Raw genomic sequence first — 72,089 nt, 5'->3', positions numbered from 1 at the left:
GGGCAGTGCCCTGCAGCACACGGGATGAGACACATGCAAAAGGCGAGTTATTTCAGTTACAAGACTTGTTAAAGGGACACTAAAGCAATTATTAAGTCAAGCAAAAGTGATAGATCAGTGCTTGAGAATCTCTAAGGCGTCAAAAACTGCACCTAGAGTCAACCAGGTATTAATTATATGAAAGAGTTAAATTCAAGGTAAATAAAAATATGTTCACACATTGTATTTTTTAGCAGTTGAAGAGAGTAAACCCATACTTCAACTAAATCACTTGTAATTTTTTCAAAAGACCCAAACCGTGAGCACAGTGGTTGAATGTAGTACTTCAAACAGGGAAATAGAAGCCAAGTAAATCATCAATTTTGGCACAGCATGGTACAAAATGATCACAAAAAAAGTAATAGAGCCATTAATCACATGAGTGAAATCGGGAAATCTAGCGTAGAAAACGTTTCTACACGAAGCTAGGGTACATAAAACTAAGACCACATTATGATAAAAATTGAAATTCGTTGAACGCGGCGCGTATACCACGCAACGTGGATTACAAAAACGCCTAAGTTCTGACTTGGTGTTGCAGAACTTGGCGGCTGGACACATATTTCGCGACGAAAAACGTGGCTCGCGACTTACAACACCAGTCAGAAGCGCGTTAGCAATGAAAAAGCATGTTTCGTGGGCTGATCTGTTTCAAATGCCACAATTTTTCCCAGTGTATTTGCGACTTCTTCAGTGAAGCTGAGACAACAGCATCAAAAGACAGAAGCGTACGCTTAATCTCCTGTGAGAAACGCGGGTTACTGCACCAGTATAGCGTTCAGTATATAACGTTTGCTTTCTCCCAGCCCACACAACAGCAAGACGCAGCCGCCACACAGCGATGCCAAACTATCACACCAAGTTCAGAAACAAAAACAAGGAAATGCTTACCTCTACACTCTGCGTAGACCCGCAGTGTATGCGCACAAAAACAACGGAGTTCTTGCCGAAGGCCCAAACGCGCAGAACGGCGGGGCGTCGCCGAAGGCCGTTGGCGAGCTGGCGAAGCAGACTGCGCGCCCAGGCGTACCGCATCTCCCTAGTGCCTAGGGACGTACCTAGTAGGATCTAGGGCGCGTGCCGTGCCGCTTCGGTGAAAAAGTACCTAAAACGGTGGTTCGTGCGAGCACCGTATAGTGGCGCAGCGGTCGAGCGCTGGGCTTGGGCGTAAATAGAAACACGCGGCCCGGCGACGCACCAAGAGGGAGCCGGCGAACGGACGAGGGGGCGCCCCGCTGGGCTGGCGTCCCGACCGGCGCCTCGACCCACAACCTGATCCGTGCCCCGTGTTTTCGGCGGACCGCTTGCTGGGCGCGAATGGCCGGCGCTTCCGAGAAGGACGAAGGCGTCGGTGCGGCCAACGGACAACTTGGATTTTGTATTTTCTTTTCTCTTCCTTTTCTAGTCACTGCGATGTCTTTTGTAAAATAAACGTTCAGTCTTGAAGCGAACCCCGACGAGTGAGAATCGTTCCTGCGAGGCTCCTGCGTGCGCGGCCGCTGTATACGCCGCCGCCCGAAAGAGTCTCACGCAGCAGTTTTTTTTTTGTAGTCGCACTCGCGAAGTGACCTCCACAGAGCGTTGGTCGTAGCCTTTAATTATTCTACACAGCCAATCTAACATTTCCAGCGTATCATTAAAGCTTGTTTCTCTCTCTCTCTCTCTCAGTATTTGAAGCAAACGCACTCACGTTGCGAAGGGTAGGTGCGCTCAAGCTCTTGTTTATTCTCGGCAATGCAGGTGTAGTCTGGTTCGAATGCTAACCACATCACCATAGACAATCATCGTGCGATAAGCTCTGCCATAATTTTATCTCCTTTGCATCAATAAGAATGCAGCCATGTTCACGACCTGGCTTTTACGATTGATAAGCATGACGCGACAGAGTGGCGATTTAGACCATGACGTGGTTTGGCTGCAACAACTGCCGCCTGTAGCGCCTCGTCTACTGTGTCGTGGTTCGGCAGCGCTCAGTTAGGTCATACGTTGGCTGGATCGGAAACCCATAATGTTGTGTGAATACCGCTTTAGTCACAAAACTTCGTTGCCGTTGACAACATGGCAATGCGCACATCGAAGCAGAGCAAGCGGGCGCGGCAGAGGGAGCAAATGTATCCGACCAGGCGCTGGGCGCCCCCCCCCCCCTCTGTCGCTTTGATTGCGCCATGCGCTGCAGCACTTCAGGGGTTTTCGGCGATGGCGCCACGCGCAGCGCTGCCACAGGCTCCCGTGTTCCCACTAATAGCGGCCGCACCTGTACATTAAGCACTCCCGATGGAGATTTATATCGCGAATTCTGTCAAGAAGTGTGACAATCAATCTCCTCGTTAATTACGAGACATAATGCAGAACATTTCTCATTATCATCTCTCTCACAAAAAATCGCTCTTTTAGTTATTAATTAGCCAATTTCCCAACGAAGCCTCATAAATGCTTGTTGGTTTTAATGTAATGACAGCTAGCTATAAAGCAACTGATCTTGTTCTAAAACAAGAGGCAAATGCATTGTAACAATTTAGAAAGTGTTGTCATAAGAAGAAATATTTGCCAGAATATGATGACAAGAATGTTTTACACAAAGTGGCTTGTGACATCCCTTCATCCCTGTATGCTTTTCCACTGCTTAAAAATGAACCACCTCCAATTTCCACACTTCCCATTTCTCTACAAGCAAATGCGCGTGATAAATAGCTGATAAAAACACGATATTACTATAGTGACATGACCATTTACATATATATAACTGCATAATATTTATCAATGGCTCCCCTTTGCAAGTAGTTGTATATGCAAATATTTTCAGTGCAGCCAGGTTCATTTCGACAATTAGCAATCGCCGACATAGGCGGAATTGCTTGTGATACTTTTCCTACAGAGAGACATCAAACATGTGGGTTCGGCTGCTAGAATAACGACAGATAGTCTCTGTGTGCCCTCGGCATTGCCTTGCTTCGGCCAACGTGGGTATTGTGAGATGTTCGCTGGAAAATTAAGGGCTTTTTGCGCTTTTTACGCTTTTGATGCGAATTTGCGCTTTTTGATGCGAATTACTTTGAAACTACATTGAAATATACTTTGACTATATTTTGGAATATTCTTCAACACGACGAGAAACCAAATATGGTGAACAAGCGCTCATCGCTCAGTGTTCGCGGTTGTCTTGTGAAGGCGAGAGCAGCCCTAGAGTTTCTTTAACATGCTGAAACAATGTTTCATTGTTTAGGTATTCTACAGCCTCCCACAGAAAAATGGTACGTCCTGAAGACAACGGCGGTTCCTTATTGTGTGGGTACTAACAGGTGAACGTGAACGCGAGAAAACACATGTGCACACGAAATGGCACAGAACAAAGGAGCGAAAACTACGGTAAAACTGTTCAATAACGAAGCTTTTAACGCGAAAGCGTTAAGGAGCCCGTGTCACAGAAAATCCGGAGTCGGCGTCCCATGTCGATGTACGGCGTCGGACGTAGTTTCGGCAAAAAGAATTTTCACCCACGCATATCCAGGTCTTCCATGTGACGCTAGGAATTGACTGAACTATTTGAATTTCTCAAGCTAAAATCCGAAGAAAAATCTTAAACTACGACTTGCACACAACATACAGACATTCTAGCTCCCGGAATGTAATTCGACTAAACGAGAAAACCCAATTTTATTTCGCGAGAACTCAAAGAAACCCCTTCACACGCACAAACCGGCCGCGGCGTTCACAGACCAGCCGCAGCGTCCGCCAATTCGCGCGCGCCGGCGCGATGGGTGTTTGGGGGCCACAGAGCGGCGCTTCCGGTTCCTTGCAACATAGAGTTTCCTACAAAATTACATTTTGTAGGAAACTCTATGCCTTGCAATTAAAACCCCTTGATAATTTGAAAGTAGCGACACTCTTTGAACTCTGTCGCTGCCACGCGACCTCCTCGCCTCCTCCTCGTACCTTGCGCGTTCCCCCGCGGCAACCAGTTTTGCCCCCGTGTTTCTGCACGACGATTGGTCTCCCTGCCGTTGCCCTTGGAAACGCGCGGATCTTGATTTTTGCTTGTGTTTTTATTTTTCGTTCGCGCCATTTTCCTCCTGAGCACGGCTGGCTCGGCGCTTTAGCTCGGCATCGCGATCGTTGCACGCTGTGTTTCCTGCTCTATGCACTAGCGCTATGCCGGGCTGTTGCGCATATAACTGCAGCAAGAAGCCTGGAGATGGTTATGCCGTTTTTATGATACCACAAGGAAAGCGTGACGGCTTGCGCAGGAAGCAGTGGCTGCATGACATTGGCCGAAAGAACTTTGTTCCGACAAAGAACAGCGTTGTTTGCGAGCTGAGACGTCTTTCTTACAGCTCGTAGCAAAGCATCCCGTAATTCCGCATTTTTTTTATTCTTCCGGCCTGCTCACCAGCGTTCTTGTTGCGGTTGTCCTCAGTATGCTTAATATCCTGGGGCGGCTCCATCATCTGGCACGTCGCTAACTGCTGTTATTCAGTCGGAAGAGCAGCATTACAGATTCTGCTTTGCGCCCTGAAAAAGTAGTGGCAAATATACCCGTGGTATTGCAGGTGATGAGCGTTAGTTAGTTTCTTTTTATTTTAAGGTGAAAGCCTCTAGATCTCTATGTTTCAAGGTCGCGTTGTAAACTGGAAGTATCACGTGACCCAAGAAGACCAGAGGTGACCCAAAGTATGTTCACCCCTGTATAAGCGAATGATTACCCAAGTTAATTAATGAATCATTAGTGATTGACATGAGGTGGATTAGGGAGCATTAAGGTTGATTAGAGTGTATTAAGGAAGATTAAGGTGGATTAGAGTGCATTAAGAAGGATGAAGATGCATGAATAAAGATTAAGTAGGTGGAGGAGGATTAAGGCGGATTATTGTGGATTAACGTGAAGGGTTGATGAAAGGGTATTAAGACCGATTAGCGTGGATTAGGGTGCATGCTCAAGGATTAGGGAGGATTAAGGCGAATAAAGTGAGATTAAGGTCGATTAATGTGGATTAAGGTGAAATAGGGTTTGATAAAGGAGGATTAAGACCGGTTAGGATGGATTAGGGTAGATTAGGGTGGATCAGGGACCATGGAGCTGGATTAGGTTTGATAGAGGTAGTTAGGGTGTAATAAGGTAGCTTGGGACTATTAAGATGGATTAAGTTGAATTAAGGTGCATGAATAAGGATTAAGGTGGATGAAGGAGTATTAAGGCGGATTATGATGGATTCAGGTTGATAAAGAAGGATGAAGACCGTGTAGGGTAGGCTAAGGTGCATTACGGGCGATGTAGGTGGATTAGGTTGTATTAAGGTGCATTGGAAGTATTAAGCTGGATTGAGGTGGATGAAGGAGCATTAAGGTGATTAAGATGGACTGAGGAGAGGATTATGGCTCATTGAGTATTAAGACCGATTAGTCTACCCCAATCCTCCTAATGAACATTAAACCACACATCGACCTTAATCCTCCTTCATCCACTTTAATCCACCATAATCCACGAAAGTCCTTAATGCACCCTAATCCACCTTCATCGACCTTAACCTACTCTAACCCTACCTAATGCACTTTAATCCTCCTTAAGCAACCCTAATGCTCCCTCATTCAGTTTATTCCACCGTAATCCACTATAATCTCCTTAACTCACCTTATTCCACCCAAATCCACATTCATCTACCTTAGTCCACCCTAATCCTCCTTCATTCACTTTAATTCACCCTAGCCCACCATAATCCTCAGTTTAGTTTTGATTTTTCTTTTCTCCTTGAAGTCGACCAAAGTCTCTTCAAGGTGTTTATCGGCGTTGATGAAGCAGGAGGCAGGTTGCAGGTAACGAAACTTGAAGATATATTGCAACGGAAATATTTACACAGTCAAATACAGAGTTAGCAAAAGAACACTGATGCAAAACACACACGTAAACAGCGCCTTACTCTTCTACTCTCTCTAAGTTAGAGCCTAGGACAACTGTCACTACATACGACCAACCGAGTCTCACTGTTCTACCACTAAGTGGTTACGGCCCAGACTAGCGTTGCATCGTACGGAGTCTTACTGTTCTATCAGGTTTAGTGATTACAGCCTAGACTGAGGAACAAGCACCTCGTCTCGGTTGTTATAGGGGAAAGAGACAAAGAAAAAGGGCGGTAGGGTCGTTAGCCCATCCCACGGAAGCAATTGCCAATGAGAGTTGACAGTTTCTTAAGCCACAACCCAAAGGGATGGGCTTACTCTCATAAGTGAATCTATTGGAAAACCACCCTGTTTTCCCTCTTCCCACATCTTCTTCTCCCCCTCCTATTTCCACGTGGTCAGTGACGGCCTCGTCAAACACGCCAGGCATGCACGATTTATTGAGGCCATCTCGCACCTCAGCGGCGTTTCTAGCCAGCAAGGGGGCTCGGGCGCTGGTGTCCCAACACCGCGTACCGTAGTCTCCCTCAAGGTTTTTCCTGGTAGAAAAATAATTACCGCTGGCGGCATCCGGACTCGGGTGCTCTTAAAACGACATTCTCCGAACGCGGCCTCCGCATGCGCACCGCGCCCCTCTCTACGGCGCGCACTGCATGTTGTAACAAGACACCAAGCGGGCTCTCCCCAGCGCTCAAAGCAAGATGCACGTGGCTGCCGTCCGAATGCGTAGGGGCGTGAACCCCCCGCTCCGTACGCGCCAGACGTGGTCAACATTGCTAGCAGCTGCGTCTCTAATTAGCAGGGGACTCAAGAGCCGGCGCCACAACGTCGCGTATACAACCGTCCCACTCGAGCTTTGTCCGCGTGGCCCTATTGTGACCATCGGCGGAATGTCAACACAGCGCGCGTAAAAGCATTTTCTCCGAATCCGTTTTCCGCCTCTGCACCGCGCCCCCCGCGGCGGCGCGCGCCTCGGCTCGTTACCCAACACCACGCGGGCCGTCCGACCCCTCAACAACAGAAACGGTTGCCGCCCGAGGCGCTGGGGGTGGACGCTTCCCCATTCACAAAACGCCTGGGCAACTCGCGGCACTGCAAAAGTATATACAAAACAATCATGCAGCCCTACGCCGTCCATTCTGCCTGTTCGACGATGAGCGGCCTAACAATCCTCCTTAATGAACCTTAATCCTTCTTAATTCACCCTTATCTTTCATGCACCTTAATCCTTCTTAATTCACCCTTATCTTCCTTAATGCACCTCAACGCACCTTCCTCCACCCTAATCTACCTTCATCGACCTTAATCCAACCTAGTCCTCCTTTATGCACCTTAATACACCAGAATTCATCTTAATCCAAGCACTAATAAATCATTACTTTGCTAATCATTGTTAATCTCTCATACGCGCCTGCACATGCTTTGGTTCGCTTCCCGCCTTCCTTCGATTACGTGATATTTTCTGTAGCTCAACACGGGACCTTGAAACAGAGGTCTAAGACTTTCGCTTAATAAGTTACACACAAACGGATGTGTCGCAAGCAATACTAGAACAGACGCACGAAGAGAAGCATGTGATCATGTGACAGGAAAATTGTCTGGAGTATAGAACTCGCCTCAAAGCTCCCTTTACATCGGTATACCGCGTTCATACGGCTTTAAGAAAAAACCAACCACCTCGTAAACGTTGCCTCCATCATTATGGATGCAGTTATTAGCATTTCTCAAAATTTTCTACCCCACTCAGGCGCGCAACTAGCCCAAAATGACACGCTTCCATAGAATCCTGCGGCCCGTCCGCGGGAGCCCAGGAGGAAAAGCGCGCCGTGCGCAGCCGGCGGGCGAGGAGAATCGAGGAGGAAAGCACCGTGAGGAGGAGAGTGTCGCTACTTTCAAATTATGAAGGGGTTCTACTTGCAATAACTCCAGCTGGCGCTCGCCTCTGCCGCATGAGTGGGCAGCCGTTCCACCAAAAAGCTTGCTTTCGTCCATAGCATTAGCGACATGCGTTTGCCAGTAAACGTTACGGTTACATACGCTTCAGTTGCCGGTGCGTGAGAAGCAGTCAGGGATCTGTGAATGCTACGGCGTTTAACTCTGAAAGGCAAAGCTTTAGCGTCCTCCCATTTTTAAGTGTTATACACGGTTTACAAATTACACACACACACACACACACACACACACACACACACACATATATATATATATATATATATATATATATATATATATATATATATATATATATATATATATATATGTTGCTACGGCATGAGCCGGGCGAGGAGAAGAAGAAGAAGACGTTAGCGTGTGCATGCGTGTGCAGCCTCGGGACGCCATCTTTACTTCGCCATCAATCTCTGTCCTTAAATAAAGCCTGTTTAACTTTAACCGTAACAGTTTTGTGGTGGAGGTGCGGGGTACTTCGACCAAGACGACGGAGCTGCTGCAGCAAGTACCACGCCGGAGCCGACGCCTCGCTCGACTGCCCCCAACACCACTTGAGATCCCGATGTCCCACAGCGGTGACCAACAACCTTCTCTGGCAGCTCCAGTGCGAACAACCGGCGCCTGGATGCATCAGATGGAGCCCCGCCCTTTCTCAGGAAAATTCGGCGAGGACGTGGAGGAATGGCTCACCCACTACAAGCGTGTGAGCAAGTACAACGGCTGGAATTCCACGGACTAGAAGACTCTTGAACGACGTTATTCCGCAGCATGTCTTTCTGCAGTTCGCAGTTCCGTCATTCAACGCCTTATCACCCTCAGACAAATGGGCTCGTGGAACGTACGAACAGAACTCTAACTAACATGCTGGCCATGTACGTATCTTCCGATCACAAGGACTGGGATGACGTACTCCCCTTCATCACCTATGCTTATAATACTGCAAAGCATGAGACGACCGATTACAGTCCTTTTTATCTCCTTTACGCACGTTCACCGCTAAGCTGCATTGACACTATACTACCGTTTGACTTTCACAGCGAGTACTCTGTTGCCAAGACGCTTTGTCTTGCCGAAGAAGCCAGGCGTATCGCTCGTCTTCGCACTGTGGCATCGCAAGACCGATCGAAAGAGCGCTATGACAGCCGACATCAGTTTGTCTCGTACGCCAAAGGAGACTTTGTGTGGTTGTGGACTCCGCAACGTAAACGTGGCTTATGCGAAAAGTTTTTACCCCAGTACACGGGCCCATTCGTCATTGTAGATCGCTTGAGTGACTTGACGTACGTGGTGGCACGCTTGACGTCGGCTGGTCGTCGGTCTAGCCGGACCCAGTTAGTACATGTTGCCCGTCTTAAGCGGTTTCACCCTACGCTTTCCGAGTGATTTGGACTTGCCCAGCGGGCTTCGTCTGGCAACCGGGGATTGCTACGGCATGAGCCGGGCGAGGAGAAGAAGAAGAAGACGTTAGCGTGTGCATGCGTGTGCAGCCTCGGGACGCCATCTTTACTTCGCCATCAATCTCGGTCCTTAAATAAAGCCTGTTTAACTTTAACCGTAACAATATATATATATATTGAAGTGGGGTTTATGTAGCTCGTTCGAGGGATCGCAGGTAGCTCTAGATACGAGTCCTAGCGCTTCGTACCAACAACCCGCGCTCGAGTCTCGCGCCGCAGCGGTGGCAGTCCGCACAGTGCCACATGCATATTACCCACTACAACTACAGTGCCACATGCATATTACCCGCTACAACTTCCCCCGGGGCGAAGAGGAGCCATCCTGGCGACCTAAGGCGATGATACGATAAGGGGGTCGTGGTACGGCTTCAGGCGGCTGACGTGAACAGTCTCGCGGCCACGGCGGCGTTTGTCCGAAGATGGCGTCATCGGTTCGACCACATAATTCACAGGCGAAGTACACGCGACGATCCGGTACGGACCTTGATATTTCGGGGCAAGCTTTGGGCTAAGGCCTGGAGCTTGGAAGGGCAGCCGAAGCCAGACGTGAGAGTCCACGGCGAAGGACTGTGTGGGCTGATCGTTGTCGTGACGATCTTTGCGGATTCCTTGGGTATCCGACGTGAACGAGCGAGCCAGTTGGCGGCACTCTTCAGCATGGCGAGCAACTTCGGAAAGAGGGGTGAATTCAGAGGCATCCGGGTGATATGGTAGTACGGTGTCGAGGGTAGTGGATGGTTCACGCCCATAAAGAAGGAAAAAGGGTGAGAAGCCTGTGGTAGCCTGAACGGCGGTATTGTATGCGTACGTCACAAAAGGGAGGACATCGTCCCAATTGGAATGATCCGAAGCAACATACATGGTGAGCATGTCCCCAAGGGTGCGGTTGAATCGTTCCGTTAGACCGTTAGTTTGTGGGTGATACGCCGTAGTGGTGCGGTGAATAGTGCGGCACGCGGCGAGTAGCTCATTAATAACTTCGGACAAGAAGACACGGCCTCGGTCACTGAGCAGTTCTCGCGGTGCGCCGTGCCGTAAGACGAAATGCCGTAAGATGAATGCGGCGACGTCGCGAGCAGCAGCCGAAGCAAGTGCAGCAGTCTCAGCATATCTTGTCAGGTGGTCTACTGCGACAATTATCCAACGATTTCCGGTAGCACTGCATGGAAGAGGCCCATAAAGGTCGATGCCAACCCGATCAAAAGGACGTGCAGGACACGGTAAAGGTTGCAGAGGGCCTGTCGTATGAGAAGATGTCTTGCGTTGCTGACAGGCTGCACATGACCGAATGTATTTGCGGACATAAGAATACATGCCGCGCCAGTAGTACCGCTGGCGGAGCCGCTCGTAGGTTTTCAGGACGCCAGCATGAGCTTGTTGTGGGTCTGCATGGAAATATGTGCATACGTCGGAACGCAAATGGCGAGGGATGACTAGTAGCCATTTGCGACCGTCGGGCTGATAGTTTCGGCGGTACAAGATGGCGTCCCGTAGCACGAAGTGGGTGGCTTGGCGACGAATGGCTCGAGGGCATGTAGACGTTGAAGAACTGCTGAGAATGTCAATAAGAGAAACAATCCACGGATCTTTTCTCTGTTCAGACGGCATGTCAGTAAGAGCAAGCGTAGCAACCGGGCACTCTGTGGATGAAGGTGGCCTTTCGTCTGATCGCATGGGCGCACGGGAGAGCGCATCTGCATCAGAATGTTGGCGCCCGGATCGATAAATGACGCGAATGTCAAATTCTTGGATCCGAAGAGCCCAACGTCCAAGACGCCCCGACGGGTCTTTCAGTGACGCAAGCCAGCAGAGCGCGTGGTGGTCTGTCACAACGTCGAACGGACGGCCATACAAGTAAGGGCGAAATTTGTTTAAGGCCCAAACAATAGCTAAACATTCTTTTTCTGTGACAGAATAATTGGATTCTGCCTTCGTGAGAGCACGACTCGCATATGCAACCACATATTCTGCAAAGCCAGGCTTCCGTTGTGCAAGGACGGCCCCAAGACCAACGCCGCTGGCGTCGGTATGAACTTCAGTCGGTGCACTCGGGTCGTAGTGGCGTAGAACAGGCGGTGAGGTAAGCCGACGACGCAAAGTGGTGAAGGCTTGGTCACACGCCGGAGTCCAGTCGCGAAGGTCACCAGAGCCAGCCAGGAGCTTCGTCAGGGGAGCGATGATGCAGGCAAAATTGCGCACAAAGCGGCGAAAATAAGAGCAAAGACCGACGAAACTGCGGAGCTCTTTCACTGTAGTCGGCCGCGGAAATTCTGCGACAGCACGAAGTTTGTCAGGGTCGGGAAGGACGCCGTCTTTGGACACGACATGGCCAAGTATGGTCAGCTGGCGGGCTCCGAAGCGGCACTTTTTCAAGTTGAGTTGAAGGCCGGCGGCGGTAAGGCAAGTAAGGACTTCGCGTAGACGAGAGAGGTGAGTGGTGAAATCAGGGGAGAAAACTACCACGTCGTCTAAATAACATAAGCATGTCTTCCATTTGAGGCCTCGTAGAAGATTGTCCATCATCCTTTCGAATGTCGCGGGTGCATTGCAGAGCCCGAATGGCATTACGGTAAACTCATACAGGCCATCAGGCGTAATAAAAGCTGTCTTGGAGCGGTCGGTTTCATCCACTGGCACTTGCCAATAGCCCGATCGCAAGTCCAAAGAAGAAAAGAATTCGGCACCATGAAGACAATCTAAGGCGTCATCTATGCGCGGTAGAGGATAGACATCTTTTCGTGTAATCTTGTTGAGGCGACGATAGTCCACACAGAAACGAATCGAGCCATCTTTTTTCTTAATGAGTACTACAGGAGATGACCAAGGGCTGCAGGATGGCTTGATAACACCACGTTCAAGCATGTCTTCAACTTGCTCGGCGATGACACGACGCTCGGTGGATGACACGCGGTACGGACGCTGGCGTAATGGTGCGTGATGTCCCGTATCAATGTGGTGAGAGACGGTACTTGTGCGGCCTAATGATGCTTGGTTGCAGTCAAAAGAGGCGTGAAAATCATTTAAAAGAGTAATAAGCCGCTCACGTTGTGTCGGCTCGAGGTCAGCGGCAATAGAGCGACAAAAAACATCCGGTGGTACTCGGTTAGATGGCACATGGGGTGCCAGTGCTGTTACGTTGGCAGTATCCACGTCGTCGGGAACAGGGAAATGCACAATAACGTCAGCGTCCACAGTCTGGATGGTACCAATAGTCTCGCCACAGTGCAAAGCCAAAGTGTACGAATTTGGGTTAGAAATCAGTATTTCTGCAGCCCCATGGTGCACCGTGAGGAGAGCGAAAGGCAACAATATAGGCTGGCGGCGAATGAAGACGGCAGCGGGTGAAAACATGACCGTCGCTTCGGCAAGCGATGCGCATGAAAGAGGGACAAATACCGCGCTGTGAGGGGGAAGGTCAGTATCGGAAGCTACACAGATCCTGGTAACATCATGAACTTTAACGTCGTGAGATGGCATATCGCACAGAACGGAGAACTGAACCTCAGCACGTGCACAGTCAATGACGGCGTGATGGCGCGACAGAAAATCCCAACCGAGAATCACATCGTGGGAGCAACAAGTTAGCACAAAGAAATCAATCGGATACAAAATGTCTCGAATCAACACCCTGGCAGTGCACATAGCGACTGGCTGAACTTGCTGTGCACTGGCTGTTCTAAGCAATAATACCGAAGGCATCATGGTCACTTTCCGTAATTTACGGCAAAGTTTCTCACTAATCACAGATACAGCAGCACCTGTATCGACGAGGGCAAGACATTTGATGCTATCAACAGACACTTCAATAACGTTAGCGGGGGAAAAACGAGGACTTTGATGTTCCGACGATGACGCAGTTCGTGCCTCAGGAACTGCGGAAATCAGTTTTCCGCCTCAGTAGTACTGGCACTGGGCCTACGACGCATGGGTGAGAGTGAGCGCCGACGAGGGGAAGGCGAGCGACGAGTATTGTAGAGCTGTGACTGCGGTGCTGGTATGTCATCAGCAGCGTAGACTTCCGATGGTGGTCGCTGAGGCATACGGTATGGTCGGAATCCGGAGCTGGGTGGTCGCGCGGTGCCCACGAAGGCCGGCAAGCGCCGGCGGCAGAAGCGCGCTACATGTCCCGGTGTACCGCAGGCATAGCATATTGGGCGGTTGTCAGGAGTACGCCAAGGATTTGTGCCTTGCTGCTGTGCGCTGAAAAAGGGAGCGACCTGCTGGCGAGGCGAGCGCGGATGAGAGAACACCGGCTGGAGAGGCGCTGAAGGCGGAGGAGAGAATCCCGGCAGACGAGGCGCCCGTGCAGCGGCTTCAGCATACGTCAGAGGCGCGGCCACGGGAGCCGGCTGACACGGAGGTGGAAGAGCTTCGGTCACTTGCTCTTGAATTACCTGTCGGATCGCTGGAGCCAAATATTGAGAAGGCTTCTCCGTGGTCGGCAAAATCGAGAGCTGTCGCGCGACCTCCTCGCGCACAAATTCTTTTATTTGCGTCAGCAAAGTTGCGTAGTTGTCGCCAATAACCAATGCTGCTAACGAATCTTCCGTAGGCGGTGGGCGCCGAGCTAAGATGCGTTGTTTCCGTAGCTCGTCAAAACTTTGGCACAAGTTGATAACTTCGGCCACCGTACGCGGATCCTTCGCTAGCAACATTTGGAATGCGTCCTCATCAATGCCTTTCATAATGTGTTTGATCTTGTCCTGTTCCGCCATTGACGGATTCACGCGCTTACACAGGTCAATGACATCTTCGATGTAACTTGTGAACGTTTCACCGTGATGTTGCGCGCGCCCCCGTAAGCGTTGTTCTGCGCGAAGCTTGCGCACAGCGGGGCGCCCGAACACTTCTGTGAAACTTGTCTTGAATCTGCTCCACGTTGTGAAATCGTGTTCGTGGTTTCGGAACCAGAGGTTCGCGACGCCGGTTAAGTAAAACAGCACATTGTGCAACTTTGTGACGTCGTCCCACTTGTTATGCTGGCTCACCCTTTCGTAAGATGACAACCAATCCTCCACGTCATGATCATCGGTGCCGCTAAAGATGGCAGGATCACGCTGGCGCAATGCACCGGAAACGATGACCGTTGGAGGCTGGGGTGCATCTTCCTGGGTGGTTTCGTCAGGCATGGTCGCAGCAGTCGGTAGCGTCCGGCTTCGGAGTTCCAGTTTTTGAGGTTACCCCGCACCTCCACCAAATGAAGTGGGGTTTATGTAGCTCGTTCGAGGGATCGCAGGTAGCTCTAGATACGAGTCCTAGCGCTTCGTACCAACAACCCGCGCTCGAGTCTCGCGCCGCAGCGGTGGCAGTCCGCACAGTGCCACATGCATATTACCCACTACAACTACAGTGCCACATGCATATTACCCGCTACAATATATATATATATATATATATATATATATATAGATATATATATATATATATATATATATATATATATATATATATATATATATATATATGTAATCAGCCTGGTTACGCCCACTGCAGGGCAAAGGCCTCTCCCATAGTTCTCCAACTACCCCAGTCATGTACTAATTGTGGCCATGTTGTCCTAGTGAACTTCCTAATCTCATCCGCCAACCTAACTTTCTGCCACCCCCTGCTACGCTTCCCTTCCCTTGGAATCAAGTCCGTAACCCTTAATCACCATCGGTTATCTTCCCTCCTCTTTACATGTCCTGCCCATGCCCATTTCTTTTACTTGATTTCAACTAAGATATCATTAACTCGCGCTTGTTCCCTCACCCAATCTGCTCTTTTCTTATCCCTGAACGTTACACCTTTCATTCTTCTTTCCATAGCTCATTGCGTCGTCCTCAATTTAAGTAGAACCCTTTTCGTAAGCCTCCAGGTTTCTGCCTCGTACGTGAGTACTGGTAAGACACAGCTGTTATGTACTTTTCTCTTGAGGGATAATGGCAACCTGCTGTTCATGATCTGACAATGCCTGCCAAACGCACCCCAGCCCATTCTTATTCTTCCGATTATTTCAGTCTCACGATCTGGATCTGCAGTCACTACCTGTCCTAAGTACATGTATTCCCTTACCACTTCCAATGCCTTGCTCCCTATCGTGAACTGCTGTTCTCTTCCGAGGCTGTTAAACATTACTTTAGTTTTCTGCAGATTGATTTTTAGACCCACCCTTCGGCTTTGCCTCTCCAGGTCTGTGAGCATGCATTGCAGTTGGTCCCCTGAGTCACTAAGCAAGGCAATATCATCAGCGAATCTCAAGTTACTAAGGTATTCTCCATTAACTCTTATCCCCAATTCTTCCCAATCCAGATATCTGAATACCTCCTGTAAACACGCTGTGAATAGCACTGGAGAGATCGTATCTCTCTGCGTGACGCCGTTATTTTGATTTTGTTGCTTTCTTTATGGAGGACTACGGTGGCTGTGTAGCCTCTATAGATATCTTTCAGTATTTTTACATACGGCCCGTTTACACCCTGATTCCGTAATGCCTGCATGACTGCTGAGGTTTCGACAGAATGAAACGCTTTCTCGTAATCAATGAAAGCTATATATAAGGGTTGGTTATATTCCGCACATTTCTCGATCACCTGATTGATAGTGTGACTATGGTCTATTGTTGAGTAGCCTTTACGGAATACTGCCTGGTCGTTTGGTTGATGTAAGTCTAATGTGTTCCTGATTCTATTTGCAAATACCTTAGTAAATACTTTGTAGGCACCGGACAGTAAGCTGATCGGTCTATAATTTTTCAAGTCTTTGGCGTCCCCTTTCTTATGGATAAGGAATATGTTAGCGTTTTTCCAAGATTCCGGTACGCTCGAAGTCATGAGGCATTGCGTATACAGGGTTGCCAGTTTTTCTAGCACAATGCTCCCACCATCCTTCAACAAATCTGCTGTCACCTGATCCTCCCCAGCTGCCTTCCCCCTTTGCATAGCTCCCAAGGCTTTCTTTACTTCTTACGGCGTTACTTGTGGGATTTCAAATTCCTCTGGACTATTCTCTCTTCCATTATCGTAGTGGGGACCACTGGTACTGTATAAATCTCTATAGAACTCCTCAGCCACTTGAACGATCTCATTCATATTAGTAATGATATTGCCGGCTTTGTCTCTTACCGCATACATCTGATTCTTGCCTATTCCTAGTTTCTTCTTCACTGCTTTTTGGCTTCCTCTGTTCCTGAGAGCATGTTTAATTCTATCCGTGTTATACCTCCTTATGTCAGCTGTCTTACGCTTGTTGATTAACTTCGAAAGTTCTGCCAGTTCCATCCTAGCTGTAGGCTTAGAGGCTTTCATACACTGGCGATTCTGGATCAGATCTTTCATCTCCTGCGATAGATTACTGGTATCCTGTCTAACGGAGTTGCCACCAACTTCTATTGCAGACTCCTTAATGATGCCCGTAAGATTGTCGTTCATTGCTTCAACACTAAGGTCCTTTTCCTGTGTTAAAGCCGAATACTTGTTCTGTAGCTAACTCATTGATCCGCTTCTTATGTACCAGTTTCACTCCCTCCTCAAGTCTAGGCTGATTCGAGTTCTTGCCATCCTATGGTCACCGCAGCGTACGTTGCCGAGCACGCCCACATCTTGTATGATGCCAGGGTTAGCGCAGAGTATAAATTCTATTTCATTTCTATTCTCGTCATTCGGGCTCTTCCACGTCCACTTTCGGCTATCCCGCTTGCATTACATACGAACCGCATGTAAAAATACTGAAAGATATCTATAGCGGCTCCACAGCCACCGTAGTCCTCCATAAAGAAAGCAACAAAATCCAAATAAAGATAGGCGTCAGGCAGGGAGATACGATCTCTCCAATGCTATTCACAGCGTGTTTACAGGAGGTATTCAGAGACCTGAATTTGGAAGAATTGGGGATAAAAGTTAATGGAGAATACCTTAGTAACTTGCGATTCGCTGATGATATTGCCTTGCTTATTAACTCAGGGGGCCAACTGCAATGAATGCTCACTGACCTGGAGAGGCAAAGCAGAAGAGTCTAAAAATTAATCTGCAGAAAACTAAAGTAATGCTTAACAGTCTCGGAAGAGAACAACAATTTACAATAGGCAGCGAGGCACTGGAAGTCGTAAGCGAATACATCTACTTAGGACAGGTAGTGACCGCAGATCTGGATGATGAGACGGAAATAATCAGAAGAATAAGAATGGGCTGGGGTGCGTTTGGCAGGCATTCTCAGATCATGCACAGCAAGTTGCCATTATCCCTCAAGAGAAAAGTGTATAATAGCTGTGTCTTACCAGTACTCACCTACGGGGCAGAAACCTGGAGGCTTACGAAAAGGGTTCTACTCAAATTGAGGACGACGCAACGAGCTATGGAAAGAAGAATGATAGGTGTAACGTTAAGGGATAAGAAAAGAGCAGATCGGGTGAGGGAACAAACGCGAGTTAATGACATCTTAGTTGAAATCAAGAAAAAGAAATGGGCATGGGCAGGACATGTAATGTGGAGGGAGGATAACCGATGTTCATTAAGGGTTACGGACTTGATTCCAAGGGAAGGGAAGCGTAGCAGGGGGCGACAGAAAGTTAGGTGGGCGGACGAGATTAAGAAGTTTGCAGGGACGACATGGCCACAATTAGTACATGACCGGGGTTGCTGGAGAAGTATGGGAGAGGCCTTTGCCCTGCAGTGGGCGTAACCAGGCTGATGATGATGATGATGAAAAGTTCCGCCAGAACCCATCCTGAACTTGAACACACATTGATATTCCGTTAATCATTTTGTTGCTCTGCAGAAAGTGCATCAGTCACCGAAACAGCTTGCAAAGGCCGCTCGTCTACACTATATGCTTGTGACTGTTCTCTAAGTACGGGTCTATGGCGAGACGACACAGGCACACTAAGGAACATGAAGCTGCGCCTCCGCATGCTTCCCGCGCTTGAGCCACTTTGCACGCGAGCAAAACATCCGGGCATCTCGACATCAGTGCACTGGGCTCGTGGTCGCCTACGTTCGAGCTACGACACAAATAAGCATGTGGGAAACAGATCGTCTCACGCTTTGCCACACGTATTTTACCTCGTTAGACATTTCGATTATAGTAGCCACTTTGCAAGCAGACGAATATACCCGGACGACCATATGGCGTTCACAAAATACAAGAGATCTTTCTGGCTTTCTGAGTTTTAGCGCTTTTATCATTTCATGATTATTACGATGAGATACCATAGCAGATTTGTCGCAGCTTTTCAGTGATTCCTGAAGCTCTGCTATGTTAAAAGGACGATTGTATGCTTAAACTAACTTGTGCGTATTTCTGCTCTAAAGACTATTGTTCTGCTGATTGTTTGTACCTAAGAAATGTTTCAGAATATTGCGACGAACTAGATATGCTGAAAACGTACACTCAGAAAGTCTGCGTTGTCTTCGTGGCTATTTCCTTCACTATTTACCAAAGGTACTGAGTCTGACTGCGGGTATTTTATTGTATTTACTGTATTTCACACTTTTCGTTCTCGTGTACAAAAATTTACACCGAAGGTAAACTTTCGCTAGCTTTCTCTCATAGACCGTCAACGCGTTTTTCTTTCTTGTGGCTTTACATGCTCGAAAGTAGGTGTTCCTCTATTCGAGGGTCACGAAGGAGTTCTGAGGCTTGGGCGTATTGCTACACTCTCGTTCCAACATGAACCACGTCGTTTGGTAGCCAGTCCATTTCATTGTATGATGCATTTAAATACAGTATCAATGAGGAAAGATAACAATCCTCGTGTACGTAATTCCCGTGTATGTCCCTTATATAATATTCAAAGAGCCACATTACCCTCTCTTCGATTATAGTCGATTATTAATCGATTATAGTTACCATGAGTAGTTGTTTCCCGAATTGGAATGCAGTGTTCGAGCTTTGAATGCGCTAACCCTTTACTTATGAATGTTGCCTAGAGGCAAGATACCAGAACATTTTTCTTGCAAAGCTTCGGTAAAGAGGACGAAGTTTTTCGCTAAGTGTCTCCGGCCGACACCATTATGCTTGTACATCTGCAGTGGTTTACTTCAAAATATAGGTTTATCGTCTTTCTTGCAACGGGAAGTGTAACAGTGCGTTGAAGTCACCAACGCTACAATTTAGGAAGAGCGTCAGCGTAGCACGGCTGTGGGAAGGCACATAAACAATAACGTATACTACTGTCAACCAGACTGTTCTGGCTTCAACTTTATTGTGGTACGCTTCCTACGAGTTCGCTCTTTCCTAGTGCTGCTGTTCCTACAACAGGTACGGTGAAGGGAAAGTTGGCGTGCCTTGTCTTGGCAACATTATTTGCCGCATATTAGGAGCATTGCGGCATGTAGGTCTTTGTCTCGTCTGGTTTCGGCAGTTTTGATTAATAAATACAAGTCCAATGGTGGTCACGAGCCTTGGTTTCGTACCACAAAAGTCTAATGCCCTTATACCGGAGTACTTTAATGCATTTTTTTTCTGACCACCAAAATATGTGTCAAAGCTTGTTATAGAGTCTGAAGCAGCCGTGGTGCAGCGTCGTCTGGGAGGACACTCAGCCGTCGGCCGGCAGAGGCTAACTTGCGTGCGTATTCCAGAGAGTTGTGCAACCTTCTTTACTGCAGTGTTGCCGAGAACGCAAAATAGGCGGTGAATTCATGCAAGTCAGCTTGAAACTCACGAATGTAAAGAATGTAAAGTATATATTGTAAGGGATACGAAAGGCGCGGACAAGAAGAGAGAAGAGAAGACGAAGAGAACGAGGAGTTTGAGAGGCCGGGCTGCGCTACGATCACGCTACGATCATCGTCCATTTCTTGTCCCCACGTGGGAGCGGCCCGCAGCTCTGCCCTAGGTCAAAGCTTCTCAGGACCTTGTTATTAAAGTTCTTTGTCTGTCTGTCTGTTGGCAACTCTTCGTAACAGCTGTGGTGGAGGTGCTGGGTAATCGACACCCGAAGACGGAGGCTGAACCACAAGTTCTTCGACGGAGCCGTCGCCTTGCTGTACTCCCACCGAATCCACCGGAGTTGAATATGTCCCACGACGCAGACGAACAACGGCCCATTCCCACTGCTGCGCCGACAAGTTCTGTTCTGCAACTGAGAGATGTGCGTCCCTTCGCCGGAAGATCGGACCAAGACGTCGAGGAATGGCTCATCCATTATCACCGGGTGAGTGCCGCCAAGTGGAACAGCGCTTCTCAGCTTTCGAACGTCGTGTTCTTTCTGACGGATACTGCGTTGTTGTGGTTCGACAATCACGAGGAAACGTTTAAAACATGGGGAAGATTTGTTTCCGGAATCAAGGAGGGATTCGGCGACTCCGCGACGAAAAAGAAAAGGGCAGAACAGACGGTATTGCAACGTGCGCAAGTGCCAGGCGAAACCTGCACGAGCTACATCGAGGCAGTAATAAAACTGTGTAGGATGGTGGACTCTGGAATGTCCGAGGAAGACAAAGTCGGGCACATCCTAAAAGGAATTTGCCGAGGATGTATACAATATCCTCATCGCAAAACGCAACCTGGCTTCCGTCGCTGACATCATTCGGCACTGTCGCACTTTCGAGAAACTAAAGACGAGGCGCATCACGCCGAAGTTTGGCAGGCTAGCCAATGTGACGACAGTTTCAAGCGTGGACAGCAACCAGCCCCTCGATCTGGCATCAACGATCCGACAATTAGTTCGGGAGGAGCTCAGCCTGCACATGCAAGTGATACATCTAGGCACTCATAGCTTCCCCCTACCACCAGATTTCGAGCCATACGTGGTATCCTTCTTCCCGTATCCTGCGGCAAGGGGCACTGAGGATTATGAACTCGTGCCCCGACAGCAGCCACATCTCTACGACAGAGGCCCTACTTATGACGCTCGGCCACAACGAGAGCAGCCGCGTTTTTACCCCAGAGGCCCTGTGACTTCTGTCAGGCCGCGACAAGAACAGCACCGACACTACTACCACGACGTGACTTATGAACGATATGACGGATTTCAGCAAACAGCAGAGACACGTTATTCACATGACAACGAACTTTCTCGACGCCTGCAGCCGCCTACAATTCGTTTCGAGGAAGACGCTGTGAACCGCGACCCTCCCGTGTGCTACAACTGCTGTTCCACAGGCCATATAGCTCGGTATTGTCGCCAAGGCCGTCAATCAAGTAGGACACCACCGATGTTCTTGACACCCAGAACCCGTACTTCATATGACTTGCGGACGACCGATTTGCTTCCAATGGACCACTTCTCACACGAGACCAGATGCAGCAATTCGCCAGCATCTGAGCGGAGTTTGACGCCACCAAATAACCGCCCCCATCGCTCTCCGTCCCCTCGGCGCCGTTCTTCCTCACCGCCGCCGAAAAGCTAGCATCCGCGGCCAATGGAGGTGTGGTCGCCGGACGGTCTTTGCAAGAAATACCTCTGCCTGTTGTGATACTCAAAAACAAAGTGAATGTCTCGATTGACGGAATACCGACCATGGCGTTAGTTGATACTGGGGCGACTGTTTCTGTGATGAGCCTCGCTTTCAAAAACGGTCTAGGCCACAAAGTTATGTTTTCTCGGAACGACAGTATTACCGTATTTTCGCGATTCTAAGCATCCCCCGATTCTAAGAACCTCCCCCCCCCCCCCCCACCACCTCTATTTTCGCGAAAAGATTGGGAAAAAAGTTTGCATGCGAATCTAAGCACCCCCCTATTTGTTAGGAAGCGCGCGTAGCCAAGGCCGCCAAGCGCGCTTGCTCACACTGTCATCGAGCCGGAGCCGTCGGAGTGCCGACGTGGAACGGCGTCCGCGGCGCGAGTACGCGTACAGCCGGACTGTGCGGATGTATGGCGAAAGCTACAGAAAGCGTCCCCATCAACCATCGCAAAGTGGATTTCGGACGCCTGGAAGCGGGTCCAAGTGGACGTTGTGTGTCAAATCATTTAAGAACTGCTCGATCACAAACCACTTCGACGGAACGGAAGACGACCTGCTGTGGGATACCGAGAGCGGCGGTTCAAGCGGTGCGACGAACTCGAGTGGCAGTGATAGTAACTGAGCATCCGACACAAGCGGTGGGTTCACTGTGCCCACCAATTCTTCTTTTGAATGTTTGCAAAATAAAATGTTATTATCGCACCCGTCTCGTCGTGATGTCGCAGCGAAAAGAGGGCGGGGGGGGGGGGGGTGTCATCCTAGATTTTTCGAATCTAAGCGCCCCCCCTCACTTTGGGCATCGCGATCGTGAAAAAAAGGGGGTGCTTAGAATCGAGTAAATACGGTACCTTTCGTGGAGTAGGCGGCGAGTGTCTTCATCGCCTTGGTGTTTGTGCTTTGAGTGTTTGGTTGGCTGGGAAAGTGTTTGTGTTGGAATTCCTTGGTCTTTCTAGTTGTTCGCACGATGTTATTCTTGGTATCAATTTTCTTGAACAGTGCGGCGCTTCCCTGGACTGTGGTTGTGGCGAAATATCATTGAAAAACTTAATATATCAGCACATTCCGAACAAAGCTCGGGTGGTGAAGACAGGGCCACAGACACGCTCAGTGTTCTTGATGAAGTGATTGCACCATCGTGGTGCCTGGCGCCCGTTCGTGTTTCTGCAACTACTGTTGATGCTGATTGGGTTGACCTTGTACTTAGGCCTCTCCGCATAAACTGTGCTAAAAAAGATATACTTGTGCCCTGCTCTGTCATGTGCATGACGAAAGGAGTCGCCACATTGTGGGCGCTGAACTGTTCCGCCACGCCGGTTGTCCTTCCTCGCGGTATGAAAATCGCTCTCTTCGATAAAGCCGCATGTAGCTCAATAGCCGCACTAACTACGGACGTCTCTACACCTTGCTCTCCTTGCGATAATCGCCATTCTGAAGAGCTAATGCTTGGCATGATCAGCAAGGCTCTCGGTACATCGGAACGGCAAGCACTGGTACAGGTCCTTGCCAGGCATGAGGCTGCATTCGACTTCATGCATGAAGATGCACTCCTTCATTTACCGTCGTGCCGCGCTCGTCACAGAATAGACACCGGCTCAGCACACCCCATTCCCCAGAAGCCCTACCGAGTGTCATCGTCCGAGCGCAAAGTTATTGCCGAGCAAGTGAAGGAGATGATGAACAAAGGTGTCGCTCAAGAGTCGTCTTGTCCATGGGCAGCCCCAGTACTCCTGGTCCGAAAGAAAGATGGCTCCTGGAGATCCTGCGTGGATTACAGACATCTATATGCAGTGACAAAGAAGGATGTCGATCTACTACCGCGAATCGATGACGTCATTGATTGCTTACACACTGCTTCTTACTTCTCAACACTTGATTTGCGATCGGGGTATTGGCAAATACCTATGGACCCTGCCGACAAGGAAAAGACCGCTTTCGTGACTCCAGATGGCCTATTAGAATTTAATGTTATGCCTTTTGGCCTTTGCAATGCTCCTGCCACCTTTGAAAGATTCATAGACACAGTACTACGTGGTCTAAAGTGGGAGATATGCATGTGTTACCTCGATGATGTTGTAATCTTTGTCCGCACGTTTGAAGAACATAACGAACGCCTCAGCCTCGTTCTCGACTGCATTGAGAAAGCTGGACTCCTTCTAAACTCAAAAAAGTGTCGGTTCGGCGAACGTCAAACACTGGTCCTGGGACACTTAGTCGACAAGGATGGCATCAGACCCGATCCTCGTAACATTGAAGCGGTGAGCTCATTCAAGCCACCGCAGTCAGCAGGAGAACTCCGCTCATTCATTGGCCTATGTTCGTATTCTCGTTGTTTTGTTCCCCGGTTTGCCGACATCGTTTACCCGTTGACATGTATTTTGCGACAAAATGCATCCTTCAATTGGACACCAGAGTGCGACGCATCATTCTCTCAACTGAAGCTTATACTAACGTCAGCACCCCACTGGCATCACTTCGATCCATCTTGCCCGACTGAAGTTCACACTGATGCTAGTGGAATCGGAATAGGAGCGGTGCTTGTGCAACGTCACAGTGGTTACGGAACAGGAATGCCTGGCAGCCGTTTTCGCCATACAAAAGTTTCGGTGTTATCTTTACGGTAGACCATTCAAGATTATCACCGACCATCATTCTTTAGGCTGGCTGGTCGGTTTGCGTGATCCCTCTGGTCGCCTCGCACGTTGGCCGCTGCGCCTCGAGGAATACAACTTTGTGGTATCGTACAAGAGTGGCCGTCGTCACGCTGACGCAGACTGCCTCTCTCGGATTTCTCTTGCGACTACCGACTGCGATAGTTAGAATTTTGACGACTGTCTCACTGCTGTTGCTTCTACGTTCCCTGACGCGGCAGACTTTCAGCGAGAACAACGGAATGATGTTACCCTCGATCCGCTTTTTGTCGCCGCCCGTACTTCTAAAGGCAGCGGTCGCTTTACTGTCCGTGATAAATTGCTCTACAAAACTGATTACTCCGGGCACGGAGTGCGTTTTCTGCATGCTGTCCCCGAGAGTCTCCGCTCCGACTTTCTATGCGCCATGCATGACGATGTGATATCCGGCCATTTCGGCTTCGTACGAACGCTGCACCACACCCAGGAGCGCTTTTACTGGCCCAAGATGCACGAAACAATCAAGCGCTATGTCGCTAGTTGTGAAACATGCCAACGTCACAAGCGACCGACCACCGCAGCCCCGAGTCCCCTTCGGCTATTGACACCGCCCAGTACGCCGTTCGAGCAAGTAGGCATTGACATTTTGGGTCCATTCCCGTTATCTAACAACAAGAACCGTTGGATAATTGTCTGCGTAGACCATTTTACACCGTGTGCAGAAACTGCAGCCATACCGTCTTCCACCGCTGCTTGCGTGGTGGTCTTCCTGATGCGTTCCGTGGTCCTTCGTCATGGCCCACCACGTGTCATCATCAGCGACTGTGGTCGCCAGTTCAATGCTGATTCCATTGAAGAGTTACTTCATTTGTGCACTTCACAGTTCCATCATTCCACGCCGTATCATCCACAGACCAATGGCCTCGTTGAAAGGATGAAATAACGCTGACCAACATGCTTGCCATGTACGCCTCCTCCAATCATAAGAACTGGGACGACGTGCTCCCATTCATCACTTAGGCATAGAACACAGCGAAACACGAAACCACGAACTATAGCCCATTTCATCTCCTGTATGCACGGTTACCGCGAAGCCTTCTGGACACTTTCTTACCCTTCGTTTTGCACAGGGACGATTCTGTATCGAAGACTTTGTGTCTCGCCGAAGAAGCCCGTCGAATAGCTCGTCTTCCTACTCTGGCCTCGCAAAGTCGTTCGAAAGAGCGATACGACGACCGTAACGTACAAGTATCGTTGGAAAAAGTTGACTTGGTCCTTCTTTGGACGCCGCAACGCAAGCGTGGATTGTGCCAAAAGTTCTTGTCACAACATGCAGGCCCATTTATAGTTGTGGACCGCCTGAGCGAACTCACTTACGTCATAGCTCGCCTCCTGTGCAATGGTCGGCGATCAAGCAGAACTCAGCTGACTCATATTGCTCGCTTGAAGCCTTTCTACCCTGCTTGTTCATCCTGACTCGCCCCACGGGCTTCGTCTGCTTGTGGGGAAATGTAATGGATACGAAAGGCGCGGACAAGAAGAGAGAAGAGAAGACGAAGAGAACGAGGAGTTTGAGAGGCCGCGCTGCGCTACGATCACGCTGTGGTCATCGTCCATCTCCTGTAAATAAAACCATTTCTTCGCAACTCTTCGTAATATATATATATATATATATATATATATATATATATATATATATATATATATATATATATATATATATATATATATATATTCTGCTGCAAGAGAGAGGCACGAAAGGTCGAACAAGCTCTCACAGTTTTATAAAGTTTGGCGACTGCGTTTCATACTACACAATAGCGCCAGATCTTGGTCAACTCTCAGCATAACAATGCTGATGTGTGCTCCAGCTTTCCATAAAAAAGAAAAGCTGCAGCACGTTGAAAAAAAGAAATCAGAGCAAGAAAAATGTGTGAAATGAGACAGAACAAAGCATGCGGAACGTAGGAAAAACAGTAATAACGACGTTCTTTGTGTGGCTGGTTATTATGTATTGGTACAAAATATTCGGGGATAGACAGCGAATACTGAGACCTACACTTGTAAGCAATGAAGAAGGTTTCTTGTTTCACCATCCTGATCGTTATGGCAACATTTGCCATTTTTATGCCCAGACGAGAAACGGGAGGCCCCATTACTGCTATAGAATTCGGCTTTCCCGGGGCCAGCGCCGGAAAAATTCTTCAGGGAAATCTCAGGGGCAGACGTGGAACTAACAAGTCTGTAGGGACAAAGCGCAACCGAAGACCCTAAAGACAAAGGCAGCAAGGTGGTTATTACGGATGGTGCGTATTTTTGCAACTTCCGTAGTTGGCTTTTGCTTGTCCGTGAAGGTGGCTCTGCAGCGAGCTTGAGTGCACATAGCATAATTCGATTGGCGTAGCAGCGCGGTTTGCTTACCACCCCAAAACGCATACAAATGCATCATTACAAAATATTGTTTCCACACAAAAAACGAGTTACAGGGATTATTTGGCAAGAAGTGAAATTCCTAGTGATCGGGGCGGTCGTATTTTGATGGCGGCGAAATGCCAAAGAAAGAAAAGGAAAAAAAAAATGCTCGTATGCTTAAGTTAGGGCGCGTGGTAAAGAACCTTAGGTTGTCGAAAAATCCGGAGTCACCAACTAGGCGTGTGTTATAATCATATCGTGGTTTTTGCAGTTAAAGCTTTAGAATTTCGTAATAATTTTCATTCCTTTTTCAATGAAATTTGTATCAGTTTTTTATACTTTCGTCGTTTCAGGCTCTAATTTGGTTGTTATTCAGTGACAGGTCGTAAGTGCTACTCGAATCTTCATGGCCATTTTTATGCATTTTTCATCGGTGCTCGGTACCGGCAAAACAATGCAAGTAAAGCTTCATTCTAGTTGCGTTGACTGAAATGCACTGAGTTCTGCGTGACTATGCAATTCCTGCGTAGTAACATCCGAATTGGGCGTTGTGCGCTGGCGATACTGTTTTTATAAAACCTTACTATTCCCTATGTCGGGCGCAACTGAAGTGCTGAAGAGCTCTACCTGCATCTATACAGCGCATTTTAGCGATGAAGGGCCACTCACAAGGTCTGGCCGTTTTGAGCTGACAACCGCAGAGCGTACAATGCGCGTTAACGATCGTGTCTGCAAAACGTTACATCGCTAGGCGCCGCGGGAAGATTTGAAATTTCAAACCGAACGCTGTTTCTCTTCTCCTCGCGGCCGCCGCACTCCAAGCCGGAAGATGACGTACACGCGTTGGCGCTGCGATGCCGCTCAGGGTGCTCGTGACTTTGACAATCATTCAAGCCAACATCTGTTATTTGTGTAATATCTTATTAGAATAGAGGCATTAAAGCTTAGAGAAATGATAAAACTCACAAACTGAATGTTTACGTGTGTTTAGTGTTACTTCGCACCGCAGCAAGAGAGATGTACTTCCGTTTCGTCTGCTTGTTCCCACGTCGTGCAGTCGCGCGCGCAGACGCCTAAATTTTGTCATTTTATACCGTGTTCCAGCGGGGTATCATGCTCTGTAATCCGCTTGTGTGTGCCTCAGTATTCGTGTAGCACAGGCTTCTAGTCAGGTATCCTTGTGCAGAGCGCGCAAAATCGTGTGCAGCGCGAAACGAGACAATCACAACAGTTGGCACGTGACGCCGTCAGCAAAAGTGCGCCACGTCGCATAAAAGCGAGGAGAAAGAAAAATGAAAGCGGGGCCCGTGACGTATGCGTCACGCGATCCTTGATGTCCGGTATGGGAGAACGCAGGGAAGAAATTTCGCTTGCTGCGGCCAGACGGAGCAAATGGACAGAGGATCATGTTTGCGGTGAAGCTCGCCTCCTGCAACTATGACTTCGCGACACTGAAATATTTCTATCTCGGCTAATACTGAGCCGATCTGAAAAACATTTGCGACAGAACGCTCCCGAGAAACACCTAAAACCCTCTAGTGCATAACCACAATTTGCGATGGGGCGTGGTGAGGGGCTTTAAACAAAATAAAGGACAATACATTAAGAAACACTAGGCCAGAAGTTAACACTACTAAGTCACTAAGTAATGCAATATCATACATAGAAGTTGATAATTATGACGTCGCTACAGCTTCGCGCGAGCGACCAAACGTTGAGTTTGCCCACTTTGGTTTATCAGAAGACCTTTTCTATTCCTTTTATATTTTACAAGGTTGTAGTTATGTTTACTCTGTGACTCCAACAGCATATGCTCAACACACCTCATATTTTGCCCACTGCGGTTGCTTAGTGGCTATGATATTAGGCTGTGCAGCACTAGGTCGCGGTATCGAATCCCAGCGACGACGGCCGCATTTCGATGGAGGCGAAATGCGAAAACATATTTGTACCTAGATTTAGGTGCACGTTAAAACACACCAGGTAGTCCAAATTATTCCGGAGTCGCACCCTACGGCGTGCCTCATAATCAGATGACGGTTATGGCAAGTAAAACCCCACAATTTATTTTATTTATTTAACTGCAAATCTTCTGTAAGATACCTCCAAATTGGGTGAAGTACATGTATAACGCTTTAAGAAATGCGCTATTGATGTTATGGTCGAACCTATCTTCCAGCACACAAGCCCATTGCTCTATCCACTTGATCAAGATCGTATTTTGTTCTTTCATGACATTTACCACAGTAACATCTAAAAGGAACCGCACTTATTAACCTAGTGACAATGATGGACGCTTTGACAAAGTCATTCATACTGATGAGGCAACAGCCCATGCGCTGTTCATACTTACGGAAGAAATGATTTAAATAAATTTTGCGTTCAGTTTGAAAAGGGCGGTAAGGATAAGTACTTCAACAAGATGAGCTACCACTCATAAATGAAATGTCCTCTTTGTCATAAATATACTTCAGGTGTACTGCCATTTGAATTAAATACAGCCTCGAAGAAATAGATCAGTGTGGCGTCGCAGTGCGTAGCTTGCGCTGTTCACAGACTGCATTCCTTCGAAAAAGATTGTGTCGTAAGTTCCGTTATCATCAGAAGCTGCCAGCAGGCATCGCACAGTATGAGAATCGATGTCCTAGTCTTTCTTGAAATTCCGTCGGAGAGATTCCCAATCCATGGATGGAGTAGTTACTGCTAATACAATGTTTCTTTCCTCTGGCACATCACAAAGACGGCATTCAAAAAGCTGGAAAGGACATATGGCCTGACAACGTCAAAAATCGTCGCTGTGTTTTATCGATGACGAAAACGGTCATAGTCTGCGTAGCAGAATGGACGGGCAAGACGCATGGTTGGGACGGACAAGCCAGATGAAATTGTGCGGTGTTTACGGCTGTCGCAGTAAAATCAACTTTCTCATTTAGTCCACACGAGCACGCTCTCCCCCTCCCGTAAGCTTTCGCAAAGTATAAATCAAGAACGCTGGAGCGCATTATGGCCTAGCACTAGTATTTATAGCCTGTGGTGAAAGCGTAGAAGAGCATACCTTTTTTCACCATAACACAAGTAGTAATTTGTTTACATCTGCGTTAGCTTTTCACAATGTAAAGCTCATAAATTCGCGCGCCCCACCCTGTGGATGCGGGCTCAAAATATGGCAGAGGCGAAACTGCGGCCATGTTCACAAATGTATTTGCTCGTAAGTGCTCTCCTTTGGCTCCAGGTCTTTCCTAATGATATGCCCAGCATCAGGATTGGTGGCAATTTCTTCCTACGAATGCATCTAGCGTAAGAATCTTTTGTGAATACGGGCCTTTTTTATTTCTTTCGCAATGGCTACTTATAAATATATCGAGAGTGCAGCTCTCAAACCTACGCATATTCCGATAAACTCACCGACAATAGTTATTTCCACAATTCTTACTCACTTTGTACACCTGAGACTGCTTCATTATACAATAAATAATGAGAGGGTGTGAAGGAAGAGAGGGCAATGTTACTATGCAAAAACACTAGGAAAAGCCAAAACTATCTCGACGCTACGCGTGAAATTCGCTGCGCAATGCGCTGCGGTCACTTGAAGTTGCAAGGAACGAAACATGAGAAATGCTTCATGCGGATCGAGGAGGCAGCTCTGTTAGCCCTAACAGAGTAGGTATAGCCTCCGAGATCGTCTAGCACGTAGGTGAATCCGAGCGAATAAACATAAGAAATTATAGCCAGGCAAGGTAGTAGTCAATATTTACTAAACATTTTTATGTGGAACTGTTTCTTTACGTTTAGAAATATATTGATGCAAATATATATTTTTCAACTGCAGAAGATGATTGCGATGGTGACCAGGAACTCTCCAGGATTGTATTTGCACTGTTGGACAAAGCCATCTACTTCAAGGTTTAATCCGTGACAGCTGCACAACCAACTCCATTGTAGAATAAAGTTTTACCAAGCATTTGCTGAATGTTCAATTGCTATTCCTGCGCGTTTATTATTTAAATCTATAGAGTTTAGCTATTAAAAAAATATCCCTACTTCTGGGTTAAAATGTGTTTCCTTCGCTACAGCATTCTTGTTAGTTAATTTCATCAAGAAATAATGCGCGAGCATGCAACCTTTTGGAATTACTAGCGGACTGTATAGTCATTATTAGGCCAACAAAACCGCTGCCCACAATACATTGGTGTGCCTTTGAAATTCATGGCACACCAATGTGAAGCCTATTTTCTTAAATAGAAACTGGAATATGATGAAATCGACCAGCGCATTCCGGTTGCATAAGGGTCTCTGCAACAATTTTTTCGGGTAACAATATCTGCTCTAGATTTATTCTTAGCATGTCATGGGACACAAAAAAGAAGAAAGTATTAAAAACAAATTATCCCACACAAACCCAACCTGTAGGTCAGAAAAAAACTCAAAATACTGTCAAAATAAGAGTTACCCTCCACTCGAATTTTTGCATCTCTAGGTGCCCCATGATCACAACAGGTTCCGCAAGGCTGCCGTTAGTACGCGAAAGTGCTCGGCACGTGATTCTTCCATGGAGGAAGCGTGGAGACGTGTTTCCCATGCTTCCAGCACCTCGCCCGTGGTAGCGTGCTCTTTAAAATGGCTGTAAAACGCAATACCGTAGGCTTTGTCGCAGTAGTCGCAATATCGTGCGAAAGTAAAACGCGCATTACATTTCTAACCAATAGTCTCAGCGTCATACACTTTCCCATCGCATCCTGTCTACGAAATACGCAAAGCTGCCGCATCAAAACGATGCCATTGGTGCCTCTGAAAAAGGTTTCTTTGGCTCGGTAAAGGGTGCCTTAAATCCTGAGAACCAGCAATACTTTTATTATATTTGTGGCGAGAGACAGATGCTAAATGCCACAGAAGAGTACTGTGCAGTAAGGGTACCAACAGATGATCAAACCACGCTAAACGCAAAAACCCAGCAAGAAAATGGTGCGGTCAATAAAATACAGTTCTTTTTTCTGGAAATATTTGGAATATAAGAACAAGGCCAGCTGATTGAGCAGCTGGAGCGAGTAAAAGCTGTTGCTTCGCAAACGATCATCCTGCTACCAAATCCTTTTATTTGGGACCGGCGGAACTTTTATTCTGTGGTTATGTCAGGAGATACGTACGCAGTAGCCTTGTACTTGTGCATGCTTCCTGTAGCAGCGTTGTTGTCCCAAACACGGGGTGCGTCTCTGAGTCATTGGTTAAGGAAGACCGCTGCTTCATTTGCTCCAGGTCTCTCGAGATGGCTGTGCCGTATCCCCGGGATATACCCGAGGAACGGCGGAAGACCTGTAAGGGCGATATGAATAGTAGAGGGAATAAGCTTGCGCCCTGCGGTGTGCCGCGCCTACCCTGTAGGAAGGGGTTTGTGGCGTGGTCGATGACCTTTAGGATCGCTTTTTTTATGTGCCAGCAAATATCTGATGAAGTAATATGTCTTAGCCCCACAGGCGAGTGTGTTTAGCCTCCGTAAGATTGCCGCATGCGTGTCGTTATCGAACGCCCCTTTAAAATCCAAGGTGTAGGATAGCGGTGGGAGCTGCGCGTCGCTGGTGCAGTCGCCTCCGTTACTTCATGTAAATGAATGTCTTCATGGTTTAGACGGCCAGTGTAAGGTGGCAGAGGCTCCGAAGCCTGTGCGGAGAAGCACCGGGCTTTGAGTGTCGAAAGGAGGTCCACGTAATTTCCTGGAAATTGGTGGATTACTCGGGCCGTGTTGTGGTGGAATTCGCTTTTGCTGCTGGCCGAGTTGATTAGATACATCAACAGCTTCCATGTTTCAGCACGTAGCATTGCTCTCAAGCTGTCACAGAGGGATAACAAATTTTCTGTGCCCAGCGTGGTGACTTTTTCCGCAGCCTCTTGTGTGGGTAGGGCGATTCGCCTCTTAAGCTGGCGATTTAATCGTGGCTTTCCAACGTTTCAGCAGGCTACTTCGGGTTCTTCAGATGTGGAGCGAGCGAGTGTCGATGACGGAGTTGTAATGGATGTTTCGAGTTATTGGTGTGTGCCTTCACGTCCTGATGGAGCTGAGTGATCCAGTACGCAATGGACTGATGCTGTTGGCTATGTTCATTTGTTGGTCTTTCTGCTTTTATGTCTCGAAGCTTGGTTCAATCCGTGAGACGAGTAGTCCCTGTCCTGGCTTTGTGTTGGAGCACATGGAGAGTGGCGGATATAAGCGCGTGGTTGCTGCTTGTGTACTCCTTCAAATTAGTCCATCAAGCTTGGGGGATGTTAATGGTGAGGTTTAGGTCGGGGTTGGAGCTTCTTCTAACACTTGTGCCGAGCCTGGTGATATTCCTCGGATCGTTAACTATCGAAGGAATAGCTGGTGAAGCAGGTTTCCCGAGGGGTCGGTATACGTGTAACCAAGAGGGGTAGGCTACATTGAAGTCACCCACTATTAGTAGCGGATTGCTGCTTGCTGCGTGGGTGGCTTGCTCCAAAACCTGTTTAATGACCGTTTTCAGGCTTTTCTGCCCGCAGCAACTTCTTAGCAAGTACTTCTTTGTTGCCTGCAGGATAGTTTCGAGCAGAATGGCAAAGACTTCGGATTGCTGGAGATGGTGTGGGTGTGCCACTAGCTTCTTACTCACCAGGTTCTGAAGGCTGTCACCAGTATCGGTACCATACATGGCGTATCCGAGTAGGCGGACGTGAGTGTTAGTCTCTTGCCGTTCGATGAGTTCAACTGGTCTTGTTGATGTAGAGGCGCATCAGTGATCCACACTTGCTTTCGTAGCCCCAGCATTTCCACTACCACGCCGTGGTATCGACTAGGGGAGCCCCGCGCTTACTACATAGATGTTTAGGAGGAGCCACCTTTGTTGTTAAAGGGATAATGCTTGCATCAGGTGGGCTTCTGGTGAGTCTGGAAATTGTGGTGGGGTCCGGTAAGTTCTTTTCTTGGGGCGCAATTCTGCCTAGCTTCCAGTGCTAGTATGCGTTCTTCTAGTGGGATGCGTTCCGCCATCTGAATGAATGAATGAATATTTGTTGTTTAGCTGTAAATTTTTTTATTGTCTCGCTTACTGTTGTATAACTGTGAATTGTCGCATAGTAGCCTGTAGGGATGTTTTAAGGCTCTGAATGGCCCCCATTACTATCACGTCTACTTCTAGGGAGTGGCATATTGAACGGGTATCACACCCTTCGGTGTGATGTGCTGCGTGGTTGCTTGTTGCGGTGTCGGATTTGAAGTGACTGTGTACGCTGGCAGTTCTTCCCGTTTACGCATTTCAGAGGGTGGAGTTGAAGGGTTTTGTGTTAGGGTAGCTCTATTTCTTCCTAGCAACTCATCTTTAAGTGCTGCAAACTGTGGGTGTACGTTAGTGATTCATGCTTTGGGTGTTGCATTCTCTTCTGTGAGGCGTCTTATGTGTGCTGGTCCTCGTGCGAGCTCCCTGTAACTGGGAGGGGACGAGCATCGGGAGAAAAACCTGCACGCTGCTCACCTGCTGCGTGACCTGCGCGGCACCTTTGCTTCCCCTCCTGCCACTTGCGGAATGACTTCCGCTCGAGGTCCCGCCACCGGTTGGTTTCCATCGCCACAATGAAGTCCTGCGATTGGAAACGGAACAGGGCCTGGAAATACTCCCCACTGGGACAGCTAAACGTCGTTGCGGGGATCGCGAGTTTCGGGATGCTGAGAGCTTGACATGTGGTCTCGGAGATGGGGAGCTGGCACTTCGGAGCTCATGCTGCGGTTTCCGGTGGTTGACGGGTGTCATGAATCTGTTGGAGCAAAGTTTGGCTGCAGTTGGGTGATTCCCGCTGCAGAGAGCACCGAGGGTGGTACGCGTTCCGCTCCGTTGTTAGCAAAGTTCCGCACTACGTATTGCAGGCGGCCGAGGGCAGATGTCCTCTCTTTGGTCAGCCTCGTTGCAGGTTCGTCAGTGGGGCACGGTGCATTTTGTAGGGGTATAAGCGTAGGAGGAGGCTGGGAAATTAGATGTAGTATGGAGGTATTTTCCGAGGAGTCTTATCACCATTTTTGTTGTGTTTGCCAGCCTTCGACACATTAGCTCCTCTTATACGGGAGATTAGATGCATTTAAGTACCATTTTGACCCTGTACAGGTGGGCCACTAACAGTGGCTGCACCTGTACATTAAGCGGTGCCGATGGAGATTTGTATTGCGAATTCTGTCAAGAAATGTGAAAATAAATCTCCTCATAAATATTAGAAGACCTAATGCAGCACATTTTCCCATATCATCTCTCCCACGAAGAATCACTTTTTTGGTTATCAATGTGCTAGTTTCTCAAATAGGCCTCTTTAAGGGCTCGTTGGTTTTAACGTAATCACAGCTAGCTCTAAAACAACTCATTTCGTTGTAATACAAGAGACAAATGCATTGTAACAATTTAAAAATGTTTTGTTAAGAAGATATATTTGCCAGAATATGATAAGAATGTTTGACACAAAGTGGCGTGTGGCATCCCTTTATCTCTGTACGCTTTTCCACTTCTTAAAAATGAACCATCTCCCATTTCTACACTTCCCATTTCTCTACAACTAAATGCACGCGATAGATAGCTGATAAAAAAACACGACTCTACTACAGTAACACGACCATTTACAGATATAACTGCATAATATTTATGAATGGTTCCCCTTTGCAAGTAGTTGTACATGCAAATGTTTTCGGTGTAGCCAGGTACAGTTTGACATTTGGCAATCGCTGTCATAGGCGGAATTTCTTTTAATACTTTTGCTAAAGAGAGACATCAAACCTGTGGGTTGGGCTGCTAGAATAACGAGAGGTAGTCTGTGTGCACCCTTGGTATTGCGTTGCTTCGGTCAGCATGGGTCTTGTAAGAATCGTACTGGAAAATTAAGGGCTTCATTTCGAACATTGCTTGCACTTTTTGATCTGAACTACACTGAATCGTATGAATATAGACTATATTTAGGAATATTCTTGAACATGAAGAGAAACGAAATATAGTGAACAATCGCTCATCGCTCAGTGTTCGCGGTTGTCTTGTGAAGGAGAGAGCAGCCCTAGAGTTTCTCTCACATGCTGAAGCAAAATTTCATTGTTTAGACATTCTGCAGCCTCCCACAGGAAAATGGTACGTCCTGAGGACAACGGCGGTTCCTTATTGTGTGGGCATTAATTGTTGGACGTGAGCGCCAGTAAACGCACCTGCACGCGATATGGCACAGAACAAAGGAGAGGGAACTACGTCAAAACTGTATAGTAACCAAGCTTTTATGTGCGTTATACATGGTTTAAAAATTTCATCGTTGGTGTTACTGACGCAAAGTGTACCAGCATAAATTTTCTAACTATGAATCACCATCATTGTCAGTCTATTTTATGTCCATTGCAGGACGGAGGCCTCTCTTTGCAGTCTCCAATTACCATGTCCTGCGCCAACCGATTTCAGCTAGTGCGTGCGAATTTCTTAATTTCAGGAACCACCTTGTCTTCTGCCATTCGCGACTGCGCTTCCGATTTCTTGGCCCCCTTTCTGTAACCTAACTGCTCGAACGGTTATCTAACGCATTACATGACCTGCCCAGCTCCTTTTCTTTCTCTGAATGTCAATTATAATATTATCTATACCTGTTTGCTCTCTGACCCACACCGCCTTCTTCCCGTCTCTTAACGTTACGCCTAACATTCTTCGTTCCATCGCTCTTCTTGCGGTCCTTAACTTGTTTTCGAGCTTTTTTGTCCGCATCCAAGTTTCTTTCCCATATGCCAACACCGATAGAATGAACTGATTGTGCACCTTTCTTTTTAGTGATAATCGTAAGCTTCCAGTCAGTATCTGGTAATGTCTACAGAATGCGCTCCAACCCATTTGTATTGTTCTGTAAATTTCCTTCTCATGATCAGGCTCCCCTGTGAGTATTTGACCTAGGTAAACGTACTTCTTCACAGGCTCTACAGGTTGACTGGCGATCCTGAACTCTTGTTTCCTTGCCCGGCTATTGATTATTATCTTTGTCTTCTGCATATTAACCTTGAAGCTCACTTTATGCTCTCTCTGTTAAGGTCTTAATCATTTGTTGTAATTCGTCCTCACTGTTCCTGAACAAGACAATGTCACCTGAAAATCGAAGATTGCTGAGATATTCTCCGTTGATGCTTAGTCCTAAGCCTTCCCAGTATAATAGCTTGAATACATCTTCCAATCACGCAGTAAATAGCATTGGAAAGATTGCGTCTCATTTTCTCACCCCTTTCTTTATAGGTATCTTCCTACTTGTGGAGCATTAAGGTAGCTGTGGAATCTGTGTAGTTACTTTCAAGTTATTTGCGTGAGCATCCTGTGCTCCCTAATTACGTAATGCCTCTATGACTGCTGGTATCCCTACTGAATCAGATGGATAGTTGGTTGGAAAAACATTATTGACAGTCCTGAGATACGTTGGGACAGGCAGGCCGAGCCTTGCAGCGGCATCGAGGGCTTTCTGGACGGCCCAGATTTGGTCCCCGTAGTCGGGGTTTCGCAGTGAGGTATTCCACCTTGACTGATCTGCTTGATCTGTGCCTCGTAACGAGGGGCATCGCCAGAGCATATGTTCTAAGCTGGCTGAATCACCATACTAAGGACAGGTATTGCTAATATACGTGTCTGGATAGATCGAGTGTAATAAAAATGGGTTGGGGTACATCCCCGCCTGCAAAAGTCTGAGGGTGACTGTCGGTTCTTTTATCAGTTTCTGAGACCGCAATACCTTTTCGTAATCTATGAAAGCCAAATAGAGAAGCTGATTGTACTTTGCAGATTTCGCGATTACCTTATTAATGACATAGATGTGACCCATTGTATAGTATGCCTTCCTGAAGGCAGCTGTTCCCTTTTTATTTATTTATTTATTTCGGATACTTTCCTGGCCCGAAGGCATTACAGAAAGGAGTTGTAAGTGAAAAAAAATCAGTACATAATTATACAATAATAGGTATTATGAAACGGCAGAAAATACGGCAGTCTTGAAATTGCCAACGTCAGAAATAGCAGCGATGGAGGGAGGAAGGTCGTTCCCGTCGGCGCTGGTCTTAGGAGTAAAAGATCCATGACACATTTTTGTTCTAAAATATGGTACACCAACTTTAAACATGTGATCGAAACGGGATGAAATATATGAAGGGGGAGTAATGAGATGATCCTTTAATAGTGGGTTGGGGTGATACAGCCTGCGGAAAAGACATACGGCGCAATGAAAGGTCCGGTGAAGTAAGTGTGTTTTTCATGGATGTAATGGGGCTGGCGTAACGGGAATAGCTAGATAAGATTAAATGTGCTACGCGATTCTGGATGGATTCTAGTGTGTTTATCAGTGTGATTTGATAGGGATCCCGTAGGGTGGACGCATATTCTAGCTTTGGTCGCACTAATGTTTTGTAGAGGGTAAGCTTTATCGGCGTAGACGCAGCAGAGAAATTTCGACGCAAGTATCCAAGAAACTGGTTAGCGTTATTAGTGACGTGCTTGATGTGCGTATGCCATGATAAGTTACGTGAAAAATGGACACCTAGGTATTTGTACGAGTTGACGGATTCAAGAGAAGTATCGTGAAGTAAGTAAACACGCGTGTTGTCAGTGTTAGTGCGGCCTGATACATGCATTCTTTTACATTTATTAACCTTTAGTCGCATGAGCCATTTATCGCATCAGTTGGATATGCTTCTAAGATCGTCTTGAAGTTTATGAGAATCAGTGTGGTTAGTTATTTTGCGATAAATGACGCAGACATCTTTCAAACACCTGATAGATGAATGGGAAATGCATTTAGGAAGGTCGTTTATGTAAATCAGGAAAAGCAGAGGTCCCAGTACCGATCCCTGTGGTACACCCGATGTTACGGAAGTGCGAGAGGATGAACATTCATTAGCCAGAACGTACTGAGTTCGATTAGACAGAAAGCTTTTTAATCCAGTTTAGTACATTAGGGTCAATGTTAAGCATGCCAAGTTTAAGAATGAGGAGATCATGTGAAACAGTGTCGAAAGCTTTTGCAAAGTCCAAATGCACGCAGTCTACATCGAAGCCCATGTCAGTATGGGTAAATAGGTCATTAGTAAAACATATGAGTTGCGTTTCACATGAATATGTTTTCCTGAAACCATGTTGTTCAGTCGAAAAGAAGAAATTAAACTCAAGGAAATCAATCAGATGAGAATGTATAATATGCTCCAATATTTTGCATGGTATACTTGTCAGTGATATAGGACGATAGTTATCGAGGGAATTAGTGTTACCTGATTTAGGGACCGGAACAACCTTGCCAACCCTCCAATCACTTGGAAGAACTGAGGAACCTAGAGACTGGGAAAAGAGCATCGAAAGCATAATGGAAGAATATGGTTCAGTAATTTTAAGCATTTTACAGTTGATTGAATCTTCACCTGATGAAGAAGATACTTTCAGGTTTTCAATCAACTTTTGTATGCCGACCCAATCAATATAAATGGATTTCATTGGTAAATAAGAGCATTTAGGTACCGATGGTAGAGTGGCCGGAGCATATTTGTGAAAAACAGAAGCAAATACATCATTCAAAACTGAACAGCACTGGTTCGGAGGGATCACGACATTGTCAGAACGGGCTAGTTGGATTGTTTTGTTTTCTTTGCCACCAACAATATTCCAGAATTTACGTGGATTACAATGCAAAAGTGATGGGAGGCTGTTTTCGAAAAAAAAATAATTTTTTTTGCATTTGTAATAGCGATAGTATATTCTGCGTGAGTGCAATGATATGCTGCCCAGCGTTCGGGAAGGTTAGTTGCTTTGGCGCGACGAAAAATACGTTTATTTTTGTTGCGCAGACGGCGCAGAATTCCAGTAAACCATGGCTAGGAAGGACTGGAAACAATCTTTCTTTTAGGCACATAGTGATATATTAGTGTTAACACTTTGTTCTTGTACAATGACCAGTTCTCTTCAACGGTACGTTAAATAAAGTTGACTGCGTAGTCAGTAATCAATGATTCTAGTTCATTGGTAATGGATGTGGTATCGGCGGCATTGTAATCACATATAGTTTTAACAATTTTCTTGGAGCGAACCTTCTTCTTAAGTGTTAAGTGGATGAGCGAGTGGTCACTGATTCCTTTAAGGTATGTTGGAGCAGAAACCAAATCTGGAGCTGTTGTAAAAAAAAGATCTAACGTATTAGAGGAAGTGCTGGTAGTGCGTGTGGGCTCATGAATCAGCTGGGTTAGATTAAAATCAGCGCAGATGTCTAAAAAATGGGTGCACTCGGAAGATGACTGCTTAAGGGAGGGAAGACCATTTCGCCACACTGTGTTTGGGAAATTGAAATCACCTAGTAAGAACAAATGTGATTTTTGGTAACGAACAACTAATTTGTTAAGGACATCATGAAGGTCAGTGCAGAAATTGGTAGTGGAGGATGGGGACCTATAACATGCGCAAAAGATGAGGTCGCCAGTGGGAAAAGCAACATGAGTGCAAACTATTTCTAATGGTGAGTCAATGGTGATAGTGAAGGAATGTATAGCAGAGGTCACGGCAATCAGTACACCTCCGCCTGTACGGAAATCGCAATCGTACCTGTAAAAGTTATGTTTTTTGACGGTCTAATATTTCACTACTTTTTATTTTTGCTGAGAGCCATGTTTCGGTGTGCACAACTATATCAGCTGAGCATGCGTCGATATGTGATGACAGTGATGTGCGTTTGTGGCTGATACTTCGGACATTTGTAAAAAGAAGTGATAAGCAGTTTGCTTGCTTTTGAACACGAGATAGCTATGCTGCACCCGAATGTGAAGATTGTGGACCCGATGGTTTGTTGTTTGTTGGGGTAATCGCGCTCCTAGCTGCTCCGATCTCGCATACTTCATCTGTAGTTGCGCAATAAACGTAACATTTTTGGTAAGATAAACGTAAAGACCAAAGTCGTTTAGTGCTTTCCGCGATCGACGAGTGGCTTTGCCAGAATCTTCGCCGATTGAAATACCATCTGCTTTAAACTTCACTTCTTGCGAGAGTATATGGTCTTTCATTTTGGAAGACACAAACTTAGCTATAACAGGCCGTGTATTGCCGGCACCGTATGTGCCTAACCTATGAGCCCCATAGATTGCGACTTCCGACGAATTGATGTTGAGACACTTTCTAAGAAAGTGATGGATCTGGACTTCTGATTGAGCCCACGTTTCTGATACGTTGTCTGAAATCCCATAGAAGATCAAGTTGTCGCGTCTTGAATGGTCTTCCAGAACGTCTAGTCTTGACGCGAGCGCAGCGCTTTCATTTGAAACTGCTTCCTGGACTGTGGTAGTAATATCACTTCCTGAAGGCATGTTTTCAAAAGACTCAACAGTAGCTTACACGGCAGTCGCTCTTTTGGAGAGATCTGAAACAGTCTCAGTAAGATTTTCTTGGTTAGCTTTTAGTTCAGCTATGGCACTCATCATTCATTCAGCATTCATCATCTCGGCATATCGCGTGTCAAATTTACACGACAAAGCAGCTATGGCGGCCATAACTTCATTGTGCTTATGTTGAGCTTCAGTATGGGGACCAGGTTTAATTCTACATCCCCGGAAAGTAACAGCAACATAGCAACAGAGACAGAATCAATCAGAGGGGCAGCCAGAACTTGTGGGCAAGGGAAGAGCAGCAAGCCGACATTGTTTGTACGTTTACAAAAAAAAAAGCGATTCGGACTGACTAACCTGCACAAGAAAGCAGAAAGGAGAGCTTAGCAGCGACCGCATGGTAGCTGCTCTCCCGTGCCCAATCTACATCCATGTTTCCATACATGCACTCTACATCCATGTTTCCATCCATACATGTTTGGCTAAAGTCCAATGTTGCCCTTATTGCATTGGAAATTATCTTTCTGAATATTTTATATAATACTGGAAGTAAGCCAATGGGCCTATAAGTTTTGAATTATTTAAGACTCCCTTTTTGTGGATTAGTATAATGTTGACATTCTTCCAGTTCTCTGGGACCCTTGAAGCCGATAGGAAGTTCGTATAAAGGGCCGCTAGTTTTTCAAGCATTTTGTCTGCTCCATCTTTGAATAAATCGACTGGTAGTCCATTTTCTCCTGTCGCTTTCCCTCGTTTCATGTCTTGCACGGCCCTTCTAACATCATTGCTATGTATAGAAGGAGCTGCTGTAACCTGTTCATTACCACTTCGAATGGAGGTGTCGTGGCTGCTTTGGGTACTGTACAACTCATAACAGAACTATTTCGTTGCTTTTACTATATCTTTGAGATTCCTGGTCATATTACCCTGCTTATATTTCAGTGAATACATCTTGGTTAGTCCCATGCCAAGTTTCATTCTCACTGATTTCAGGCTGCGTCCGTTTCCTACTGCTTACTCATGCTTTCTCACGGTATAATTTCGAATATTCCGTATATTCTCCTTGCTGATTAGTTTTGACGAATCCGCGAATTCTACCTGATCTCTTGAGTTGGACGCTTTCATTCTTTGTCATTTATTTATTCGATCATTTGTTACTCGGGAGAGTTTACCTACTGGTTGCATTGGTGCCTTACCTCCCACATCAACTGCTGCTACTGAAGCCAGCCTAGTTATGGTTTCATTGATTGCCTCTATGTCATCTTTATCTCTCTGATCTGAGGCTGTCTATTTGTTTGCAAGTACCAACCTGAATTGGTCTGTTTTTGCCCCTAATGCGTCTAGGTTTTGTTTCTTCTTGACCAATTTTACATTTTCTCTCTTGAAATTGTGGTGAATCCTAGCCCTCACTAACCTGTGATCACTGCACTTTATCCTACATCAAATTGCTACATCCTGCAATATGCTGGGATCGGCAGGAAGGGTGAAATCAAGTACATTTCTTGTTTTACCATTAGGGCTTTTCGTGGTCCACTTTTTGTTCCAACGCTTCCTGTAAATGGTGTTCACTATTCGCTGTCCATTCCTTTCAGCGAATTCTGCCAACATCTCTCCTCGAGTGTTCCTAGAATCCACGCCTTAGTTGCCAATTCATTGTTCACCAGCCTGCGTTTCCCCCACTTTTGCATGGAAGTCGCCCAGGAGTGCAGTAAAGTGAGTATGCACTTTTCTCATTGCTAATTCAACATCTTCATAAAACTGATTTACTTCATCATCATCGTGACTGGATGTTGGAGCATAGGCTTGTAGTACCGTTAATCTATCCCGCTTATTAGGTTTGATTACGACTACTGCTACACTCTCATTAATGCTGCAGAATTCATGTTTCCCGCTACGTCCTTATGGATTAGGGATCCTACTCCGAACTTTTTCTTATCGGGTAGTCCTCTATAGCAGAAGACGTGGCCATTTGTCAGAACTATAAGCCTCACCAGTTCTTTTAACGTCACTAAGGCCAATTATATCCCAATCAATACCTGATGTTTCCCCAAAGAGTCCTGCTAGGCTAGCTTCACTTCGGAGGGTTCGGGTGTTAAACGTTGCAAGGGTCAGTTTCCATTGGCGGCCACTCCGGGTACAGAGAATCTTAGCACCTTCTGCTGCGTTCGTTAGTGGCCTGACCACCCCCTTGGTCAGGTGCTCCGCAGCTGCTGGGGACTGAGGACCATGTGTTTATTGAAGGAATCATGAGGGAGATAGTGGCCAACGACTGCACCAGGGAGGCCAATTCCTGTTCTGGTGAGGGAGTGTCTTTATTGAAGCTTAGTGTGTCTTCCTAATCTGGTTGTACTTGGATTAGTATAGCCCCACTTGCTCTCGGCGTTTTTGCCGGTGTCAGGCGCCACTCCAACCCTTGGGATGTAGTGTACAGTCGTCAGCACGTCTGTCTAGAGCGCTGGAAAGGGCCGCTTTTTCTGCCCGCGCGACGCCTACCGATAACACTCGGTTCGAGATACCTGCATCTGAGCATGCGCCGTTTCACTAGTTACACTGCCTGCTGCTTTATCGCCGCTTTGGTTCACAGCCACGATTGCTAACGACCACCGGTGAAGGCGCTGCAAACCGCCATAGCGAGGTCGAGATAGCACGTCTCGGAAAATTTTTTGATGCTCGAACTTTGACGCACATCATTTTCTTTGGCAATACAAGCGCGCTTTTCGATGCGTAAAGGCATTACTGCGCACTTGCAGTAGCTAGCAATGCATTTAAAAGCCATGTGCGGTTTCGAAAATGTTGCTCGTGGGTTTCGACGATGGCTTCGCGCTTGACGCTGCAGGAAAGGAAAGCCATCTGCCTAATGGGACGAACGATGTCTCAAAGAGCCATATGTGCAGCAACAGGGCGTCCGATGGCGACAGTGAATAGAGTCCTGCAGGCCTATTACAGAGAAGGTTGTCTTGCTGATGCCGTCCGAAATCCATATCCAAGGAGGACCACGGATGAAGAAGACCGATGGATAGTGGTAGCCGCAGTTGCGGACCCCTTTCTCAGTGCCCGCGAAATTCGGGATGAACTTCAGCCGGGGCATGTTTCCACGGACACCATCCGACACAGGCTTCACGAAGCAGGCATAAAGAACAGAGTTGCTGCACAGAAGACATACCTTCAAAGATCGCTTAAGCAACAGCGCCTCGAGTTTGCTTCAGTTGTGGAAGAATTGACGTCCGAAAACTGGACGGCTGTAGTTTTTAGTGACGAAGCTACTTTCTGCACCCGCTGGGGCCAGCAACAACGGGTGTGGCGCCCTGTGAAATGCCGGTGAGACATATATTCGTGAGACATTTTTTTTATTGTAGCTAGACTTAGTCCCTAATGACCACAGTGATTAAGAAGAGTTAACGCGCAGAAATATAAGTCGGTAGGATTTTCATAGGCTGTAAAAAACCAGTTCACTTTTCCGCTCTAGCACTGCTTCTTAACGTTAAGGGTTCTTTAATTACCTCTTTAATCCACTATGTTGCAGGTACGCCGAGGACTATGTGTTGAATGTGCGGTCCAGCGGCCGCACGTCAGTCAACGTCTGGGGAGCAATAAGCTACATAGGACTTGGGCCCCTGCATAGAATCGAAGGAAGAATGACAGCTGCTTCCTACGTGGACATTATACAGATGGTCCTTGTCCCCTATGTGCGGAATTGGCCGTTCCCGGATGGATTCTTCCATTTCCAGCAGGATGGAAGTTCCGTCCACACTGCAAATGTTGTTAGAGATTACTTGCATAGCCTCGGCATTTATCCTTTGGACTGGCCGGCAAAGAGTCCAGATTTAAACATTATAGAAAACGTATGGGGGTTAATGAAAAAAAGGCTTTCGCGACAGTCCGGCCTCACTACAGCGAACTCTGATCAGCTATCGGAGGCTGTTCAAGGAGAATGGGAACGTCTTCAGGGAGATCCGACGGTAGTAGAACTATGACTCGCTCCCAAAAAGGATTTTAAGTGTGAAGCAGTCTGGAGGAGCCGCAAACGGCTGCTAGGAGCCGAGGACTTTTTCTTCTAGGGTAACAAGTGCTACCTGTTACTTTCTTTGGAAAGCGTCTTACGTGATTTTGTATTCGTTTTTTGTTTTTCGTGCATGCTCACGCATGTGTCTAGCTTTAATAAAGCAATCTGAATATCTGCACGTTCTGTGCGATGGTATTTCTGAGCGTGAAAGTCAATCAGAGTTATCACAGTGTCTAATTCCAATAGCTCTTCGGGTTATTTAATGATCATGCTCAACAGCACAATCTGCGACATCCATAATATCCACCCACTTGCGACAACGACAAATTGCCAACTTCTTTTCTGAAAGTGAACTCGCAAAGAACAATAATAAATATGGAACGAAACTGCTGCGCATCAAAGTTCCAGGATGAAAAAAGTTTTCCCTGACGTGTTATCTGGACCTTGCTATTGCGGCCAGCAGCGCCTTCACCGGTGATCGTTGGCGATCGGTGCTGTGAACCGGCATGGCGATAAAGCAGCAGGCTGTGTAATCAGTGCGGCGGCGCTTACTCAAATGCAGGCTATCTCTAACCGGGTGTTATCGGTAGGCGTCGCGCGTGCAGAAAAAGCGGCCCTTTCGAGCACTCTAGACAGACGTGCTGACGACTGTACTAGGGGAGGTGAAAACTGGGAATAAGGTTTCTTGTTTTGACATTCGGCACGTTTTACCATGTTGGCAACTTTTGCTGCTTTCTTGCCCAGAAGAGAAAAAATCGGTTCGGTCACCGCTAATGAGCTCAGATTTCCATGTGCAATTGTGTTGAGAAAGTTGAACAGGGACGTCATCACGGCAGAATCAACATTATAACTCTCAAGACGCAACCGCCACGCCCATAGCAAGATAAGAGCAGCTGCCAGGACTTCATAGATCTTGAGCATCCTCTCCATTTTCACAGTTAGCCTTCAGCATGTGACTTAAGTTGAGTGCAGCTCCGCCATGTGCCACTCGGGCAAGTGTGAATGCGCGTCGCGTGAATATCGTTGTAGAGAACCTTCTTTAAGAGCACGAAATAAATCATTATATTGGCACGTGTACTTCTTTATCTCTATCGGGCAACCACTTCTCAGCACCTAACAAATGTTATCGCACAGCGCAGGATGCACCTGCATGTAAAAGAAGTTTCTGGAATGTTATCGATGGTTCCATCCGCTGTCCTTCCCCGCAACTTGTGTAATCTGATTGCATGTATGCGCGACGCGAATAGTGTAGAACTCTGTGGAAGACACGCGGGTCCCATCGATTGCGCTGGAACATTCGACAACTGATCTATAAAAGCCGACGCGCTTGACCCGCTGATGAGATTTTCGACGATCGCCGACCGTGTTCACTGCTATCGTTGTGCTATAAGTGTAGCCTGTTTTGTGGGCACATGTTCGCCCAATAAAAGTTAGTTTTGTCGTTCACAGTATTGCTACTGCGTTCTTCAACGTCACCACCACGTGACAATATACTATAGGAGGCGCATACCTTTGGTAAAAACAAAAAAATATTTTAATAGTATGCCACGCTGCTGAACGTCGGCTGCACATAACTTGCAAACTGCACTAATGTTATCACCGAGACCATTCAGTTTCTAAAGTTTGTGGGGTCTTCGTGTCTTACAGGAGTACCGACCACCGCGGGTTCGAGCTTAGCGAACCACAGGGCCGCATCAACCATCAGCCTCCAGGGCTTCTGCGCGCGAGCTCAGGCCGCAAGGGGCTACCGAGCGACGCAGGCAAGGACACAGTATTGCTCTGAGTGGACGGAAACCATTTGTTTTATCCAACAGCAACCGACACTGCACAAACTCCAGGTCCCGAGGTGGCAGGGAACCAAAGGGGTCCCACACCAAGGGCGAAAATACAGTCAGGGGTGCCTGTAGCACGTCGCTGCGAGAGCACAGGCTCAAGTTGGGACACGCCGCTACTAAACGTCCCGGCGGCTAAGCTACTTGCTCTCGCGATATCAAAGGGGCCATCTGCGAGAGCTCGGGCAATCTTCTTCGGCTTGGGCCTCCGATAAGCGCGGCTCGGCGTTGTACGACCTCGCGTGAGGCCTTGACGCCCAGTCTTTGGCTTAGCGTTTGAACAGGATAGACCCGCGCTCCCCGCACGGGCAGAGGCACTGTGCGTGAGCTCAGTCCTAGTCACAAAGGTGTCGGTGGACGAGAGGAAGCTTCTACAGTCGCCCAAATCTTTAACTGGTGTGCGGGAGCGGCGACTTTTCCGGGCGTCAGCGCCGTATGACGCGGCGAGGCTGGAAACAGCCTAGTAGACGATGGGCCCAGCTGAGCGCGCTTTGTCCGCATGCGCTTAGCCTCAGACTGTTTCCAGCCTCGCCCCGTCAAACGGCGCTGACGCACGGAAAAGTCGCCGCTCCCGCACACCAGTTATAGATTTGGGCGACTGTACGTACCCGGCGCAGTCCCAAGAAGGAAGAGCCACACTATCGCCCCGAGAGTAGCCGCCAGGGGCTGCTTCGTGACGTCGTAGCTCCGCCCTCACTGCGAACCATCGGGAGTAGCGTGCCGCCGCTGACAACTGGTTCGGAGCGAGGAGGGAGTGAGGCGTGGGGATGACAGAAACAGGTGATATTTGCCCGCGCAATGGCGCATAGAATTCCCCAAATCCCCACAAGTTGCAAATAAAAGAAGCCCGCATTGAATTGAATGACTTCACGCATGCTAGAACAAAATTATTATCTTCGTCAGGAGGGATCTAAATCTTGGTGCTGTACACGGTTGTCTCGTTACGTCGGCATTCAGACAGCTGTCGTTTCATTCTGTTTCAATTCCGCCCACACTTGTGGGGTTTAACAGGCATATGCAAAACTCTTTGAATACAGGCATTGCGATATTTGTCGTAAATTTAAGCGCAACGCATGATTTTTTAGCCACGGTTTTATTTGGATTTGGAAAAATGCCGATGGGCTGTAACCGAAACTTTGGAACTGAAATAATGTTGGTGTATTTGTGCAGATTTATATACTGCACTCCACTTATGAAGGGTATAATATAGTTAGGGCTCCGTGTTTTCAAAGTTTATTTCTTTGAAATTCGGAGAGTGTGTTTTGGAGTTTATTTTCTGGCAGAAATTAGGAGCTTATCGGAGTTTATTTCACGTAAATCCTCAATTCTCCAGAATTTGGAGTTTAATTTTCAATTATTCTGAATATTCCAAAATCGTAGATGAAATGATATCTGAACACGGAACACCAGAACACACGAAGCGTATTTTAGTTGTCTGGAAGATGTTAAAGCACAAACACATATACAGACAAGCACAAATGCTTGAATACGAAACACATATACGGTTGTGCGTATTGCAACCTTAAAGCTTGTCGTAATATACGCAAGCATACTTTACGAGGGTGCTGTCACTGATGGAAGCGTGCTCCTTTCGATTGATGCTTCTCAGCTTTGAAAATGTCCTTTCAACGTTTGCGCCAGAAACATAGAGAGCCAGAAGATTCAGCGCGCAGCGAGAAAGCACTGGCAACTGGACGCTGTGAAGTCTCCAAAACGACAGGGGCTCAACAATGTTACTGCTTTCATAGCTCTGATAGCTCGTAAGATTACTCATGAGCTGGCTCATGTCGTCAGTTGCAATAAACACTAACTTAAAAATTGGCGTCGAACGCGCGGAGTAGCTCATGCTTCACATATAGATTCAAAATTTGAACCCTGTACCAAAATGATTCACTGGAGCTGGACGTGCCGTTGGGATTGTAGATGCTCCGCAATTCTCAAGGCGTCCTTGCCGTTGCCAACGCTAACTGTCACTCGGCAAAACTTGCAAGCAATGAATCCTTCAGATGACGTTTGACACTTCAAAATCACTGAACTCCTTCACTTAGCCGCTGGAAAGCTTTCGTTTCCTTACCTCTTTGCTTGCCCAAAATGTTTGTTCACGCGCTACAGAAATGCGCCATGTGAGCATGCGATGCTTTCCGCCAGTAGGCTTCCTGCGCTCAATTCGGTCCCCTGGCGCCCGAGTGCCACCAGAGGGACCGTATATCAAGAGGGACCGTATATCGTCTCATTTTTCTGGGGGCGACAAGCCCTTTGTTAAATGTTTGATGGGTGCGGTCTACAAGATACTGTTCACATGAAGTAAAGTTTGTAACGGGCAAACCGCCTGATGTATCAGTGACCGCTTCAAACATGCCCTTTATCGAAAGGCTTTCGGTAAAGAACAGCACAGGGTCATAATGGCCGTTAAAATCAGAGTTTATCGGACGAATCCGAATTGACAAATATTTAACGGGTGAGTGTTTGTCGGATTTTTTCGGATTTATCCGAAAACACAGAGCTTTAACTATACTTGGCAGATAAATTATAAATGCCATTTAATCATACAACAAGGCACTAGTAAATATTATTTGTTTATTTTTGCTCTACGACTATTGCATTGCTGATTTAAAGCGGTTTACGCTTCCTCCGCACCGATAACCCGAAGTGCCACAGCGCTGCTTCATATTATTGGCCTTCTTGCGGAGGCACGTGACAACAGCTACTGAGCAGTGCACTGTAACGTTCAAGTGAAGAACGTCGCTTAGAAATAAAACAAAAGCGCCAATTAACCAAAACATATTGCACTAGTGCACTGAACTCACAACATGCCGCCATTATCACAAATTATAAAGCCGCTATCACATGCGGCTCTGTCAGAAAAACCGTGGAACTTCCTACGGTCTTCATATGGTGCCTGTAATCTGGAAAGAGGCAGGGTTAATTAACTTGCGCTTTGCTCCCATGTTCAGAAAAGAGTATGTTGCAATGACCGTATTTGATGCACATGCATTTAGATTCGCACACTTACTTGCCGCAGTGTTCCTCCGCATATTAGCAAAATTTGATCTGGGTAACTTTTGTATTTATGACAGCGCAACGGGCAAAATATTACGCTGCTGATAAAACGCACGTTTACCTCTCCGGAGTACATGCATAGGTAACTTATTTAAAAATGCGCGTGTAACCCACACACTTTGCATTTTGCCTACGAATTACGCATTACATGTCCCTTATTTTCGCAACTGTCGAACTCGATTGCTTGGAACGCCGCCGGCGACGTCTTGATGTCACTCCGCGAGGATTATTGGCTTTGCTTCTCGCCTACGTTAGGTTAGGTTAGCGTAAAAAGCGTTTGGGTGGCGCAACGTACTCTAACAGCGGTTGCGCCGTGATGATAATTGTCTTTGCGTCTTAGCCACGTTAGCTTAGGTGAACGTTAGGTTAGGTTAGCGTAAGAGGCGTTAGGGTAGGGTGACGTATTGTCGTAGCGGTTGCAGGGGCGTCAAGCGTCACCGGCAGCCTTTCAGCCACTTGCGTTCAAACGTGGTTGCTAAGGCGCTCTGACTTCCAGATTTTCAATATATGTGGCCCCGGCATCTGCTGCAGTCTCTACTGCTCTTACGGAAACATCTGTTTTGTTATTTCCAAGGTACATCGCCGTAAGGCGCGGGAAAGGTATGATCCGGCACGAGTGAGCACGAGCGCCGCAGGTGTGCGACAGTGTGTGCGATACAGTGGTTGCTAGATGGGGCGTCAGTGACCGCTGATTCACCTATTTCACTGCGCCGGCAGCTAGCGTCCGAGCGTTAGCAAACTCGACTTCAGTCCGCAATGCCGACACGCCTAAAAACAAACGCGCCCTAACAAACCTCCTGCGTAGTGTCTAGGCAGTCATATGTTCAAGACGAGAAGTTCATGTGAGGGATCGCCCGACATTTGTGCCCAGGCGCAAGTAAGAGCGGGAGCGAGAAAGAATATCTGGGGGTTTTTTCTCCTTTAATATAATACTCTGCCTAGGCAACAGGGAGGAGATTTCTTAGCGCGCGTTGTGTTGCGTTTGTCCTTAGGCGTGCCGGTATTGCGGAGTGAGGTCGAGTTTGTTTACGCTTTGACGCTGGCAGCCGGCGCGGAGAAATAGGTTAAGCAGCGGTCATTGACGCCCCATCTGGCGACCGCTGTGCAGGACACACTGTCTTACACCTGTGGCGCTCGTGCTAAGTCAGACGTGTCGGACCATTGCTTTCTCGCGCCTTACAGCGACGTACTTTGGAAATAACGTCACAGATGTTTCCGTGGGAGCAGTAGGGACCGTAGTAGAAGGCGGGCCGAATATATTGAAAACGTAGAAGTCAGACCGCCTTAGCAACCGCGTTTAACGCAAGTGACTGAAAGGTCGCCCACGCTAAAATGTAGGAAGAGCGTCCGCTGAGCGCCGCTGTGGGAAGGTACATAAACATACGATGATGTAATCACCTGTCGAGCAGACTGTTCTGGCTTCAATTTTATTGTAGTACGCTTCCTACTAGTTCGCTCTTTCCTCTGTTCTTCTGTTCCACAACAGGTACGGCTAAGGGGAAGTTGGCGTGCCTTTTCTTGGCAACATCATTTGCCGTATATCAGGAATTTTGCAGCATGTAGGTCTTTGCCTCGTCAGGTTTCGGCAGTTTTGATTAATGAGTACACATCCGATGGTGGTCACGAGCCTTGGTTTCGTACCACAAAAGTCTAATGCCGTTATACCGGAGTTCTTTAATGCATTTTTTTCTGACCACCAAAAATCTGTGTCACTGCTTGGTATTGAGTCTAGACAGCCGAAATGGGGTGCAGCGTCGTCTGGGAGGGCATTCAGCCGTCGGCAGGCAGAGGACAACTTGCATGCGTATTCCAGAGAGCTCTGCAACCTTCTTTACCCCAGTGTTGCGGAGAACGCACAAGAGGCGGTGAATTAATGTAAGTCCGCTTGAAACTAGGGAATATAAAGTATATATATATATTCTGCTGCACGAAAGAGGCACGAAAGGTCGAACAAGGTCTCAAAGTTGCATAAAGGTATGCGACTGCGTTGCATCCGACGGAGTAGCGCCACTATTAGCTCAACTCTCAGCATAACAATGTTGATGTGTGTTCCAGCTTTCCATGAAAAGAAAAGCTGTAGCACGCTAAAAAAAATAAACCGGATAGAGGAAAATGTATAGAAGGAGACGGAACAAGGCAAGCGGAACGTCGGAAAAAGAGTGGTAGTGACGTTCTTTGTATGGCTGGTTATTATGGATGGGCACAAAAATACTCGGGGATAGATAGCGAATACTGAAACCTGCATTTGTAAGCAATGAAGAAGGTTTCTTGTTTCACTATTCTGATCGTCATGGCAATATTTACCGTTTTTCTGCCCAGACGAGAAACAGGAGGCCCCATTACCGCTATAGAATTCGGCTTTCCCGGGGCCAGCGCCGCAAGAAGTCGACAGGGAAATCTTCGGGGTGGACGTGGAACTAACGATCCTGTAGACATAAGGCGCCGCCAAAGACATCAAAGATAGGAGCAGCGGGGTCGTTATTATGGATGGTGCGTATTTCTGATGCTTTCGTAGTTGGCTTTTGCTTGTCCGTGAAGGTGGCGCTGCAGCGAGCGTGAGTGGACATAGCATAGTTCGAATGATGTAGCCGAGCGGTTTACTCACCACCACAAAGCGCCCCCACACAAATGAATCATTATAAAATGGTTTCCACACAAATAACGAGGTATAGTGAACATTTGGTAGGAAGTGAAATTCCTAGTGATCGCAGCGGTCGTATTTCGATGGCGGCGAAATGCCAAAGAAAGAAAAGAAATATGCTCGTATACTTAAGTTAGGGCGCGCGGTAAGAACATTAGGTAGTCGGAAATAACCCGGAGTCACCTACTAGGCGTGTGTTGTAGCGTTCCTACTTAAAGGACACAGTAAACGTAAAGCATTGCTGTGGAACTGGCGTCCATCTTGTCTACCTTTTATTCTCACTTCCTTCTCCTCTTCTCCTGAACCCAGACTCCTGCGCTTCTTCATCTTCTATTCCAAGGCTCATACCGCTTCCCAATTCATTATAAAATGGTTTCCACACAAATAACGAGGTATAGTGAACATTTGGTAGGAAGTGAAATTCCTAGTGATCGCAGCGGTCGTATTTCGATGGCGGCGAAATGCCAAAGAAAGAAAAGAAATATGCTCGTATACTTAAGTTAGGGCGCGCGGTAAGAACATTAGGTAGTCGGAAATAACCCGGAGTCACCTACTAGGCGTGTGTTATAATCATATCGTGGTTTTTGCATGTAAAGCTTTAGAATTTTCCAAGAATTTCATTCCTTCCTTTAGTAAAATTTGTGTCAGCATTTTATACTCTCGTTCTTTCAGGCTCTAATCTGGTTGTTATTCAGCGACAGGTCCTAAGTCCTACTCGGATCTTTATGGCAATTTTTATGCATTTTTCATCGAAGCTCGGTACCGGCATAACGATCCAAGTAAAAATTCATTCTAGTCGCGTTGACTGAAGTGCACTCAGTTCTGTGTGACTATAGCAATTCCTGCGTAGTAACATCCCAACTGGGCGCTGGTGATATTGTTTCTATAAAACCTGGTTATTCCTTATGTCGGGCGCAATTGCAGTGCTGAAGAGCAGTACAGTCTTGGTCAAAAAACTTGAACCCGCTGTGAACGGCCGGGGAGCGGCTGCGCTCCGCTATCGCGGCGCTGCCGCCGCCCGCTTGCGGCGAGGTTAAACAGGGCGAGGGAAGCATGTCTCTCACTCTCAAGCATCCTTTGATAACAGGGCTCGCGAAAAACTACTGCAGTGGTAGTTCTGCCAGCTGGGGGGTCCTCTTGCGGCCGCCGTGGTACGGCGCTTCGTGCGAGTAAATGCGCTTGCCTGGGAAAAACTGCCGGCTTCCATCAGCGCGTTATACTATAAAAACTTTCCTAGTAATCGAAATTACCTATTACGATTTCATACTATACATTCAAAGGCGAGAGCCTTCGCATTGTGCTTTTAGATAAACATTTTAAATGTGTTTCTGAGTGCGATGAATACAAAAGATAAAATATAAACTGACATTTCAGTGTTGTCTAGCGTTGTTCCAGGTTCTATTGTAATATGCGGGCGATTCAATCATCGTTCGTTTAGAAAAGACCAGAAGCACTAATTTCAACTAGAAAGACTCTCTTCGGAAAGGGCCTGTAACCACCGTTACAATATTTCAAATGCATTGACCGCACCTGTCCGCTAAGGAACGACCATATGAGTGCGTTTGGCGTTGAAGTTCTTTAAATCAACCCACAGTGAGAATATGAAACATTTTCGGGACTACAAGACGTTTGCCCTGCCTGAGTAGCCGATTCAGTTAGACACTTGCCCTCGGCATTTCGAAATGTGCCCACTACCCTGCCTTTTTTGATATCTTCCTGCCTACTGCCTCATTGTCGTTAGGGCCCACTTTCATGCACACGTGAGGCCAGTGTAAGTTCATCCCGTTTGCATTGGGCATCACGCGTTTGAATTGCGTAAAGTAGACCCGGGCCACGAGATTATAGGTTTCTCGTATAGTGAAGGCGTCACACCGGCGGTGCCGTCTCTGTCACGGGCTGACTGGAAAAAGTATTTTGGATATAGTTTACTGAGGTATCGTTCGTCTCTACGAGAAAAGGCTTCACATGCAGTTTTAAAAAAAAATGTGTTATACGTACCGCCCTTTCAACCAGAGATCTTGGCTAGTTTACAGTCAAACACATGGACAAGCTGCAATTGTTCGGGACAACCACAGACCAAGCCACACTCAATGCCTTGAGGGTGGGTTCCCCCCTGTGATTTCGTCGAGAGATGCAGGTGGCACCCTGAAGCTTATGCTTTCTTGATTATGTGCTACTTGTGACATTCATGATTACATATACGACAAGCCATTGTGACACATTATTTAATATGTCATTCAGCTGCTGAAGTCAGATCTTAGCTACGATCCTCGCAAAGTACCCGTGTTCGAGCATGCGGAGGACCATTCATAGCGTTGTTCCTTTAATTTAGACCCAGAAAACATTAACTGATGATTCCGATACTTGGAATTGTGAAATTTATGCGTATCGCGCATGACAGCGGTCGCCCACTCATCAAGCATACGCTGCAAATCGCGTGCTAGCCGGTCGGGTGGCTTCCACTTCGCCACCGTCGCGTTGACGCCGCGCTGGCCGCACTAGTTTTTCACGAGCGTTGTTATCAAACAAGGCTTGAGAGCAAGAGACATGCTTCCCTCGCCCTCTTTATCCTCGGCGCAAGCGAGCAGCGGCGCGCGCCGGCGGTGGCAGCGCCGCGATAGCGGAGCGAAGCTGCTCCGTTCACAGCGGGTTCAAGTTTTTTGACCAAGACTGTACCTGCATCTATACAGCGCGTTTTAGCGATAAGGGGCCGCTCACAAGGTGTGGCCGTTTTGAGCTGACAACTGCAGCGTGTACAATGTGCGTTACTGATCGTGCCTGTAAAGCGTTACATCGCTAGGCGCCGCGGAAAGATCTGAAATTTCAAGCCGAACGCCGCTTCCCCTTCCCCTGGTAGCCGCCGCACTCCAAGCAGGAAGATGATGTACACCTGTTCGCGCTACGACGCCACTCATGGTGGCACGTACGTGACTTTGAGAATTATTCAATGCATCTGTTATTTGTGTAACATCTTGTTCGAATAGAAGAATTAAAGCTTAAAGAAATTATAAAGCTCACAAAGCGAATGTTTACGTGTTGTTCGTTTTACTTCACACCGCAGCAAGAGAGATGTATTTCCGTTTCGTCTGCTTGTTCCCACGTCGCGCAGTCGCGCGCGCAGACACCCCAAATTTGTCATTTTCTACCCTGTTCCAGCGCAGGGTCATGCTCCGTGATCCTCTTGTGTCTGCCTCAGTATTCGTGTAGCACAGGCTTCTACCGCTAGTCAGGTTTCCTCGTGCACAGCGCGCAAAGTTGTGTGCTGCGCGAAACGAGACAATCACAACAGTTCGCACGTGACGCCGTCAGTGGGAGTTCGCGGCGTCGCAAAAAAGCGAGGAGGAGAAGGAAATAACTTTATTGCGTGCCCTGCGAGTTGGTGGGGAGGGCCAAAGGCCCCGCCTACGTGGCGACCAGGAGTTCGTGGGTCCTGGCGGCATCCTCGGCCCGCTGGACGGCCGACGATGCCGAGGAAGCGAGGAGAAAAAAAAATTAAGGCGGGGCCCGTGACGTATGCGTCACGCGATCCTCCAGGTCCGGTATGGGAGAACGCAGGGTAGGAATTTCGCTTGCGGAGCATAGACGAAGCAAGTGAAGAGAGCGTCTATGTTTGCGGTGAAGCTCAGTTCCTGTAATCATGGGTTCGCGACACCGAAATATTTCTGTCTCGGTTATAATGAGCCGGTTTGAAACATTTTACAGAACGCTCCCCAGAGGACACCTAACAAATTCCAGTGCATAACCAAAATTTACTATGGGGCCTGGTGAGATACGAGAAGTTAGGCCAGAAAGTAGGCCAGAAATTAACACTATTAAGTCTCTAAGTAAGGCGATATCATACTTAGAAGTTGATAATTATGACGTCGCTGCAGCAGTGCGCGTGCGATTCACGGCTGAGTTTGCCCACTCTGGTTTATCAGAAAAACTTTTCTGTTCCTTGTTTTACAAGGTTATAGTTATGTGCACACTGTGACTCGACAGCATATGCTCAACACACCTCAAATTTTGACCGCCGTGATTGCTCAGTGGCAATGGTATTAGGCTGTGCAGCACTAGGTCGCGGTATCGAATCCCGGCGACGGAGGCCGCATTTCGATGGAGGCGAAAAAAAGCCCACGTAGTCCAACTTATTCCGGAGTACTCCACTACGGCGTGCCTCATCATCAGATCGTGGGTTTGCCAAGTAAGACCCGACAATTTATTTAATTTAATTAACCTCCAATTTCCTGTAAGATACTTCCAAATTGGGTGAAGTCCACGCATAATGCTGTAAGAATGCGTGAATGATGGTACGATCGAACCTATGTCTTCCAGCGCACAAGCCCAATGCTCCAACCACTTGATCAAGATCATATTTTTTCTGTCATGGTCTTTAACACAGTAACATCTGAAGGAACAGTATTGATTAACGTAGTGACATCAATGATAGACACTTTTACACAGTCATTCGTAGAGAAGAAGCAACAGCACATGCACTGTTCATACTTACAGAGGAAACGATTTAACTGATTTTGGCATTGCGTTTTACAAGGTTGGTAAGGATATGTACCTCACGAAGATGAGGTGCCACTCGTAAATAAAATGTCATCTTTGCCATAAATATGTTTCAGGCGTAGTGCCTTTTGAATGAAAAACAACCTCGAAGAAAATTATCAGTGTGACGTCGTGGTGCGTAGCTGGCGCTGTCCACAGACTGCATTCCTTTGAGAAAGATTATGTCGAAAGTTCCGTTATCATCAGAAGTTGCCAGCTGGTATCACACAGTATGAGGATCAATGTCTTAGTCCTTCTTGAGATTCCGTCCGAGAGCTGCCCAAAACATGGATGGAGTCGTTACAGATAATACAATGTTTATTTGCCTCTGGCACATCAAAAAGACGGCATTTAACGAAAGAAAAAGAAAGTACGAAAATGCTTTTCTTCCTTTGGGCTTGTTTTACAGGGAAAGTTCCGCTTTGAAGTTTGTAACGCGTGCTCTCTCCTGCCAAATTAGCTCTTTGAAAGGTCTGGCCCGTGCACCACGTGCAAGTTTATCACGCTCCTCCGTCGCGGTAGGCAGTATTTTGACACGTTGCGTAAGACTGCATTGCCTTCGGGAACGGTCAATATTTTTGTCAGACGCATACCTAGAAAGTGGTTAACGTCCGCATTTAATGCTATTGCATAAAATAAACCCAGTATGGTTTACGTGAATCATTACCCTGCGAAAGAACCCTGCTGAACGTTCACGTGAAGAAGAAAATATACACGGAGGAAAAAACATATTGACTTCAGCGATTATTTGCGCTCTGAAATCATTTACTGCAGCAGCAACCACTCTCCCACAGCAAAGATCACCAGGAGCTTTTCTCTTGCCTGTTAATGTGGGAAAGCCTTATTTTGCTTCACGGTGTGGCGTTGGAGAAGCTGGAGACTAGATGTGACCCAACAACGTCAAAAATTGTCGCTGTGTTTTATCGATGACGAAAACAGTCGTCGTCTGCGTAACAGAATGGACGGACGAACGGGCCAGACGGATGGATGGACAGACAAGCCAGATCAAATTGTGTGGTGTTTACTGCTGTCGCAGTAAAAGCAAATTTTCCAGTTAGTTCACACCTCCCGTATACTTTCGCAAAGTATTAACCAAGAACGTTGGAGCGCATTATGGCCTACCACTGGTATTTATAGCCTATGGTTAGCCATCCCCACTGAGCGATGCCTTCGCCTCAGAGTGGTGCAAGGTACAAAAGCATTACTTTTTTCACGATAACCTAAGTAGTAATTTGCTCACATCTGCGTTTGCTTTTCACAATATGAAGCTCATAAATTGGCGTGCCCCACCCGGTGGATACGGGCTTAAGATATGGCAGAGGCGAAACTGGGCCATGTTCACCAATTTATTTGCTCGTAAGTGCTCTTTGCTTTGGCTCCACGTCTTTCCTGACGACATGCCTAGCATCAAGACGGGGCGATTTCCTCCTACGAATGCATCTAGCGGAAGAACCTTTTGCGAATACGGGCCTTTTATGCGAAGCATATGACGAGGGCTCAACCCAGCTCTTCAGGCGCGGCGGTGTCGCCTTCAATACCACGTGACACCGTGACGTCACGACAGAGGAGAAACGGCGCTCCAACTCGTGCCGTCGCTCGCGGCGTCGCTCGCGGCGTCGCGGCGGTATATAAGCAGCTGCGCTTGCCTCTGCTAGACACTCACGAGGTGAGATGCCTCCTGGAGACAGAGCTGGTCGTTGGAATGAGAGGCGAACGTTGCGGCGTGCTACAGAGACTGTTTCTAGGTGGCTTTGCTACGGCGCAGCGACTACGCGCCCCGCATCGGACGCGGTAAGCGTTGAGCAACGCAGCGTTCGGCGCGACAACGAAATGTGCGCCTGAGCAAGCGCCGCACGCCTGAGCCGACGCCGACGACACCGGCTTTTCTGCGACACGAGCTCCTTAACGCTGTCGCGTTAAAATAAAGGCTAGTGCGCTTCGCATCCTGGGCTTAACCTTAGCTAAGCCACAGCCATTGTTTTTTTTTTTGTTTCTTTAGCAATGGCGACGGATAAAAATATTGAGAGTGCAGCTCTCAAACCTACGCATATTCCGATAAACTCACCGACAATGGTTATTTCCACAATTCTGACTCACTTTGTATACCTGAGACTGTTTTTTCTACAATAATTTATGAGGGGGTGTGAAGGAAGAAAGGAAACGTTACTATGCATAAACACTAGGAAGAACCAAAAGTATCTCGATTCTACGAGTGAAGTTCACTGCACATTACTGTGGTAGCGCATACTCAAAGTTGCAAGGAACAAAACACGATAAGTGCTTCATGCGGATCGAGGAGGCAGCCCTGTTAGCCACAACAGCGTAAGTATAGCCTCCGTGGTCCTCTAGCGCGTGCGTGAATCCGAGCGAGAAAACATAAGAAATTATAGCCAGGGAAGCTAGTAGTCAATATTTACTATAAATATTTATGTGGAACTGTTTCCTTTCGTTTAGAAATATATTGATGCAAATATATTTATTTCAACTGCAGGAGATGTTACGGTCGGAACCAGGAACTCTCCAGGATTGTATCTGAACTGTTGGACAAACCCATCTACTTCAAGGTTTAATCCGTGAGAGCTGCACAACAAACTCTATTGTAGAATAAAGCTTTACCAAACATTTACTGAATGTTCAGTCGCTATTCCTGTGTATTTATGATTTAAATCTTTATGTGTTAATGGTTGAAAAAAATTCCTACTTATCGGTCGAAATGAGTTTTCCTCTGTACAGCATTCTTGTTATTCATTTCATCAAGAAATAATGCGCGAGCGTACAAGCATTTGCAATTACTCGTTGAGTGTATAGTCATTATTACGCAAACAAAACCGCTGCCCAGAATCTAGGCCTTTGGAATTATGGTATGGAAATACAGTGAAGCCTATTTTCTTTGTGGGAAGCCAGAATATGATGAACTCGGCCAGCGTATTCAGTTTACGTAAGGATCTCTGCAAGAATTTTTGGGAGCAACCCTATTTGCTCTTGATCTATTCTCAGCATGTCATAGGACGTAAAGCAGAAATTATAAAAAAATTATCCCACACAAACACAACGTGTCGGCCAGAAAAAGTTCAAAATAGGGACAAAATAAGAGTTACCCTCCACTCGAATTTTTGCAGCTCTAGATGCCCCACGCTTACAAGAGGTTCCGCAAGGCTGCCGTTAGTACGCGAAAGTGCTCGGCACGTGATTCTTCCATGGAGGAAGCGTGGAGACGTGTTTCCCATGCTTTTAACACTTCGTACGTGGTGGCGTAATCATTAGGATGGCTGTAAAACGCAATCCCGTAGCCTTTTTCGCAGTAGTCACAATATCGTGCGAAAGTAAATCGCGCATTACATATTTAACCAATAGTCACAGCGTCATACACTTTCACGCCACATCCGGTCTGTGAAATGCACAGAACTGCCGCATAAAAGCGATGTCATTGGTGCCTCTCAACAAGGTTTTTTTGGCGCATTGAAGGGCGCCTTTAAAACCTGAGAACCAGCAATATTTTTATTATATTTGTTGTGAGGGACAGGTTTTAAATGCCACAGAAGAATGGTACTGTGCGTTAAGTGTCTCAACAGATGATCAAACCACGCTAAATGTAGGAACCCTGCAAGAAAATGGTGCACTCAATAAAATACAGTTCTTTTTCTGGAAACGTTTGGAAAATTTCTGGAAACGTTTAGAACAAAGCCAGCTGATGGAGTAAGTGGAGCGCGTAAAAAGCTACATATTCGGGAATGACCATCCTGCTACCAAATCCTCTTAATTAGGACAAGCGCAATTTTTATTCTATGGTTATGTCAGGAGATACGTAGGCAGTAGCCTCGTACTTGTGCACGCTTCCTTTAAAAGCGTTGCCCCAAACACGGGATACGTTTCTGAGGTATTGATTGAAGACCTCTGCTTCAATTACTCCGGGTCTCTCGAGATTGCCATGCCGGATTCCCGGGATGTCATCGTGGAGAGGTGGAAGGCATGTAAGGGCGGTACTGAGCAGGAGAAGGAATAACCTTGCGCACTGTGGTGTTCCGCGCTTACCCAGTAGGAATGGCTTTGCGGCGTGGTCCATTACCTTTAGGATCGCTTTTCTATGTGGAAATAAATATCTGATGAAATAATATGTATTAGCGCCACAGGCGAGTGTGTTTAGCCTCCGTATGCTGTATGCTTGACCTTATCGAACACCCCTTTGAGATTCAAGGTGAGGATAGCGATGCAAGCTGCGCGTCACTGGTACAGTCACCTCCATTACTTCATGTAAATGAATGTCTTTATCATTTAGGTTGTCAGTGTAAGAGGCTCCAGGGCCTGTGTGGAGAAGCATCGGGCTTTGAGTGTCGATAGGAGGTCCACGTCGTTTCCTGGAAATTGGTGGATTACTCGGGCCGTGTTGTGGTGGGATTCGGTTTTGCTGCTGGCCGAGTTGATTAGGTACATCGACAGATGCCATGTCTTGGAAGCACTTAGCGTTTATCTAACGCTGTCGCAGAGGGTTAGCTTTTTGTGTGAGTAGGGCGATTCGCCTCTTCAGCTTGCGATTTATTCGTAGCTATTCCAACGCTTCCAGAATCTACTGCGGGTTTCTCAGATGTGGAGCAAGGAACGTTGATGACGCAGTGGCAGTGGATGTTTCGAGTTGGTTGGTGTGTGCCTCCACAACCTGGTGCAGCTGAGCGAAACAGTCCATGATGGACTGATTCTGTTGGCTGTGTTCATTTGTAGGTCTTTGTGCTTTTATGTCTCGAAGCTTCGTTCGATCCGTGAGGCGAGTAGTCCCTATCCTGGCTTTGTGTTCGAGCCCATGGAGAGTGGTGGATATAAGAGCGTGGTTGCTGCTTGTGTACTCCTTTACATTAGTCCATCAAGCTTGGGGGATGTTAAGGGTGAGGTTTAGGTCGGAATTGGTGTTTCTTGTAACACTTGTGCCGAACCTGGTGATATCCCTCGTATAGTGAACAATCGAAGCAATAGTTGGTGAAGCAGGTTTCCTGTGGCGTTGGTATAAGTGTAACCGAGAAGGGTAGGCTAAATTGAAGTCGCCCACTATTAGTAGCGGATTACTGCCTGCTGCGTGGATGGCTTGGTCCAAAACCTGTTTAATGACCGTTTTCAGGCTTTTCGGCTGGCAGTAAATGCTTAGCAAGTACTTCTTCGTTGCCTGCAGGATAATTTCGAGCAGAATAGAAAAAAACTTCGGATTCCTGAAGATGGTGTAGGACTGCCACTAGCTTCTTACTGACCAGTTTCTGAACGCTGTCACCAGTATCGGTATCATGCGTGGCCGATCAGTGTAGGCGGACGTGAGTGTTCTCCTTTTGCAGTTCGATGAGTTCAGGTGGTGTTGTTGATGTAGAGATGTATCAGTGATCCGTACTTGCTTTTGTAGCCCCGGCAATTCCCCTGCCATACCGTGGTTTCGCATGGGAGGTGGGGGCGGGGGGGGGGGGGTGCTCACTGCATAGATGTTGAGGAGGAGCTATCTTTGTTGTTAAGGGAATAATGCGTGCATCAGCAGGGATCCTTGTGAGTCTGGTAATTATGGTGAGGTCTGGTAAGGTCTCTTCTTGGGGCGCCGTTCTGCCGAGCTTCCAGTGCTTGTATGCGTTCCTCTAGTGTGATGCGTTCCGCCATCTCAGTGTTAGATTGGTGTTGTTGAGCTATAATTTTTTTTTATTGTGCCGCTTACTGTTGTATAGATATGAGTTGTCGCATTGTAGCCTGTAGGGATGCTTTAAGGCTCGAAATGGCCCTTGTTACTATCTCCTCTATCTTATAGGGAGCGTAATATTGAACGGGTATGACTCCCTTCGATGTGATGGGCTGTGTGGTTGCTCGGTGCGGTGTCGGATTGAAGTGACTGTGTGCGCTGGCAGTTCTTCCCGTTTCCGCTTCTCGGAGGCTGGAGTTGAAGTGTTTTGGGTATGGGTAGCTATATTTCTTCCTAGCAACCTGTGTTTAAGTGCAACGAACTCCGTGTGTACGTTAGTGATTTCTGCTTTGACTGTTGCATTCTTTTCATTGAAGCGTTAATTGTGTGCGCGTCCTCGTGCCAGCTCTATGTCAACGGGAGGGGGCGAGCATTGGGAGAAACAACATGCATGCAGCTGACTTGCTGTGTGACCTGCGCTCCTCTCTTGCTCCTTCCCCTTCTGCCACTCGTCGGAGGAGGGTTAAGGAGCACTTGTGGCACTTGTGTTCGTCGTAAGAATGAGGTCCTGCGGGTTGAACCAGAACGAGGCCTGGAATTCCTCCCCCCTGGGACAGCTCCGTGTCGTTGCGGGGACCGCGACTTGCGGCATGCTGAGCGCTTGACGCGGGGTCTCGGAGATGAGGAGCTGGCACTCCTGAGGTCATGTTGCGGTTTTCAGTGGCTGACAGGTGTCAGGAATCTGTTGCAGCAGGGTTTGGCTGCAGTTAAGTGATTCCCGCTGCACAGAGCTGCACTCGTGCAGCTCCGTTGTTAGCGAAATGCCGCACTCTGTCTGGCGGGCGGCCGCGGGCAGATGTCCTCTCTGTGATCAGTCTCGTTGCACGTTCGGCAGTGGGGCACGGTGCTTTTGTAGAGGTAGCAGCGTAGGAGGGGTCAGGAAAATTCGATGTAGTATGGAGATGTTTTCCAAGGAGTGTGATCACCAAGGTTGTTGTGTTTCCCAGTCTTCGACATATTAGCTCCTCTTATACGAGAGATTCGATGCGTTTAAGTACCATTTTGGCCCTGGTGTCATGGTTCACGTTGTATAACACCCTTTAAACGAATTGTCACGGAACATTTCGTGTAATGCCATATAATATTGTTACGCTCTTAGGTGTGTAGTGGATTCACGAATGTGACACTCTTAGGAGCATAGTGGGTTCACGCCTCAACAAAAAGTATGCGGGGGCACCGGAGGGTGGTGAACCCACTATGCTCCTAAGAGTGTCACATTCGTGAATCCACTACACACCTAAGAGCGTAACATTATGTTGGTGGATAAATTGTAATCTTCTGCACCTTGCTAAGTGCTGAAGCCGTGCCTTCAAAGGGAGTGCTCAGAAAAAAAAATGCTTCAGTCTTCTATTCGTACTTTGAGTCCGCCGGAGCCGCGCTGTAGCTTTGCCTTATTGGTGATGGCGTCCACTAACTTCCCTGGGCTCTTCCGGTTGAGCTGTAGGTCGTTCTGTGAAGAAATCGCCAATTTGTAATCGTCAGCAGGTAGTGGGGGCTGTCGGGACCAGCGCATTGTCGGTCGACTTTGGCGAACAGCGCGCTTTGGTGGCATTCGCGTTAGTTACGTCGTGGTCAAGCCTGACTGCAATGGGCGATGGCAGTCACGATTTGTAATATTTATCCTAGGTTCACTCAACAGCCGGAGGAAGTCTTTGCGATTCGCGAATATCGAAATGAAATTCTTAACTATCGGCGCATTTCAATTTTACTTTGCATGGCTGAAATTTCCGAAATGCACTTATTTTTGACCAAGAACAGATTCCTGGATATGCACAACATTATATCACCCAATCAATATGGCTTTACAAGGGAAAAGGGTACGCAATTTCTTCTTGATATTTTTTCCGACGTGCTTAACTTGTGTACTGACCGAAACCAGGCTGCATGCGCAGTGTTGTTAGACTTGAGAAAAGCCTTTTGCAGCGTATGTTATGACCTGTCATTGGAAAACACTTGTCTAACAGGATTCCGCGCGTCCTTATCTCTGTTGAAAAACTTTCTTACAGGCCAGTTACAGTATGTTTCCATGAGTCATTTCGAAAGTGCTAACGTATTATTAAAGGAAGGGGTCGCCTACGGGGAAACAATGAGTCCAGTGGTGTTTAATATCTACGTCAGTGATCTTGCTAGTACCATTCCTGTTCCGTTATTTGAGTACGCTGACGACACTGTTCTCTCCTGGGCAAGGCAATTCCCGGACGCGTTTCCTTGCCTACAAAGTAGTGCAATTACCCGCCGTGTTTGCTCAGTGGCTGTGGTGTTGGGCTGCGGAGCATGAGGTCGCGGGATTCAATCCCGGCCACGGCGGCCGCATTTCGATGGAGGTGAAATGCGTAAACACCCGTGTACTTAGATTTAGATGCACGTTAAAGTACCCCAGGTGGTCGAAATTTCCGGAGTCCTCCACTACGGCATGCCTCATAATCAGGAAATGGTTTTGGCACGTAAAACCCCACAATTTAAGTGCTGCAATTAGGGAAATGGACTAGTTTGCAATGAACTTGATAAGTACTAACGTCTCCAAAGCTCTACTCAAATGTTTTCACAACCGCTTAATGAAGGCCCAACTAAATTAGGGAGCCTTACTTCGTTTATCCTCCTGTTGCACATGTGCCTGCGATACCATTTGTTACTCAGCCTCTGTAAAATACCTAGGCATAGATTTCGACACTGTTCTTGCACGGAACACGTATCTTAAGTATATCTGCCAAAGGCTACGTGCGGTGCGGTGTTTGTTATATAATGCGCGTTACTATCGTACGAGGTTGAATCAGGAAAACTTTGCCCCTACTTTTGATTAGCCAAAGTAAGGTAAATATAGCTAATTACAAATATACAGGCTATCGTGCGTACCTTGCGCTATTTTTCTACATAGTCCCCACACCGGTTCAGACATTAGGTAATTTGGCGTGTATTCTCGGGCTTCATTCACGCTGGGAAAATTCCTTTTATGTAGCACGTATGGGGCAGAACCCTGGAGGCTTACGAAAAGGGTTCTACTTAAATTGAGGACGACGCAACGAGCTATGGAAAGAAGAATGATAGGTGTAACGTTAAGTGATAAGAAAAGAGCTGATTGGGTGAGGGAACAATCACGAGGTAATGATATCTTAGTTGAAATCAAGAAAAACAAATGGGCATGGGCAGGACACGTAATGAGGAGGGAAGATAACCGGTGGTCATTAAGACTTACGGAATGGATTCCAAGGGAAGGGAAGGGTAGCAGGGGGTGGCAGAAAGTTAGGTGGGCGGATGAGACTAAGAAGTTTGCAGGGACTACATGACCGGGGTAGTTGTAGAAGTATGGGAGAGGCCTTTGACCTGCAGTGGTCGTAACCAGGATGATGATGATGATGAAGTACACTTATACAAAGAATCCTTTAAATAGAATGCCACAGCCGCGGAAACAATTGTACCCTCGTCACTATGCAAGAGTCTCCAAGGCTGCCACTTATTAACAGTAGTACTCGTGAAGCAGTCGTAAGGCAATGCTTCATGCCCCTTCATCTGTGAAGAACTGCATTCGCTGCTGCTCCCAAGCTAGCATTGTCTTATGCGATATGCACCTCAGAAAGTGCTTCTTTCCTCGTGTAACATTAGAAATACGACGCTACAGCAGCTTGTATGTGTTGTGTGCATCCTGTGATATGCCACTTTGTGTAGATGCAGCAGTTGTTACCTTCTACTCATGTCCAAACATGTGTTTGTTTTGCCATAGTTGGTGGTTACAGTAATGGGAAATTGGCACAATGTGCTCATTTCCTAGTGAAACATGAAATGCGGTAGCAACGTGAAAGTGCAGCCTTTTCTTTAAATATAACATGAAATATGAAATAAAAACATCCCTTGACCCATCATATTCATGACAGACTTGATGGAAGCAATACATATGATTGTCACTCTGTACTCATGGCCACCATCAGCAAAAGGAGCGAAAAATTTTCATAAAACACATCAGAGTGAACACAACCGCCGCATCATGTCCATTTTGACGCTCAGTGTACGTTGGTGGGAGTGAGGCAATATGCATGCTAGCCATCCCTTGTGCTAGGTGTATCAAAACTTCTGTGCAAGCATGAATACGCAGGCGAGGCAAGCAAGTAAAGCGTAATGAATGCGGATTCAAACACAAACAAAATGTAACGCCGAGTGTAGTGACAGCATTACACACGTCACATCATGTCCAAATGGGTAGATGTAAATTAACGTAAAAGCGCAAAGAATAGATAGGTCAACTTTATCACACTCTATGATGGCAAGTACATCACAAACCTTGTAGTACAACATGCTTCAGGTAGCAAAGCATGTGACAACATTGCAACATCAGCATCACACAATTCGTTTTCACCACGGCATGTAAAACTTGCAGTTACATTTACGTGACCTTGCAAGAAAGTATGACTATCCCAGGTATGTCCGTTCCCTTGTCAGTGTTATGAGTCACTGACTAGATGCATTCATTTCTCGGCAGCAATTGTAGTGCGATGCTAAACAACAGGTGAATCATAATTGTAAAAAGGTGAGTGCACTTGCCAGCTGTGATGAAACATGTTTCATAAAACAAGAATAATTGGCTCTACAATCTCACAGCACCCAGAAAGTGTCGCGCGTGAAAGTTATTCTTGCAATGACTCCCTTGGAACGAAGACTAGAGGAAACCAATCACTCGTGTGGTGCAATGATGATGGTAATTTTCATTTGTGAAACTAGGCAAGTTAAAGAGTGACTAGTTTGGTGCTCTGAAAAAAAGACGACATTGTAGTCGTTGCACCTTAGCCTCACTGCGCCGAAATGAAAATATCACAGTGCAAACACTATGCGGTAACGCTTCATAATGAGTGCAGTAAGCTACAACACAGTGAAGCAATATAAATATCGCAGTACAAAACCCATACACAGAAATCGACAACTATTTGTAACGATTCCAGTGCGAATGACTAGGCGCCTTCGAAATGTGTAAATAAAAAAAAGCACGCTGGCATTGCAGCTGGATAAGCATAAATAGAAAGAGGCAAATACAACAGAACAAAAATGGGTGCGCGCATTGCACCTCTCAACCAAGAAATCTTCCTCTATTACTCAAAGGAAACTCAAACAATAAATAAACAAAACAAACGGAACTGTTGAAACAAATGAATAAAATGATAAATTAATTTCTCTCTTGCTGCAGGTGCGCAGCGATGTCCTGCGCTATGGCGCGCACCTGCTCCGGGATCCCCTCCTGAGCTGCTGCCGTCCGCTCTGCCGCGACAGCGAGGCGGGTTATGGAGGTCTCGATTCTCCGCAGCACCTGGAATGAATAATCATGGTGGAACTGTCCGCATCAGTTGCTGATTACTCGCAACCAGCTCACGGTTGCAAGCTGCTGTTGTGAAGAATTGCAACGTGCACGATTCCCTCTCTGCTGAAGAGCCACTGGCCTGATGGCATCCTTTGGCAGTGTCAAGCGTCGCGTACAAGCTATACCCCCTTCGTTTGGACAGACAAAGACCTGCTGGAACTACTCTTCCGTCATCTATTCTAATGCATTCTCACCACCAAACAGCCCTTTTCAGGGCTAAACAACCTTTCGTCCGGCGGCTGATCGTTGGCAAGATACCTTACCGAGCCCTCTATACAACGCATATTTCTTGTTTACATCCCAAGCTGATTTGTTTTTCAGATTCATGATTTACTTATAACAAAGCATAAAGAATATTTATGTCCTTCATGTAAAATGACACCAAAGGGCCTACCAAGCTGCAGCATCTCGTCGCCCTGTTCTAGGCTGCGGGCGCACTGCGACGACATCGTCGTCAAGGTATCCACCCGTCGCGGTCGCTGTCGACGTGGTGGCCGAACAGGGCGCTGCAACACTGAAAGCATGCAGCATTTTCTACAGTTGCACTGGATTTTATGGTACGAATAAAAGTGGCTATGGCCATGTTATGGCTTATTGGGCTAGTTCAATAAAATACAAGAGCTCATTTTATTTAACTGCTTGAGGATCAATAATTTACCAGGTGCAGCGGCCACCCTTTCGGCAGGCGACGTGCCGCGCGGTGGATCCTCTGCCGCTGTAGAGTAAACACATTAATGTTTACGAATTGCACACACACTTGGCGGTAATTAAAACTCTCATTCCTCTGATGCTTACGTGTCGCTGTGCTTCTCACGCCCGCAGCCTCGTCTTGGACGACGACTTCCATAGCGTAGGTGGGGACGTCAGCCTGCTGGAAAATATCATTAGCGTGGCTATTCGTTACAATGCCTATGTTACAAGTTTTCGTACTAATTTGCGAAAATATTGTGCAATTATTGAGTGCTTAATGATCCCATGTGTTAACGTCCTCGTGCACTTCCGTGAAAGCATTTTAATTCTGCGTTAATCACTTAACCCCCATTTTCCCGAAAACGCAGCCAATTGAGATTCTAGCTGATTAACCTACCTGCTTTTCCATTCTCTCTTACGCTATTTTCCTGTTCACCAACGGTGTCGCGTTCTGCTAAAGGTACCACTTACAGATAATGGCAAACTCTAAACCGGCACCATCCAGGAACCCATGATATTACGGCGGCGGTGTGCTTACCTCTTGGTAGGGGAGGTCGGTCACGCCGTGGAGGCGGACCGTCCCGGTGAGCTGCAGGACTCGGCCATGAAAGCCATGTAGCCGCCCCCCTCCTGTGCTTCTGAAAATACACGCCAATGTAGAAGGACAAATCGCCCAGGCCATTGGACGGTCACTCACCTTTGTTCTTGGGTAATTGCGGCAGCGTTACGGCGGGCCGCGAACACTTGCTTCCGCCACCACTCTTGTCACTGCTCGGTGGTTTTCGCGACAGGGCCTTGCGTGTTCAGCTGGTCGGCTAGCTGCTGCCACAGCCGTCGGCGGTCGCCAGCAGTGAAACGCGGCCCCAGCTCGCTGGATCTCATAGCCAGCTGGGGATGCTGTTGCATGAAGGCGACCACCGTCTCCTTCTGAGCCTCCGACACGCGCGGCCCCTTCGCCGGTGCTTCTACGTTAAGCGCCATGGCTTCAACTGAACGACTGAACCAACCGCTTCAAAATTCGCGCCGTGTGCTTGAAACGGGGTGGTAGCTAGCGCCATCACTAAACGTTTCGCAAAACTGCTACACCACCTAGCGTCATTTGAAGACATTAACCGCAATGTTTTGTTTCAGTCGTTTTGCATTCCAAATTGAATCTTTGAACAGTAACACCTACACATTTTGCTACTCACTCATAATAGCAAAATATTTCTCAACATGTTGCAAACGCTTCTCAGTATATTATACGGTCCCCAAGCAGACGTCAAAAGCGTGACGCAGGCTTCCACTTCTCTCATTGGCTGTTTGCTTCCTCTCGTTCTCGCGAACACTGCGGACCGCCTATTTCGTGACGTTTAGGACGGAGGAGGTCCGTTCTATTTTGGAACGCGTACAAGATCGCACCCGTGGAGACACGTCGGCTGCAAAAGCAGTGACGTGGTGGTTTGTCATTGACCGGAGCGTGGCCACCGCTATGACGTCAGGTAACACTTGCTTGGCCAAGCCAAAATTGATAGCGGGAACACACATCCGATCAGCGGCAAAGGTTATGACGGAGTGTGGCACAGAGATGTCGCGCGCCAGGAAGACATCACGAATAGATGCGACGGCATAGTCGCCATCAGGCACGGTTGGTGTTGAGGCAAATTTGACGAAGGTTAGGGCTTTTGGAGGTAAGCGAACAAACGCTGTAGTGCAGAGGGCCTTCGGTTGATCGGGGCGAACGTCTGAGAGAAGAGGAAGCTCGACGCACAGCGTGCCGGTGGAGCAGTCAATGAGGGCAGAATGCGCTGTCAGAAAGTGGAGCCCAAAAATTAGGTCATGAGGGCAACTGGTTAGCACCGTGAACAGGACTGGAACTTGGCGGTCAGCAACTCCTAGGCGAACAGTGCACATACATCTGACGGCAACAGTGGCGCCATTGGCGACGTGTATGGCTAGAGTGATGGCAGGTGTAAGAACTTTTTGAGGTGACGACGTATATATAGGTTAGCGCTCATTATGGACCCTTGGGCTCCGGTATCAATTAATGCCGTCAGCGGAACACCATCTACGTCTACTTCAATTAGGTTCCTGTTGGTGAAGAGGGTCAACGGAGGATTTGGAGAGGACGAACGTGATGCAGCACTAGCTCCAAGAGCTGCATGGCCTAGTTTCCGTCCGGGATGGTCCATAATTGGTAGACGACGAATAGCGGCGTGTCTGGGGTGACGGGGACCGACGAGGACCGACGGTGTGGTGGTGACGGCGAGCGAGCAGGACGACTGACATCGACGGATACGCCTGAGGTAGGAGGCACACGGCGAGGCGAGTAACGGTGCGGGTCGGCATATGGGCGAGGAGACGGGGTAAAGGCGACGAATACGGCGACGTCCAGGACGTGCGGCAGTGGCGAGCGATGTGGCCAATGCGGAGGCAACGGAAACAAATGGGTTTGTCATTCGGATTTCTCCACTCGGCAGGGTTGCGGTATCTGGGATGGGAATACACATCGCCTTAATGCGGAGCACTCAGCACCAGTCGGGCATCAGGTCGGGAGACGGAGCAGGCAGCAGGAAAACCTAGGTTTGCAAATTCTTGCCTACAACTGCCTGAATGAAGGAGATCGCTGGGGCTGCATGGTTGGTCAATGGTGGGTTCAACTGGGCGTGAATGGAACGGCGTAGGACTCGAAGCCTAGAGTTTTCGGCGAACAGTACGTGCGACGTGCTCAATTAAAGGTGGTGAAACGGTAAGGTCAATGCAAGGCGACGTCACTGCCGTATTAGGGAGTCGGGAGAACTGTGGAATGACGTGACGGCTTTTGGCGAGCTCAAAGCGGCGGCATTCTTTGACAATGACGTCGATGGTGGACAAATTGATGAAGATCAGCAAGTTGAAGGCGTCGGCCGTGACCCCTTTAGGTACGTGGCCGACTTACTCGACATCTCGGCCATTTTCTCGTCGGCTTTCCGTCAAAGAGCGAGCACGTCTTGTATGTACGAGACATACGATTCAGTAGAATCCTGAACTCGGGTAGCAAGCTCTTCTTTAGCAGCTAGCTGCCGACCGGTGGGATTTCCAAAGAGATTGACGAGCTTCTCCTCCCAGCACCCAGCACCTCCCCCAAAATGTTACGCGAAGGACGAGTCAGTAAGATGAGCAACTATTTACAGGTTATATTTACAACAGCGGTTGTGGCGCTGACCGGT

General features: G+C 47.4%; 2 long non-coding RNA genes across 2 annotated transcripts; both read left to right on the top strand.

Annotated features, from left to right (window-relative positions):
• Positions 1-26,375: 26,375 nt before the first annotated feature.
• Positions 26,376-30,729, top strand: LOC135897028 (uncharacterized). Its single transcript, XR_010562880.2, has 2 exons — positions 26,376-26,659; positions 30,595-30,729. It is a non-coding gene; the product is annotated as an uncharacterized lncRNA (long non-coding RNA).
• An 11,963-nt stretch (positions 30,730-42,692) lies between these two features.
• On the top strand, positions 42,693-59,788 carry LOC139048423 (uncharacterized). The gene is made up of 4 exons (XR_011507693.1): positions 42,693-42,813; positions 46,751-46,863; positions 52,315-52,485; positions 59,661-59,788. It is a non-coding gene; the product is annotated as an uncharacterized lncRNA (long non-coding RNA).
• Positions 59,789-72,089: the final 12,301 nt, after the last annotated feature.

Source organism: Dermacentor albipictus, chromosome 8 (assembly GCF_038994185.2).
Source record: "Dermacentor albipictus isolate Rhodes 1998 colony chromosome 8, USDA_Dalb.pri_finalv2, whole genome shotgun sequence".
Taxonomy (NCBI): Eukaryota; Metazoa; Arthropoda; class Arachnida; order Ixodida; family Ixodidae; genus Dermacentor; species Dermacentor albipictus.
This window is presented reverse-complemented; position numbering and strand designations above follow the sequence as displayed.